Consider the following 62,151-nt stretch of genomic DNA (forward strand, 5'->3'; position numbering starts at 1 on the left):
AAAAAAATAAAGAGTGTTTTTTTAATTTCAATTTCAATTTGGTGTTGCAATACTTTTTTCCATGTGTATATATATATAGGTCACAGTACAGCCTTCAACAAAGAGAAAACCCAAACCATACAGAAAGCTATAAGGGAGCTACCATTTGATTTTTATGGGGGGACTAGGATGAAATTTGAAAAAAATAGGCAGGACAGGAGTTTTAGTTAAAAAAAAAGGCAGGATGAGGCACTTGCAAAAAAAAGTCAGAACGACAATTTAGGTAAAAAAAAGTCAGGATAAACTAAAAAAAAGAGAAGGCAGGACCGAACAGAGTGAAAAATAAAAAGGCAGGACAGAGATTACAGGTAAAAAAAAATGCAGGACAAAATTTTTCATCCTAGCCCCCACATAAAAATTAAATGGTAGCTCCCTTATAGCTTTCTGGTTTTTTTTTGACATGACATAATGTAGAACAATTCAACAAGAAAACCAACATGATTTACTAATTTGTTGTGTATTGATGATATAGGTTACGCTTGTTTTCTGTTTTAGTAGACTGACTATTGAGTCAAATCCCTGAAATTTAACAAAAATTGAGCTTTCTTGTTCTGACTTTCCTTCCCTATAAAGCTTGAAATATTGCCTTTGATGAGCAGTTTCATATGATAAGTTCAAGTCATGAGATCATGTTTCTTTCTGGTTCACTCATTTTGATAGAATTATGCCTCAAAGGTTCAGGCCCTCCTTATTATGTAGCCATCATCAAACACAGGAATATAATTACCAATTTATTTGACTAAGCTTGGTAGTTGCATACACACACTTTAGATCCTTATACTAGTCTTAATGATGATGGATTTAATTTTGTGTGTTTATGCTACTTTTGGGCTATTTTGTGGCGGCAATTTTTTATTGGTGGAGGGATCCAGAGTGCCAGGATAAAACCACTGACATTCCACAGGAAAACTGACAATCCTAAATCACTTAAGATTGGAATCGGGTTCACCTGCATATGTGGGGTTCGAACTCACAACCTCAGTGTTGACTGGCTAGTGATTACAGTAGTAACAACTTTGAACAGTTGGCCGCTCAGGCCCCAATCTTAATGATGAAGATGGATGGCTGCTATCAGTAAATTTGCATATCAAATGCATTTTCAGGACCAGACATGTTAGTGCAATAATATTGTGAGCCCTGCATTGGACTAGACTGACACGCTGAGCTGGCTTTTTAAATGCTAGTTCACAAGGCAACACTCTGAAGTGTCAGCCTACCCAGACACATTATTCTGACTACAAGCTAACCAGTCTTGGATAGAGAGTTGTATCTTTGGCACTCGTACCACATCTTCTTATATCTATTTGATTTAGACCTCTTACTACAAAATGCCAAGTGCTTAGCTAAGAAGCAGTACAAAATACCAATTTTAGAATCTTTGGAGTGTGAGTCCCAGCTGCTAGGGTACAAAACTCAGAACCACCCACACTTGAGTCATTTCTGTCGGAGAAAAAATGAGTATACTAACTAGAGGCTCTGTAAAGCCTGTATCACTCATATTCAAGAAAGGACACTCTCCAACAAATGATGAGAATACAAAATCAAGGTTTTAACATGTTTAATGGAGTACATTTTCTTCCATGTAATTTTTATTTTATATCCATCCTATCCTGCACTGGTATTGTCATCTTTCATTTTCCATTGATGAAATCTGTCTGCATTATATGTTTCTTCTGTATAAATAAATTGGTGCAACTTGGATAGTATATATATATTGCAAATGTTAAAACAGGTATTCTGAGTGGTTTTTTTTTCTAAATTGACTAGAGGTACACAAGATCTCACAAAACATGTTTAACCCCGCTGCATTTTTGCACCTGTCCCAAGTTAAGAACCTCTGGCCTTTGTTTGTCTTGTATTATTTTTAATATAGTTCAGTTCATTTATATATTTTGCAGTTTAGTATGACGCCAATTATCACTGAACACATTTTTGTTAAGAGGCCAGCCGAAGCACGCCTCAGGGTGCAACATTTTCTCGCAGTGTTGATGACTTATTAGTGGCCTTCTGATGTTTTCTGCTCTTTGGTTGAGTTGTCTCTTTGACACATTTCCCATTCTCAATTTTATTACAAAGTGAATGAACCATGAATGAGGGGGTTGAGTCACATGATCTCCACAGAAATGAGATGCTCCAAAACTAATACATCAGCAAGCCAAATATGGTGTAACCAAAAGTCATTCCTCAGAAACTAATCACCTCAAAAACTTACAAAACCTTTAAACAGACTTATTAAGAAGGGATATAGTTTTGATACTGTTGTCAGATCATGAAAAATTGCATATTTTGGCTTTAATACCGATTCACTTATAGGGTCTTTGCATCGGAACTAAACACATTTATTTAAAAATCAGTTGTTGGCATGACAAGGGTTATGTTCTTCTCATATATTTTATGATAGTATGATACTAAACCCCTAACGGGAGGGATTGTGCCTGATATTCATATGATGAAGACATAATCTTTCAATCAGTTTACTGGTAATTGAGGTCTTGAGCTGGCATGTCAGTTAACTGCTAGTAGTCTCAGTTGTTATTTATGTATTATTGTCATTTTGTTTATTTTCTTTTGTTACATCTTCTGACATCGGACTCAGACTTCTCTTGAAATGAATTTTACTGTGCGTATTGTTATGCGTTTACTTTTCTACATTGGCTAGAGGTATAGGGGGAGGGTTGAGATCTCAAATCTCATAAACATGTTTAACCCAGCCGCAATTTTGCGCCTGTCCCCAAGTCAGGAGCCTCTGGCCTTTGTTAGTCTTGTGATTTTTAGTTGTAGTTTCTTGTGTATAATTCAGAGTTTAGTACGACGTCCATTATCACTGAACTAGTATACATATTTTTTTAAGGGGCCAGCTGAAGGTCGCCTCCGGGTGTGGGAGTTTCTCACTACATTGAAGACTCATTGGTGGCCTTAGGCTGTTGTCTGCTCTATGGTCAGGTTGTTGTCGCTTTGACACATTCCCCATTTCCTCTCTCAATTTTATTTCATATCACATATCAGAAATTGTTGACAGAAGCCACAGCGGAAACAACATGCTTAAGTCCCGTCTAAACTACTGTTGTGTTGTGGGGAGACAAAAAAAAGACAAAGTAAAAAGACAATTTTTTATATATAATTGTGGCATTCACATATCACATGATGCCATATAATATAACAAGTGACATAATAAAATGGAAGGATGAAGGCCTTGATTCACACAGCATCATTCTGTCGATGGGGAGAGGGGGATATCCATACTTTTCTAAAAGGCAAATTATATGTTTAACTTGAAACAAACCTCTGGCAGAGGGTCCGGTCCCATGGTCCCACTGTGCTACCTTTTCTTCACCAAAATAAATATATATTTTCGCAAATTTGTCTTTTTTTTTCCCTTTGTGGTCCCCTTGGATGAAAATTCTGGATCAGCTAGTCATAAAAAATTCTCAAAAATGAGCATTATACCGTATTTTTTTATTTGAAGGATAAACTTATTACCTATGAATCCCATGCCCAATAAAATTAAATAGCAAGTATGGTTTGACTGTGGTTGGCATTTTAGATATTTCAAAAATCTACAATTCGATTGGTAGAGAAAATATGAACTGGTTCCTGGTCTAAATTATAACTGATTTAGGAATGTGCTGTGATCACTTAAGGAATCTCTTCATCAACAAAACCCTGAATTTATTATCACAATATCTATACAATATAACAAATGGCAACCAAAATAAACATATTTACAATCTGTCAATAAAAAAACAAACTTCTGAACTGTCTCAAAGATAATATTATTTCAATTCTGCACTGTCTCAAATATGATATTATTTCAATTCTGTACTGTCTCGAAATTCTGGACTGTCACAAAGATGATATTATTTCAATTCTCGACTGTCTCAAAGATGATATTATTTCAATTCTGGACTGTCTCAAAGATGATATTAATTCAATTCTGGACTGTCTCAAAGATGATATTATTTCAATTCTGGACTGTATAAAAGATGATACTATTTCAATATAACTAATAATGATGTTTCAGGAAAATTATTTGCAAATCATATGTATTGAAGAATGAAAGTCTTTAGTTTTGTTTTTTTAAGAAACCAAAAGAACATACCTGTCAACCTGTGACGATGAAAATGCAGGTCATGACCTGCATTGAAGAATCAAATCTCAGGTCATAACGTGTACAAACTGTTTCGAGCTGAATTTCAGTATTTATGGTACATTTTCTTATAATGTATATCAAAGATACCAAAACATCAATGCATGTTCACTTTGTTAAGTCATTTTAAATCTTATTAAATATTATTTCATTGCACTTTTAAAGATTTTATAAATTTGTGTAACTCAGCCTTATGTGCTATACTTTTTGAGAAAAAATACTACAATCATCAACCACTAGAATTTAATGTACTTCTTGAATGTTTGAGACTATTGACTATGTAGCCTTTAATCATAATATTTTTCATTTTACAAGGAAATTAGACTATGCTAAAATATAGTAATACAGTTAAAGCTGAGTAGTATAAATGTAAAAAATAATTTTCAACTTTTAAAAAAAAATTGTATAAAGACAAATGAAAGATATATAAAAATAATGAAAAGTTATTTTTCAATATGTATTTGAATTTTATATTTTTATGATTTAATCTTTTTCACCCATAAAACGTAAATGTAAGGAATAATTTTGAATAGTGACAACTAAGGGGAAGTAACTCTAGTTCAGTTTGCAATTTATTTACGACCTTAAGCTAAGGTAATTGGTGTTAATTAACAGTGTGTTTGACACCAAAGCTGTCAAGTGAAGCCATGCACTTAATGGGTCACTTAATTTGACAGTTTACATAGCTAGATGAACTTCCTGTTCATGGAAGAATTACGAATTTGCCGGTATTTTAAAGGAATATTACTTATGAAATCAATCTCAAGGCTAAGAAATACGGGTGAAATCGGGTCATTTTCGGAATTCCCGGGTTATTTCAATGACCCGGCGGGTGTTCCGGGTGATCCCTCAGAATTGTGAAAATCTCGGGTCACACCCGCAGAATACGGGTCAGTTGACAGGTATGAAAGAAACAAGAAAAATTGTAATATTTGCAAATAAAGCTGAAATTGAAAAGGTTGAGTCAATTAAATACAAATTTTCTATCATTTATCAAATTCTAAATTTGCAGACTAAAAAGAAGAGATTATTTTTTTTATTATTGGTTGTCAAAAAGACATACATGTATAATATGAATAAATTCATTGATACAGTACCCTAGTCAAATTTATACTGAATTCAATCCTAAAGACTTTTGCTAATTTTAACAACATGGAAAAAAGTGTCATTGCAGTTACCAACCATATCAGATGTTTGTAACATTGCTGTTTAAAATAACTCACAAAATGCCGTTTAAAATAACGCCTGTAATGCTTTTAAAAATAACCCCTAGAATGCTTTTTAAAATCACTTCCTTCAATACTCTTAGTCAATTCTGCAACTGAATTGTAAAGTATCATATATAAGATAATTATGTAATCTTTAGGAATCTTCCAACACAACTATACTTATCTGGCCTGATATGGATTTTCACAAAAAAAGATGTGCTCAATCTGATTCCTGTACTTTCATTAAAAAAAATGAAAATTGGAAATTTTTCATCGTTCATTTTACAAAATAAAATTTGAAATGAAAAAAACAAAACACATACAGAATTATTGTGGAAGAGTAAAAAATAATGAATTCTTTAATATCAACAAAACCTATTTAGAGGGAGGCCTTTTTTTATGGAAATAACATTGAAGACACTTACGACCAAGAAAATACAAACACATAATCTTCCCCACAAAAAGTTAAAACCAAGTTTATCATGAGAAATTAAAACCATCAAAAAAGTTCTATTACCTAAAACTTGTGGTTAGGTTTGAACTAATTTAAAAACTGTTTCGAAAAAACTGTATTACAAAAGCTACGTTTTTATACCGTATTGTAACATTTGGCAAGAATGTGGTCATTTATACTTTTTTAGCGTACAAAAACTATAAACAATATAGTAAGCACTTCTTGGTAACACATGGCATATAACAAACTAATGAGTAAAAACAATGTACATTAATGAACATAATTTACATACAATTATGACACAAATGAGAAGTTGAAATCTTTACCAAGATGAGACATGAACAATATATAACACTTAGGCCAGGATTTTTTAATTTGTTGGTTTACGGATCCGCCGACCCGATTTATCTGATTTCCAAAATAAAAATAAAATCGAATTTTCAGGCTTTTTTTTATTCTCGCCGACCCTAACAAATGCATTATCACTGAAAAATAATTAAAATATCCTTTTTTATGAAATGAAATGTATTAATCACTAACGGATGTGATGACACTTTCTGTTGTGAAAAATGAAACTTTCAGTTTACGTTTCTAAAAATAGACAAATCAATTATTAATGACCTTGAAATGTCGTTTGCGCAAAGAATTTTGCGGAACGAAACCTGTGTTTAAAACCAATTACACAATAAGTTCGTTTTCCTTATTTGTCACCAGTCCGTAAGATGCATGTTCTCATATAAATAGACTCGTCCAAATGTGGACAGGTGGAAGTTCAAGACATCAAGTTAAAATACTGAATTTTAACAAATCATTTGATATTTGTTTGTTTTATAGATAAAAAAAAATATCGTCCATTTGAATAAAAAAACGGGAATGCATGACAACAGATTATTTAACCTGATATTCTCGTTTTTTCAGTGGACTAGTCTATTACGTTTTTGACACGTGTGTTGAAACTTTTTTTTTCTTTATCAGTTTTCGTGCTTATTATTTTTCACCAAGTTATGATTAAAAGCTAAGTCAAATAACTGACGTGAATCTTTTTTTCTTGTCTGTGAAATGACGATTTAATTTCGTCTTTGTCAGTGTACCCCCCTTTTTTTTACGGGAAATTATTAGACAATGTCATGCGATGTTTACAGCTGAGCAATAATATTTCATCAAACTAAAATTTAAGAACGATGAAAAAATAGTATGACAAACATATTATTAGAAAGGTGAAATATATTTTTATTTTGCATATCAGTTTTCTGTCTTGAAAGATCTTTTTTTTTTTTTTTTTTTCCGACCGACCGACCCGACTTTTTCATGGAGAAAATCCGTAAACCAACAAATTAAAAAACCGTGGCCTTAGTTAACAAAAACCTCTGGACAGATAAAATTAGAGTTATTTCATTAAAATGTAAGCAGGAAGGTAGGAAGGGAACTTTCATTATTGAATATGGGTCATGGGTCTTTTTTTTCAGTATGTGTCTATTACCATTATGCACAATTATCTAAAAAATGGTTCTTAGTTTTAGTTTAAACATATTTATTTATAGTGGATTGGGAAACAAGTTTTGCAACTTATATTAATCCCTTTCCACTTTGTGGGTGCAAGTGCTGCCTTGTAGCGGCTAATTTAGCCAGCTCTTTTTCGAAATCTACAAGGGTGTCTTTAACGTGCAAGAGATATGGCTCTCTCTTAACACGGGTCAGCCATTTATCGTCCACTTCCGACGGACTATCATCGTTCTTGGTTGTAGGGATATTTTGAAAGTCCCTTCCTACCCTCCCACATACATTTTAATAGAACAGCCCTTACTATGAATATGTCCATTTTTTATGACTATATTTGACACTTGAACTATACACCTTATCGCAATGTGTCTGCCATTACTGGATATCACACAGGTTTCCTGTAAAATTTTGACATCATAAAACAAAATATCTGATGCCACAATGAAAAAGTGATTGTTGTATGCGTCAAAAGTTCAAGCGAGCCGGGATTAACGATAAGGTGTATTGATGTCACGCTACAATGAATTTTGAGGTGTGGCATCAAAACTTTTTTTCTGGTGATGTCAAAATTTAACAGGGACATTTGTGATGTCCAGTAGTAATAAGGTGTATGTATACAATTATATCTGCCTTTTTCAAAGTAAAAAAATGTGTAAGGTGGTACATAACACTACAGGGAGGTAACTCTGTAAAATCAGCTAAACGTTTTAATTATGTTGTGTTGTTAAGGGAACATTAAGCTTCTCAATGATCAAAATTAGTGTTTGTCAAACTGCTATATAACCAGTGTAATTTTTCTGATAAAATGGTTGGTTCAAATTTTTTGAAATTTTTATATTTTTGTCAAATGGTCAAAGTAAATATTTTGTCAAAATTTTATGAAAATTAAACGAGCCAAATAAATTTTAGTCAAGGTGTTGGGTACCACCTTAATATTTATATTTTTATGTTCCAATTTTCAACCTATTCAATACTTGTTTGTGAAATCTAGATACATTTTGGAAAAAGAACAAAATCAACATGTTTAAATGTACAAAAATGATCTTTAAAAGCTATCACATCAAGAAACCATACACAAAATTTATCAAATATCATACATTGTACAAAAATATACAAATATTTGGATGGAATTTTACATTGCATTACACAACAAGTATTTATAACTTAAATGGGAGTGAGTATATTGGATAAATGACGTCACCACAGCTGCTATCCATTAACTAGCAAAACTCAGTTAAAAAGTTCATTCTTAAACTTGTGTAATCCAAAACAGTATTGTGCTAGTGGTTAACAGATCTTTGATAATCTCATAAAGATTATTACATGTATTAACTAAATTCTAGACAAGGTACATTTGTGTCCCAATATATAAGTGCATGCAACTCATAGCTAAAACCAACTTTTAAAAAAAAAGAGTAATACTCCTTGAAAATATTAATTTAAATAGAAAATTGCATTGTTAGTGCTTTCAAGCCAACACTTCTTTAGGATATTTATAATACATTTTAAAGAAGCTATTATATTTTTTAGTTATTGAACCTTTCCATGCAAAACTGGTTTAATAGCAACATTAGCAAATGATTTAACAATTTAACTTTGATAATTACTTGCCATTCAGAATATAATTTATACTGTGAATTCATAATTATTTTCGTGGGCTTCATATATACAGATGAACCACTAATTCGAAGGTTCAAAAACTACAAATTTTCTTTAGAATTTGTATGCTGAAATTGGAAAAAACATGAAATCAAATATTCATGAATATGCAAATTTTCCTCAATCCACGAAAATTAATAACCCATGTAAATACATAAATCCACTAGTTGAAATGATGACAATGTCAACAAGGGGGGTCTCATTGGGGGGTTCCAATCCCGGATCCCGCTTACTGTTTTGTCAGATTCCTGTATCCCGCTTACACTATGTAACCAGGGCTCACACTACTTCAGAATTATAGGGAGAAGTGACTTCTCTTTTTGAAACTGATAGGGAGAAGTGGTGAGATTTGAAAGAGAAGTGCTCATTCGCGCGGTGCGATACAATGTTTGGATTTTACAATAGTATAAAGGGCCATATGTAAATAATGTTCTTTTTATACTGTTCAATTCATATCTGAGTAAAAAAATTACAATTAAAGTAACATTTGAAATTAAAAGTTGTTTAAGCTTGTGAGAAACTACCAACTAAATATCTAGCACTAAAAAAATAAAAAATATTTAAAAAAATGTAAAGAAATTATAATATATCAATTACAATTTAATTAAAAATTATCTTGTGTATGACATTCAGTGTTTCTCATAAAAAAATATAAAAGTTATTAAGCTGGGCCATAATATATTGATATTAGTATAATAGTCTCAGAGTTAAGCAACTTTAATCAATAGTTTGAAACAATCCATAAAAAATATAATTTATATACACCAATCAATTAGATGTAACCAAAAGTCTCTTAATGCGTGTGGAATGCGTAATTTTTCCCTTTGGGATCAATATTCTTCTGTCAGCTGTCCCATCCGTGCGTCCGTAGTAATTATTGTAAAAGTACGGATTTCGGTCATAGCTGGTCCGGTTCAGATCCGGATATTAGAAATCGGTCAATGGCGGACGAATGCAAGAAAATTTACAAAAATAAACGATGTTTGACAAGTTATTTGGAAAGGAACATGACGTTTTTAATGCAATAAATGGATTAAAATTTACTGGAGGCAACTTTTATCACGTTTAAATGAAGTAACAAACTTATTTTGCCGCCGAAATTGAGGTTGATGTACGTTTTCGAGTAACAAGCACCGGTACTTGCGGAAATGCACGAAGTGATAAAAAGTTGTATTTTTATCAAATAACCTGCTACACACTGCGAAGACAATGCTGCAACCTCTTTTCAAAAGATAATGAATAGTTTATGTCTGAATTTCTTTAATTATCAATAAAAATTTGATGTTTCATCAACTTGGTAAAAATTGAAAATGTCCGATGACGGAAGCGACTGAAAGCGACTGTCGTCAAGAACAGGGCGACTTGTTTTCGCTTTTGGGGGTCGGGGAAAGCGAAGTGACGGTCGGGAAGGCGACTTCTTCGCCCAAGTCGCCTGGTAGCGTGAGCCCTGTGTAACTAAGCAATTCTCATTTTTTTTTTGTCATTTCCTGGGTCCCACAAGACCTCGTTTCCTGTTTTCACGACACAATAATTTGACTTTCACGTGTCACGCTTACTAAAAATCGGCAATCCTGTGTCACGCTTAGACCCCAATGAGACCCACAACAAGCTAATGGCGAGATATTATTTACAATTATTTATAAACAAACTACCTGCAATATATTCTGAATATCAAATTTATAAAAATCAATAACAAACTGATATATTATCCTTTATAATGCTGTTTCTCCACAATCAATGTTAGACAACAAAAACAAATATGAACAGGGTCCATTATATACATACATTGTATTATACTCTACTTTCAAAATAATTTTTAAGTATTCTATTTATTTCACCCAAAAAGACTTTCTGTAAATTTATGATATCAATAATGATAACTCACATTCTTTCCCTCAAGTCACAATTATTAAACTTGCATTTTTGTAAATTATTAAAAAATCTCCATAACTTCGTAATTTACATTATCATATACTCAGTAGTAAATACAGATAAATTGTATGTGTAATACAATCAATGGCAAGCGTGCTGTATCAGCCATCCGTGATGATATCGATATCAGCACATTGGCAAAAACTTCATCACACCTTTAATCTGTATGACATCACGTCATCGATTGCAGTCACTGTTGCAAAGGTTTTATCAAAACCCTAATCTGTATGACGTTATGTCAAACCAATTATCTGTATGACGTTATGTCAAACCAATAGACAACTTTCGAGTTCGATGCATTTCCGTCAAAAACTCTGGTTTTAGTGAACGTCATTTGTGCGTTTAGGGGCGTCGTCACTTCCATTCCAATGTTGAGCGAGTGGTTGGAAAACTATAATTCTATATTGTACGAATTATACGACAAATTGAATTCTCAAAATTGACAATCAGCATTGATGCCATTAGGGAATTGTCATTAAGTACCTACAGAACAACCATTATTTCTAGTTTATCCTGCACAATGACGATCACCAAGACGCTTGATGAACGTTAATAGTGCAGGGATACAGGCGACCCCCTCTATCTGGTAAATGACGTCATAAATGTGCGTATAATTGACGAGTTTTTTCCGGTGACGGATGAACTCGAAAGTGGTCTATTATCTGTATGACGTCATTTCACACCTTATCTATATGAAGTCATGTCACAAAAAACATCTACTTGAGGTATATGTATATAATAAAGTGTATATGATATGGCTTTTTCAATATCACACACCGTATCAGCAGAGCTCTTGGGATTATATTGGTGTCTCGGGTTGATACGGATGCAATATTGAAAACGCCATATGATATTCTCAATATATAATGCCGCTTCTACACAATCAATGAAAGACAACAAAAACAAATATTAAGAGGGTCCATTATATACATACATTGTATTATACTCTAGTTTCAAAATAATTTTTGTAAGTAATAAATTATTTTATTTATTTCACGAAAAAACTACTCTTAATTTAGAAATTAATGTGACACCATGAGTTTCACAATAATGAGAACTCACATTCTGATATCTGATATATGTATGTGCATGAAACTTCCCCTAAAATCACAATTATAAAACTTGCAATTTTGTTATCAAAAATATCTAAATAATTTCTGAATTTACAGTACGATACAGGAACACATAGTTATACCATTTTGAATAGGCTGAATGTAAAATCTGTTTTAATAATAGCTGGACTGTTGACTAATATATGAACACAGGCTTCAATGCCTCTATGACTAGATTTGGCAAAAAAATAATGCATTTTGTTATTAAACAATTGACCAGAAATAAATTTGAACACTTTTTGCTTTTATGAGTACCATGCTCTCTTCAAGGTCAAGAATAGTCAAAGTCAAACTCGAGCAAGGTCAACGTCAAGCAAAACCTTGAAAAAGTTGTACTTGCTTCTGAAGCACCCTCATGTTGGAGTTTGAATAATGAACTTGGATGTGACGAAGTTAAAACACCAGTGCTAAAAGAATTCCAAGATTCAAATTTATATCAGTTCAACTTTCTTATTTTAAAAAAATTTAATGCCCCTTTCACTGACCCTTGCTATATCATGAGAAAAAGTTTTCATTAGTGGAAGAAGCCAACAACATGGAGAGAGAATCAGGGTGACAGACCTTCTAGAGAAAAACCGACATTCCTTGTAAATTTAAACCATTTACCACACCTCGCCATTCCAGCTTCCTTAAAAAATATACATGAGGCTCCCACAGGGTACCCCCTCTGGTCGCAAGGTCGCTTTTAAATTCGTCGAGGTCGTTTTTAAGGGAAATGTACAGGTCGGAGGTCGTTTTTTTCCAAACACAGGACGGAAGTCGGTCGGAGGTTGTTTTTTCCAAATTTTACAGGTCACAGGTTGTTTTTAAAAGGCCCTCAGGTCGGAAGTCACTTCTAAAAAGCCCAGAGGTCGCAGGTCGTTTTTGACCCTGCGGGAGCCTCATACTATAATGCCAAAATTTAAGATTCAAGTTGTTTTTTAATATCATCACAGATAACCGGACATTCCTGTTTCTAATTCTACAAAACAATACAAAATAACATATGCAATATAAAATACAATTATCATCCTTAGCAATACTGATACATATTTTGGCTAATATTTGATTCCAACAACAATAAATAACACATCTTGCATTGATATTTTGCAACAACTTCTTTTACAATAAATAACATAAAAATATTTTCACATCTCAACTTTCTAAAGTACTTTTCAATGTACATATTCAGAAATTCGACTTACTAGTGTTCTCCAAAGGATACTTTAGAATCCAGTTTATATTCTGTAACCTCTTTAAATCACAATTCTATAATAAATCAATTTCACCTAACTCCTATTCAAATACAATTTTAATAACTTAAAATATTTACTCCTTCAAAAAAAATAATGATGAAAAACTATATAATATTATAGTATTATACCTATATGTTTGGTAATAAATAAATCTGGTGGGTTCACAAATTAAAAAATCAAAGGATATATATATATGTTTATTATCTTTGACTTTCAAAGACAGAACATATTTTTTCCTTTAATGATAAGGAATAGGATTTATTAAGTCTATTTAAAATAAATGGAGAATATGTCCATGGGACACAGATGATGCTCCTGCAAACACAAATAAATAATGGTAAGAGGAACGCCACCCACATACAAACTTGATATGTGCTTTGTGGTAAATTGAAATAAGCATTGTGTACAATCTTCATAAAATTTGGTTGTGGCAAACTTAAGTTAGAGAATGTTAAACTAATATTAGGAAAAACAATCGTACAGACAAACTAGGATTACACTTAATGCCCTAGGCTAGGAATACACTTAATGCCCACTCGCCGCGATATAGCCTTGTTGTGCTAATGCGGCGTAAAGCAACCAACAATCAATCAATAATTCAATTAATGCCCCCTCTGCTACTACAGGGTTGGAATATTATGTACCAGTACTCAAAAATCAAACCAAAATTGCACATAACTAAAATATCATATATGTATATTTATTAAAACAATTTTTTTTTAAATTGTGAAAGTATCATGACCTGTTACATATTTAACTTTTGTTTTTAGTATTCAAAATTTTAGTTTATTTCAACTTCACAGGTGAAAGACACCAACCAAAAAGTAACTTCATGCACAATTTGACAAAGTTACAAAATCAAACTGCAAAAATACAAACATCTTACATTTTAACAATTATTTAACCTAAAATATACACAAGCACTTAGGAAACAATAGAATCTGAAAGCTCTGTAAATCACACTGTAGACTCTGTATCAAGCATTGATGAAAAGACAGTTGGCTCACAAGGAACATCATCTCCAGCTTCAGAACTCTTGTGGCGATATTTTAACTTCCTGTTCCACTGATCTGGTTCACTGAACTGCTTGTCAGATTCACCATCACCTGAATGTTTGACTTCACTTTTTTTGTCTTTTGGATGTTTGTAATGTCTTTGGTCATAATCCAAATCCATCCTTTCTACTGAAGACACAGAATTAAAAATATCTCTCACCTGAAAAAATGAAAAAAGCAAATCAAGAATACTGAAATTTCTAGGGTTTTTTATACAAATTTTGCTGTATTGATTTATCCACGCTTTTTGAAGAATTGAATTTTCAATGACATCATATTCCAAATTCAAATGTATTATAAGTTTCCTGAATCATAGAGCCCCTCAAAAAGTGGTATGTTCATAATACATGTTGTAATATAAAATAACCCTTTAATATATGATTTTGTCTCTGCATGCAGATTCAGGCAAACTGATGCTTCCAGAAAAATACAACATGTAAATATAAACATTGCAAATATGTTAAACGGGGTTATTTTTAAAATCAGTACACCAACAAAGCTTCATGTCAAATCTGCTAGAAAAGGCAAAATGTGAAAAAAAAAATATCCCCCCAAAAAGACTTGGTTTTCATAAATAAAACTAACTGTTATGGTTCCTGTGTCTTCTTTGTCTCTTATATACATCAGTACCCATACAGAGAAAAATAATATAGCACCTAAACACTTCAGACCAGCTGAAACACCTGAAATAATAAAACAGAGGATTTAAATCAGGTTTAAAGTTTTAAAATGCATTGGTAAAACGAATATTTCATGAATGAAATTCCAGTCAGATATTTTCATGAATATCCTTTTTATATTAGATACAAATTTTAGTAAGTCTGATTCAGATTTTCTAAAGTAAGACATTTTAACTGAAGCACTACACAGCTTCATTATGGAGTGAAGTGGGTGGCGTCAAAAGGTCATTATGGAGGAAAGGATTAAATTGATTATTGACTCTCATAAATCTGTACAGATTGGCATATACATACAAAATGTATTGTGTAATTTTATATATAAGGTGAGATGTAAATAAAATATTGAATTGAACTGTATAAAAAGTGAAATATAATGTAGCTCAGGAAAACTAAAATGACACCACAATGATTGATTGATTGCTATGGAATAACTTAGCCATAATTGACCTCATATATGTTCCAATTTGTACTTCCACAGCGTGAAAGATCATCCTCAGGTCAATTTTAACTTTTCTATGATATACATGTATTATGTGGACTCTTGTTTATCTAAATTTTTTTTCAAGGTATCATCATTTTTTCTTTAACTTTAGTTTTGTTGCAGTGCCTTTTCTTTTTTTTCCTGAATTTCATATCAACCTGAATCATCTTTTAATACTTTAATAATATGATAAAATCTGTTTCTCCACAGATTTAATGAAAAACTATGAGTTTAATATTTCAATAAAGTTCAATAAACATTTCTACAGCTGGTCAGAACCAGTTTGAAAGCTGTTCTATTTATTACAGAAAATGATTTATCTCCCTTAGGCTGCTTCTCTAATTATCTTTTAATTATTGGATCAATCTTCCTTTTTCTTCAGTCAGATCGATTTTCTTACTGAGGACTTTGTATCATCTACTTTTAGTGTTTTTAGATGCCCTTACAATGATAGATACATACTGATTACTGTAAATTCAGAAATTATTGCAATTTTTGATGAAATCCAATTATTGCAATTTTAGGAAAAGATATCTAAATGTGTGTACTTATTATTGCAAAACTCAAGTTGTCACATTATAAGCATTAATAAAAAACCTCACAACAATTTCTAAATTTATAGTATTTTACAAACATAACAAGAATGATCTGTTTATTTGGTTTTACTAATATATATAATTACATACCAACATATTTATATCTGAACTGTACAATATCATACAACAGACATGAACCATGATTTCCACACTTTGTATTCCAAACAAGACACGAGGTATCTATTGTATTACCAAACATGATAGGAGCTGGAATATAGGCTGAAAATAGAAATAACAACTTTTAAGATGGTAAATAACACTACAGGAAGATAACTGTTTTAATCACATTCTATAGTAAAGGAAATATTAAGCTTCACAATGATCAAAACTAGTGTTTGTCAAACTGCGCTATATATCCAACTTTTCAATAAGCGTGTGGTTCAAGTTTTTGGATTTTTTTTTTGTCAAAGGGTCAAAGTAAATATCTGGCAAAATTTTATGAAAATTAAACAAGCCAAATGATTGTAGTCAAGGTGTTTAGTACCACCTTAATTTCTTATCCCAAACGAAAAATGGATCCTCTTCAAATTATTCACTTCTATAAATAAGGCAGTTTGTTTTCTCATTACAATCTAAATTTTTCATGTTGGGGGTTTTCATGGCTGACTAAACAGTAGCATAATTTCTCATTGTTGAAGGCCTTAAAGTGACCCATAATTGGTTTTATCAAAGTCATTTGAACTCTAGTGGATAGTTGTCTTGTTGGCAATGATACCATATCTCTTTATTTTTATAATGTAGTATTTATATATATCAAACATGACAGAAGCAGGAATAAAGGCTTAATCAGAAAAAAGAATACATTTAGGGCTTGCCATATGGTACAATTTCTAAAACTAAATGTAAACTAAATGTAATAATTTAAGGTTTAGAGCCAGGAATGCTAATTAAAGGTGTTTTTTTTTTATACTTCAATTATGAAAGTTAATCTAAAGGGTATGTATGCACTCCTCAAGGAATGATATTTAAAGGTATTAAATGAATATTGTAAATTTTTATTGAAAAGTGAAGCATATGGTTAATAAAGATAAATTCTAAACAAAATATTTAAGGGAGGGTGGCGCCACTGTTCATTTTTCAAAAAATCCAAAAATTTCGCAGAATTCTTACCAAACAGTCTCAATATCACAAACTGTAAGCCCAAAGCAAAACTCTTCTCTTCTTCGTGAACAGACCTACAAAATAAAAAATAAAAATATTGAGACAAAGGCATACAGTATCATAAATGTATATACCGGTATATATCAATATCAACACATATCAGTATCACTTTCCAAACTTTGTGGGGATTTTTTTACATAGAGATTTTCGGAAGAACAAAGTTTGTAATTGTTTTCATCTTTAGTTTGGTAAAAAAAAATATTTCTTTAAAATATCATGACCAGCATTTACAAAATATAACTATAGGTCAATACTCAAATGCCTATGTTTTGGTGACGCACATCCCTTTTTTATTCTTATTTACAATAAGTTTGAAAGTATGTATGTTTGTCATTTTTGGGCCTTTATAGCTGACTATATATGCAGTATGGGCTTTGCTCATCGTTGAAGGCTGTATGGTGATCTATAAATTTATAGTCGTTTATTTCTGTGTCATTTGGTCTCTTGTGGAGAGTTGTATCATTGGCAATCATACCACATCTTCTTTTTTATATGTTGGTGCTTAACATTACTTTCAGCTATTTGGCTATACCATTGTTGCCAAGTTTTATTGGTGGAGTACCCAATCACTGGAACACTGGCAATCTACAATAATTGATATAAGAGTAGATAACTCTTACCTCAAGGTCACCATTAATAAAGGCATCTGTGTACCAGCCACAGTGAAGGTCACAACCACAAGTAGAAAGAGGAATGGATAAAGATTATGACATGTTGATTTACATGGACCATTGGTTGCCACAGGTGACACAATGACTTCTGGTGATACGGGATTATCCATGATACATGTACAGCCACTGAAATTCTGGAAAAAAGAAAGAAAAGGAAACATGTAATAAATCGGATATTTGTTCTTTTCTGAAATCTGCACTATTGACAAAATGAACATAAGTTCCTTTTATCCCTAAAATTCTTTTGACTGCAGTTTGTATTCATTTATTGTGAGTTATGTGTTGCACAAGGTTTTATTTATCTTTTGATGTTTTTTGGACTACTGTTTGTTTGCTCTTTCTTGTCCTTTTTCTAGCGATCTTATGACCGTCTCCTTGGTAATGATACACAATGTTTTCATTCATATGGAAAAAAAGAGACGTATTATGATTGTCAATGGAACAAATTTCTACCAGAGACCAAAAGTAGACATGAAAACAACTATTTTACATTGATATGGTCCAGAGCATGCATGAGTTGCCTTCTAATCAATAACACAGCAATTTCATTATTATTTGTTTGATATAAAAAAAAAATGGTGGATTTGGTGGTTGCAGGTAAACCAGGAATTCCAATGTTAAAAAAATTGCAAATTTTTCATATGGTTGTATGTAGACTTTAGCAAAACCACAACATAAAATGTCCATGAAAATACAAGTTTTACTCAATACTCCGACGAAAATAAATGAATTCACAGTATTTGCTTCTAAGAATTTCAGGGCTTGCACTCTTATTAGCTTTTTGTTTTAAAAGGTTAAAATAGCAAAAACAAGAATGTGTTCCCTGTGCACGAATGCCCCACTTGCACTATCATTTTCTATGTTCCGTGGACCGTGACATTGGGGTTACTATCGTAGGGGCATACAAAATAATACTGAGAAAGCAAGAATGCTGTAAATTCAGAAATTATTGCACACATTTATCATGTTTATTATTGAAATTTTGTCATTTAAGCCAAAATGTGATTTAAATTTTTGCGACATTGAAATATAAAATTCTGTTTAATTCATATAAAAAAAATTCTAAATGTGAGTTTAAATTATTGTGAAAATAACCCTGTCATATTTATCACAGTTATAAAATCATAACATTAATTTCTGAATTTACAGTAATCCAATGTCTATAAAACATTATTGGTACCAATGTACTATGTCTTAATGTTCCCATGAAGTGCCCTACCATGAGTTTTTCCTCTGGTGTAATATAGCTATAGAACCTTGTACATCCAGCATGACATGGAGAGAAGTAGGTGATACCGTTAATACCACAGATAGGTTGTGATTCTCTCTGGGAACAATCACAGTTCATGTTACATGTAGAGGTCAGGTTAGCTTCTGCATTATCTAAGTCAAAACCATAATCATCAAAATCAGTACTGAAAAAATAAAACATAATCATCAAAATCAGTACTGAAAAAATAAAACCATAATCATCAAAATCAGTACTGAAAAAATAAAACATAATCATCAAAATCAGTACTGAAAAAATAAAACATAATCATCAAATACAGCACTGAAAAAATAAAACCATAATCATCAAAATCAGTACTGAAAAAATAAAACATAATCATCAAAATCAGTACTGAAAAAACAAAACCATAATCATCAAAATCAGTACTGAAAAAATAAAACATAATCATCAAAATCAGTACTGAAAAAATAAAATACATTTATCTTTTATTAAAATATCTAATGTACATGTACAATGATTTCTATCCTACTCTTATTATCTTAACAGTATTGGCCATTAAGGCATTAACACTGTTTTTACTTCATACTTTATTTCACCTTTTTTTTACAAGTATGTGTCACTGATCATGCTGATGAGTCTTTTGTAGATGAAATGTATGTCTTGTGTAAAAATTGTATAAGCCTGATATCTGTGATGAGTTTTTTATAAGCATTTCTGTAAAGCACTAGAATCTCTTACAAAGCATGTCTCATTTTATAATTTATTTTTTTTAATATTTTTTAGAGAATTGGTCAAATAAATAATACCTTCTTCAATGCCAGGATTAATTATCTATGACTCAAAACAATCATATTTAAAATCTTTGTAACTCCCTGCTCCAAAAATCAAATCACAAATTCCTAAGCAGTTGCCATAATTATTCTCTTCAATGTATCAATTACAATTTTATATTTTAGTTATATAACAATTATCCTAGGTTTGTGCTATTCTAAAACAACAAATGACATAATCGACTAAGATCCAATATAAAAATTCATTATTAATTGAAAAAGAAATTGCAAAATATATTGTAAAGATGACATTATGAAATGCACTTCTCAGAACATTGCACATTCTCATGACTGAAAGTATGCACTTTCATGACTTTAATCTCTTATTGATTTTTAAAGTAGATTAAATTTGATCTTTATTCAAAATTTGCGTCCATTAATTTCCTTAAGTGTAAAACTCATTTCATATTTTTACTCTTAGGAATAGATATTTAATTAATTTTGAGACATAGAATTACATCGGTTACATCAGTGGTTATAACTGAACATGAAATTGTAAATGAATGTATTGGTTTTATACAAGGCTTGGGTCCTGTATTTTCATGTAATAGACGTATGTGTCATAATAATTACACTATGACTAATATATAAAGCTAAAAGAGATTTCAAGCCTTGAATCTTTTTCTCCAAAATATGACGAAATCTCTTGGTGTTAAATAGAAAATTTGGACATAAATGTTTTAAACATTTAGGCCCACTTCCTGTGTCAAACATCACATTTTTGTAAGGTTTTTTATACCTGCTTCAAAATGGATTCAAATTTCATAAATTCATTTTTATCATAATAGCAACATTATCTCTTTTACCACAGGAAACGTAGCCCGTTGTGACTTTCAAAAGTCATTATTGACCTAACAAATAGCCAATGAAAATGTACCAATTTTGTATCATATTGCAGGTGGAATACTAAATGAACACATTTTTCCTATCTCATAATTATATAACACTCAGGTCAGACTGATAATAGAAATATTTATTCATGAGAAAAATAGTTACAGACCACAGACATACATTCCATTGCACAATCAATTAGTTTATTGAACAAATATTCTTTTGATATTCCTATTTTTTCATCAACAATGCAATGTGAAATATATCATGACTGTTTATAAAATATATTTCGGATCATTTTAAAGTGTTTTTAAATTATCAAGCTAATTAAAAACATGAATGTGTCCCAAGTACACAGATGTCCCATCCGCACTATTATTTTCCATGTTCAGTGGACCGTGAAAATGGGGGTAAAATCTCTAATTTGGCATTAAATTTGGAAAGATCAAGTTGATTTGACTTCAACTTCATCAAAAACTACCTCAACCAAAAACTTTAAACTGAAGCGGGACGGACCAATGGAGAGATGGATGCACAGACAAGAAAACATAATGCCCATTAATGGGACATAAAAACATTAATATTTACCTGTTAACATAAGCATGATATGGAAATGTAGCCCCTGCCATCTTGACATTTTCACAACCAAGCACCATAAACAAAACAAAACCGGACAGAGCCAGAGCATCTAGCACCAATGCCAACTTTATAGCACCTGAAAAAAATACACAATAAAATTAATTTCTTGAACAAAATACTATAATATAACTTTTGTTCAGGAAACATAGGATATTAATACTACTTCCCAGCCTTAGTTTTTGTGTAGTGTTTAATTAACTGTTCTCTTTGCAGTTGACGTGGATTTCCATTTCAGTTTTCTATATAGTGTGTGTAGACTGTTGTCTCTTTATTGGTGGGTCTCCTGTTTAGTTTTCTGAGTAATGGTTTGTAGACTGTTGTCTCTTAATTGTAGTGTTTTCCTGTTTAGTTTTTTGTAGACTATGGTGGGTTTTGTTTAATTTTTGTGTAATGTTTTGTGGACTGTTGTGCCTTTATTGGTGGGTCTCCTGTTTAATTTTCTGTGTAAGGTTTTGTGAACTGTTGTGCATTTATTGGTGGGTCTCCTGTTTAGTTTTCTGTGTAATGTTTTGTGGACTGTTGTGCATTTATTGGTGGGTCTCCTGTTTAGTTTTTTGTGTAATGTTTTGTGGACTGTTGTGTCTTTATTGATGAGTCTCCTGTTTAGTTTTTTGTGTAATGTTTTGTAGACTGTTGTGTCTTTATTGGTGGGTCTCCTGTTTAGTTTTCTGTGTAATGTTTTGTAGACTGTTGTGTCTTTATTGGTGGGTCTCCTGTTTAGTTTTTTGTGTAATGTTTTGTGGACTGTTGTGTCTTTATTGGTGGGTCTCCTGTTTAGTTTTCTATTTAATGTTTTGTGGGCTGTTGTGTCTTAATTGGTGGGTCTCCTGTTTAGTTTTCTGTGTAGTGTTTTGTGGACTGTTGTGTTTTTATTGGTGGGTCGCCTGTTTAGTTTTCTGTGTAATGTTTTGTAGACTGTTGTCTCTTTATTGGTGGGTTTCCTGTTTAGTTTTCTGTGTAATGTTTTGTAGACTGTTGTCTCTTTATTGGTGGGTCTCCTGTTTAGTTTTTTTGTGTAATGTTTTGTGGGCTGTTGTCTCTTTATTGGTGGGTTTCCTGTTTAGTTTTCTGTGTAATGGTTTGTGGACTGTTGTCTCTTTATTGGTGGGTCTCCTGTTTAGTTTTCTGTGTAATGTTTTGTAGACTGTTGTCTCTTTATTGGTGGGTCTCCTGTTTAGTTTTCTGTGTAATGTTTTGTAGACAGTTGTCTCTTTATTGGTGGGTCTCCTGTTTAGTTTTCTGTGTAATGTTTTGTAGACAGTTGTCTCTTTATTGGTGGGTCTCCTGCTTAGTTTTTTTAGACTATTGTCTCTTAATTGTAGTGTTTTGTTGACTTTTGCACATAATTAACTTATACTTTAAATTTTGATAGCAGAATTTGTTTGTTAACTTATAAACAATATCGACTGTATGAAATAATTGCTGAATTTACAGTAAGTATTCTATTCTAATTCCCACTATACCACAGTAAACCTACTTCTGATTGACCCTAATCTAAACAACTATGTTATCAATGTTATCTTGTTCTGATATCAATTTATCGACAAACTAAACAACTGAGGTTAATATATCCTTTGTTTCAATGTTTGTCTGTGGTGTCTTTGGTTATCACACTAATGTCCAGACATTTAAGTATCACTTAGAAACAATGATGTGGCTTAAGTAAGATCAATAGATCAAATACTGAAGATTCTTTTTGTTATGCGTCATAGATATGTCTTTTTTTCTTCTGACACAAATGATGCCCCTCATTTGGCTATATTTACAAATGTAACACTAAAAAGGGGCATAACTTGAGAACAGTGAAAGTGATCAATGCCCCCATCCCCAAATTGGAACTTGATCTTTTTTATTTTCTTTCGGTAATCAGCATTGTTAAGTTTCAGAAAATTTGGTTGAGGCAAAGTATCACTTAGAAACAATGATGTAGTTTAAGTAAGATCAATAGATCAAATACTGAAGAATCTTTTTGTTATGTGTCATATAGATCAGCTTTTTTCTTTCGACGCAGATAATGTCCCCTCTTTTATATATATAACGATATAAAGGGGCATAACTTGAGAACAGTAAAAGTTGTCCCCCCTCCCCCTAAATCTGAACTTGATCTGTGTTTTTTTAATGTTTTTTTTTTTGGTCATAAGCATTGTGTCCAAGTTTCATTACATTTGATTGAGGCAAACTAAAGTTAGAGAACAGAAACCGATTTTGGGATGACCTTACTGTTAATTACCCCTCCCATGACAGCCAGGGCATAAAAGTATTAAGAATTCAAAATAACTGGCATGTCACATATTTTGTCCCTTAAATGTTAGCTTAACCTTTTGGAAACTATGTCAGAAATAATTTGTGCAAGTCAGTGGCAGATCCAGAAATTTTCATAAGTGGGGGCCCACTGGCTGCCTAAGAGGGGGCTCGATTGCTTTGCGCTTCAGTGAATCCCTATATAAGCAACCAAATTTTTTTCTCAAAAGGGGGCAGCCCGGACCCCCTGGGCCCCCTAAATCTGCCTCTGCAGGTCGAAAGTATGTCAACCTTTCTAAATCACTTATTACACAATTATTTGCAGAGACACTGAATAAATATTGAATAGAAGTCACAGTACACTGTTCATTAACCTTGAGTAAAACAACTGTATTATCATGTTTATCTTGTTCTGATTTAATTTATCTTCAAAACAAACAATTGAGGTTAACTTATCTCAAATGTTTGTCTGTAATCAACATACCAACATGACTTTACTGTATAGTGGAAAAATTTAGAAAGGAGTTTATTTTCACTAATTTCTTCTCAATTAAGATAAAATCACCAAAAAAATTAATTCCTTACGCTTAATTTGACTTCAAAGGAAGATAAGAATCAAACATTAGGTTTAGACTTAAGAATTTTAAAATAAAAACACTCCATGAAAATAAACCATTTTACAATGTTATAATACTAGAACACACTTTAATTATATTATTGTTATATTATAATAGTGTGATCTACCTTTAGGATGTAGCTGGAATCTTTTTAATATAAAACCTCCGACCAGTATACCAACTACAGCACCAGGTATACCTATACCACCTGAAAATACAAAAAAGTCGCAACATTAAATAATTATTATAAATGAATTGATGCATGGAAATTACATAGAGAGACGACAATGCACAAATATTACAATAAGAAATTTAATTGCAATTTCTATTTTAATCTCTGTACTCATATTTTTTTCCATTGAACATTTTTACATGAAGAAAGGGAAAAGCTTCTCATACTGTAAGGCCAAACAAAGTTAACTCACATACTACTTTGTTTGGCCTAACAGCATGAGAAGCTTTTCCCTACCCATACCTACCCTAATTTTATTCCAAACCTTCAAGTGTTTTTTTACCATTTTTGGTTAAGCACTGTTAAAGTCACAATATATGTTTCTACCGTAGACTCAATGCAGAAATATATTAGAATTTTAAAAAATCCCTATTTAACTTTTTTTCAGCATGTGGTTATATTTACACACATACCTTCTTGTTTGGCGTAATGAATTAAGTTAAAATCAATTTGAAAATGTGACAAATTTCAAGACACTTACACCACAAATGATGGTCTCAAATTGTGAATTCAAGCAATGATATCAGTGACCGATTTATTATAATTAATTTATTGGTGTTTTCTTTCAGATGCTTTTGAATTGAACATTATATAAACATTTCAACTGTTCAGCAAACACATTGCCATTTAATTCAATTTGCAACAATCAAATTGCCAATTGTTTTTGCAAACTGTCAAATACAATATTGTTATTCTAATAAGTACTACTGTACAGAATACAAAGAAATTACACTTTGAAGTTATCTGTAACATTAGAAAAACTTTGAGGCAAAATTAGATCTAAAATTAATCGTTTTTCAAATTCTGTCCTTTTTCCTCATTGATTGTTGAGTATACTTCAATATAAAAAGATACGATTTTGTTTATAAACTTTTTGTTTCAAGTGTTTTACAGATTTAAAAGTACATTTGTACTCTAGATTTATAAGCCATGACGAAATTGAATTTAATTTGATTTATTACCAAAAGTGCAAGATCCTCATGTGTTGTCAAGTTTGTTATAAAATAACTCTGTACTCATTAATATATACATTAAAAATTATATAATCCCCAACAAACCATTAGCAAAATTATGTTTCGAAATGTCTATAGCTAATTTGTCCTTCATTAATGGACGTCAACTTGTTTTGACACAGTTCTGTGACAAAATCATTGACTCTCCTGATGTTATGATTACTATTTATGTCATAAGTGCATGTGGCATTTTACAAATAACATTCCATGATTACATATTTGATAAGCTGGACCAAAACAAAACACCTCAACTTTCTCTCGTACCTAATTACCTCATGGTAAGATTTCACAAGTTCTATTGTATTTAAAAGGTCATGTTCACTTCTGTTTTCCATCATGCAAACATTTGAGAATTTTCTCAGACAGAAGCGTTTTTTGAAAAACATAAAATGTATAGTTCCAATTAGAGAGATTTGCAATTGAAAACGTCAATTTCATGATCAAATTAATTAGCTAAAATTACAAAAGCACAAAGAAGCAGCATCATGCATTGTGTATGTTGAAAAAATAATTCATTGGAATTTATATTCAACAACAACAAAAACCGTGCAAAGCATGTTTTCTTTCTAAAGAAAAAATGATAAAAGGGTGTCTTGTTTACTTCTTAAGGTGGTACCCAACACCTTCACTAAAATTAATTTGGCTCGTTTAATTTTCATAAAATTTTGACAAAGTATTTACTTTGACACTTTAACAAAAATATATAAAAATTTCAAAAATTTGAACCAACAGTTTTATCAGGAAAATTACACTGGTTCATAATATAGCAGTTTGACAAACACTTATTTTGATCATTGAGAAGCTAAATATTTCCTTACATCACAACATAATTAAAACGTTTAGCTGATTTTACAGAGTTATCTCCCTGTAGTGTTAGGTACCACCTTAAGAAACTCATAGATAAAAGTGTCTTTACTTGAAGTACTTTGTGTTAAAACTTCCAAGGACACAAATGATGTAAACAAACAAAATTATAAAGAAGACAAATAGTGCTACTATTTAAGCATCAGATCTAAGGAGGAACATTTCTGAACAGATTAAAATGTAAAATAGGATAAGAAATTTACAAATCACTTCTTTGTTTCATATCATATACATATATAAATAAATACTGTAGATTCATTTATTTTTGTGGGTATCAATAATGGTGGATTGAGGAAAACTTGCATGTTCGTGGATATTTGATTTCATGGTTTTGGCAAAGTTTGCATTCATGCCTTTTAAAAAATTTGTAATTAGTTGAATATTTAAATTTGTGGTTCCCCTGTACCCACGAAATCACGAAAATGATATCAAACAAATATTAATTAATCCATAATATCTGTTACACACACATTGAACATTGTGTATGACCTTTAACAAGTTTCCAAACAAAATATCAAACTTAAGGAAGTTTGCTTGTCATGTTTTGGTATTTTTGTCAGATTATCCGAATCCTCTGGTGTTATCCATTTGAATGCCTTAAAAAATTTGCCCATTGACCCCCATTTTTCTTTTTAAAAAATCTTTTACATGTATAATGATAAGCTATCTGTAAAAGTCTTATAAAATTTTAATTATTTTTTAATAGTTTTTGAGAACTTAAACTTGTCAATGATAAAGCTATGAAAAATCAAAAGAGAACATTTTCTCACCAAAATTCCATTGGCTAATATCTCGAAAACAAGCACATTGACCAATATATTTTTTTTGCTTTTTTACTTCCTTTATTATTTATCATGTTTATACCCTATCAACATATGCTAGTGTTTTGAAAAGTTAATTATTTTGAAAACTGAGAAGCCAACTTCCTTTACAGAACATCTGTCAATATAAAATAAGAAATTTGTGATACCTGAATACCAATGAGACAACTTTCCACCAAATACCAAATGACACAGAAATTAACGACTATAGGTCACTGTATGACCTTCAACAATGTGAAAAACACATAGTCAGCTATAAAAGGTCAAATTAATAGATCTGTAACACAAAATTTAAGGAGAAGACAATTCATAAACATTGATTCTCCAAACTTTCCTCCATGACTAATCAACCTCTGATAGAACCACTGTATTTATTACTCAAAACTTTGGTTATATTGACATCTAATAGAACCACTGTTTTCATTAATACTAACAAATATTTTACTTAAAACAGAACTAATGCAATGAGAATAACCAGACAACATCTAATGTATTGTGAAGAATCCCTTGATGTAGTAGCTGACAGCCTGCGATCCTGATCTGTACATACTAATAACTTAATGGTTTATATCCATTTAATTGTCAATATACAAGCTAATGCTTCTTTGATTGGCACAAGGAATCCCTAAATATGACAGATAGGGAGAGAATATGCTGAGGTGCATGATATTCATAGATTGTTCTTACTTACTGTAGACATTAATTGCTTAATGGTGTCAGGGTGTCTTGGTCAGTTTATGAATTCTTAAGTATGGTCAAGGACAATGAGAGATGATGGAGATACATAGATGATAGAGAATATGCTGAGGTGCATGATATTCCTTAATTGTTCATACTTAGAATTATTGCACAGACATTGTTAAATGATGTCAGGGCATCTTGGCCATGGTCAGTTCATGATTACATAAGTAATATAGTATGGTCAAGGACAGAATTATATAAAGGTCACTTCTATTATGGCGGCAATATAGAGAGGATATGGAGATATAAAGAATATATGCTGAGGTGCATGATATTTAAAATTATTATAACTGTATAATTATGGTACAGACATTGCTAAATGGTATCAGAGTGTCTTGGTCAGTTCATAAATACTCAAAGTATTGAGAATTATATATATCATATATACAGTAAAACTTGCTTTAAAGGTCAAATTTATTTAGTGAAAACATTTGTTGTCAGCTCAATGAGCTCATCCTTCTCTTGTCCAGTAAAACAGTTATCATACCTTTTCATTTTATAAGCTTATCTTAAATGTCATTTGTTATTTTTTAAGTTCTTCTTCAACTTGGCACACTGTGGTGAGAGGTTTTCAACAATAAATAAAGAGACATTGACTTTCGACCTTACACATGTTACAACAAGATGAATGTCTGTCAGACAAAAATTCATTTGGTCAAACAGAAATTTTGACTTTTTTTTGTTGAAAATTTCTTTTTCGGTCAGACAAACATTAAAACATTTGACACAGACTGACAGACACCAAAATCCTCAAAATTTCGTTACACATATTTGGTCAAAATTAGATATAATTCAATATTGGTAGTTTTGAGATTTATCTCTGTCTGACAATGGTAAAGTACACCTTTGAAGCATGACAGCAAAATCAAGATGTTCAGCCAGGCATCTAAGTTCACCAAAATGTGTGTCAGACATTGATCAGAATAGCTGCTATCCAATCCATATAAGACAACTGACTTAAAATACCATTATTGGTAATTAAGAGATTATTCTGTCAGACATATTGGTCAGATGTATTTATAATAAAATTGAGAATGAAAATGGGGAATGTATGAAAGAGAAAACAACCAGACCATAGAACAGACAACAGCAGAAGGTCACCAACAGGTCTTCAATGCAGTGAGAAATTCCCGCACCCAGAGGCGTTTCAGCTGGCCCCTGAACAATTTGACTTGAACGAAAAAACATTTATATAGTCAGACAAATTTTGAGATTCTGGGTTTTTCCTTTTTACTTTAAGTGTGTTTTAGAAGTTGGTTAATAACCAGTAATGCATATGATGGTCAATCAAGCAAAACACTTATACCCAATATAAAGCTTACACATTATGTCAAATACATTGACAAAAATATATAAAACTGAAACAATCAAATTCCTACAAATTCTGTCATTCATAACAGGACAAAGTAAATTCAGTTATATTCAACACTTTTTACATGTAACATGCATGTTGCTTTTTTGTTTTGATTTGAATGGAATTTTGGTGTTTAACACCCCTGTCAGTTTCAACATTTTCAGCTATTTCATACATATGGTGGCCAATGTTAATTAGTTAAAAGAAGCTGGAGTGCATGGAGAGAACCAACAAGGCCATAAAAAAGAATAAGTTTGTTTGCCCTAACCGTAACCTACCGAGAAAATAGCTGCCTACTCAAAATCTTTTATTGACTTGATGTGAAAATATTTTTTTCCAATAGGCATGAAGACTAATAGACAGTTGATACTTAAATTTCTCTTTGCCAACAAAAAAGAAAGAAAATGCTTACCTACCTATCCACTGTCAATGTTTGGTAGGGTTTGGGCAAACCAAAATATTTTAAAGTGTGGCCCAACAATACTTGGCAAGGAAAACTGGAAATCCTAGTTATTTAAGTTAAAGGTTGCACTTTGTAAATACATCTGCTTCTCAAACCATGCCTCTTTTGGCGAGATCTTGAATATTCATAGAAAATTAATTTTGTTTACATACTGGTTCCCAGTTATGCTCTCTGTGTTCCATCTCACAGAGACATAACTTGGGAATGTTCCAGTAAATAAACATGTGCATATTGTTTACATTGAAATCTGTGATAACCTTTCATTTGAGGTAGGGGTAGCTAAGAAAATTACTGTTAGTTTAAACTCTGAGAAGTTCAGGGCATAATAAACGTTGAAAATATGCCGCACAGCCCTATATTTTGACCTTTGAAAAAAATTGTAGTGCGTATGAACTTTCAATTCTAGGATAAGATTTTTTTCAAAACTTCAGAGTAAAAGTGGTACAGTTTTAGCCGTAAAAGGAATTCCTATGGGAAATTGCATTGTCAATATTTACGGAAATGCAACCTATAAAAGTACCTGACTCACCAAATCAAAGCTTTCAGTCATTTGTTCTATCAGGAAAGTCAACTGTACTTTATGTACTTCGGACATTTAAAGTACTGTGCTTGAAATTTCTTCATTTACAATGTTTTTACATAAATCATTGAACACGAATCCTTTAAAGTTAAAGTAGTATCATATCCTTAATTGGACAATTTTTTCTTTTAATTTTTCCATCCTTAACTTTTTTTTTATCAACATAAATAAAATATCAAATTCAACTCAAAATTGGCAGAAAAAAAAATTCAACAACATTTTTAAAGAAATGGTTCCATAAAAGAACTAACTCCAATTATTATCAAGTAAAACATATATTTGTAAGCCATAAAAGATGTAGCAAAGAAACTTTCTAAGTTATCATCAATTAACATGATTAAAATGTCTCCTTACACTAGCAGTTTTTGGGCTGTGAAAATATGTGCTCTTTTACTTGGCAATAATCAATAATGTGTACATAAAACTAATTGAAAAAATAGGAAATAAATAAAACTGTGAACAAGAATGAGACAGTAAGTCAAACAGTTTGCCAAAAAAAAAAAATTCATAAACTACAAAGGTCACAATAAGAACATTTAAGGAATGACTGTAATATTTTTTTCTGTCTATGAACAAATAACATAAAAAATTTGGTGCACACTGAATAACGCGCGTAGCGGGTTATTTAACAGTGTGCACTACATTTTTTATGATATTTCCAATAGACAGAAAAAATATTAGTCATTTCTTATAATTTAATTCTATAGTCGCCGTCAGCTGATTTTTGTAGCGGTTGTCGGTAAAAATAATCTAAACTATCAACCACGTTCACTCATGATATAGTTTTTCACATTCCATTCATAAATCACAAAAAGAAAAACAACTACTGACCTACCTTTTAAGTGATTGCACTGTGATAATCCTGACCTTCACATTTTCCAAGACGATTTTGAATGGTGGAATCCGCCATTGTTTTTACCGGAGGTGTTTCCGTGGAGTTCAATTTCATAAAATTTGCATAAAGCGCAGGAAACCTTATCACATCAATGAAAAGAACATTTCAGGAAACTGCGTAAGTGACGAATATCATATGTAAACAAATGATCCTCATAGAAACGAAGATGGCGGAATTACAATGGAAAACATTTTGGAAAATGTGAAGGTCAGTATTATTACAGTGTGATCACTTAAACGGTAGATCAGTGGTGGTTTTTCTTTTTGCGATTTATGAATGGAATGTGAAAAATTATATCTCGAGTGAACGCGATTGATAGTTTAATTTATTTTTACCGATAACCGCTACGAAAATCAGCTGACGGCGACTATAAATTCCATTTTAAACTGTAGAAAACTATGAAAAAACGTTGATGACGTCACAGTCACATGACTAAATTATGTCTATGGGCTCATAACAAAATAATATTGTCATCCAATCAGAAGACGCGTTACATCCAAAATTAAATTATTTGATAATATGCAAGCTTCTATCAATATGGCCAGCAAACTGAATAACCCTAGATCTGATGGGCGATCTTTTCACAATATGACAAGCAAACTGCATTCTAACAAAATGGAAAATTCTCCATAACTGTCTATTTTTTAAGTTTGAATATATTGGTTCAAATTAATAAAGAAAGGACATAAATTTATCTTTTTATTCCACAAAAGCAAAAAATGCAAAAAATTAATAAATTAAACATGTCAAATAACATAATTACTGATAGTAGGTGAACTTTATAGAAACATCCTTATCTCTCATTTAGCTACCAGATGAAATAAGTAGCTTATCCAAAGTAGCAAGATCAAATCAGCAAAACTTTCAGATTTGTTCAGATGTAAATAAAAAATGTACTAGGTCTTTTCTTAAAGAAAGTTCTTAATTAGCCCCTGGAATATAACTAACATTATTTTAAGTACTGAACAAAATTCCAAAGTGTACAATAACATGAATATAAGGATCCAATGTAATTCCTAAGAGCTAAAGGTAATAAACAACCATGAAAATATATAGCAAAACACTGATAGTCATAAAACCAAGTATTAAGAATGTCAAAGTATTGGGAAAAAAGTCAATAATGTGGAGCCGTAATGGAAATGTTTTCCGTATAATTCACATGACAATATAATATAGTCTGTAAGATGTTTGATTCCATACGTTTACTTAAGGAACGGAAATTGAATTACCTCGTCATCTAAGGTCATTATAAACTGTTGCTCAATATTTCGGTGACAAATTATGGTAAACGGGATGAATTGGCAGATGTTTCACTTTGTTTGATGTATTCACGATGTACAGCGAATGAAAATTTTTCAAACCCATACATGATATTGTAAATTCAGAAATTTGTGCATGCATTTATATGGGTCTGGAAAGAGTTTATACTGAATAGAAAAAAGGCAAAAAATATTGGTTGATTATATAAGGAATCACATGCACTGAAGCAGCCTGAAAGCAGTCAGTGCCCCTCCCCCCTCTCCCTTCTTATGAAAATTTCAGAATGCAGACTGAGTAGACATTTAAGACTTAACAAAAGAAACTTGTCCAATTAAGTATGTGAAACATTAAGATGATGCAGGACAAGTTCCACAAGACAATACTGAATTCATAGTTATTCTGTTATTCTTCCAAATTATTTTCATTTTAACACTTTCAAGAGAGTTTTATCACTGAAATATTTTAATGAAGGGATAGCAATTTTCTAGCACTTATATTAATTATCCAATAAACATGATAAATATAATCATTATAATATAAATGAAACTCAACAGCATTTTCCAGGAGGGTGTTCTACATTATTAAAGAATATTGTTACACACTAATGATGGACTTCAATTAATCTACATGTCCCGTGGACACGATTTCAAATTCCAATTTTTCGCCACTTGTAAAGACAATATATATTTAATTCAATGACAATTTCCCTCCAGAGCAAACCATACTTTCAAGAGAGTTTTATCAATGACATATTTTAATGAATGGGATCAGTGATTTTCTAGAATAATATATTATCATGTGTACATGGTGTATAATCATTATTTCATAATTAATCCAATCGGCATTTTCCTAGAAGGGGTTCTACGTTATTAACATACTAATGATGGACTTCTAATCTACAAGTTCTGTGGACACGATTTCAAATTTCCATTTCACCACATATAAAAACAATATATATAATTCAATGACGATTCCCCTTCAGAGTAAACATAATCATCTATTGTCGTATTGACAAATATAATACTCATCTCTCAAAGGGTCTATATTACACAAAATTCCATCAATATATGCAGGCAAGAGATTATAATTAAATTGTATGGAAACTTAATATATGAGGGTGTGGATGAGGTTTAGATGTTGCTTAGTCTTTAGTTGTCTATGTTGTGTCTTGTGTGCTATTGTTTGTCTGTTTGTCTTTTTCATTTTTAGCCATTGTGTTGTCAGTTTTTTTCAATCTTTTAGTTAGAATGTCCCTCTCATGCTCTGGTATCTTTCACCCCTCTTTTAGAGCGAAGAGAATGAGTAAGAGTGAAGAATAAAGGGTCCAAAAAATAAAGAATACAGAAAAAAATAAGCAACAAGTAAAATAAGTAAAAGAAGAGAATATTGGGGTGCTTCCTGCTACAATACAAAAGAATAGAGAATAAATTTGGGCAAAATTACTAAGTATAGACTAAATTGACAAATAGAAAGAATAGAAATATGGAATTCCATCCAAACCCTCTTATATGATGGAAGAGAAATTTCCTGATGATGTTTACAAAATGTGAAAATAACCATGATAACCAGGAGAGTAAACCACTCCAGTGTACATAAAGATAGGAGACAAAATTAAATGTACAGTGAAACCTGTTTTAAACCGAACCACTTCAGGACTTAAGATTGTGTTCGGTTTTATCAGGTTCACAACGCATACAATTTGATATTTAAGCACATGTTTGGTTAATACAGGTCTTAGGTTTATGCAGATTTGGTTTAGCCAGGTTTCACTGTAAATATATCTAACTTTGCTTTCAGGCCGATTTGAATATAAAATTCACTAAACAGTATTTTCAATTCATCAATATTTTTATAAAGTAATTATATTGTTTTGGTTGAAAATGAAATCAAACATTCCTACATGAAAACAAATATATCCAAACTGATTAAAAAGGTGTAATATCTTGATTTCTGATCATTATTCCAGATCTTAGGTTATTTAAACAAAATAAATATATGTTTTATTGCTTTTTAACAAGAAATAAACTGACTTTGTCAAAAATACAATTTGCACTGCACCCAAACCTAGTTGAGGATTATGTAGGATTTAACAGGTGTTTTGGTTTGCAAAACAATACAAAGGTTTGAATGCTGATAAATATGTCAGGAATCTGATGTACAGTAGTTGTCATTTGTTTATGTAATTTATACATGTTTCTCGTTATTTTATATAAATTTTTAAAATAGACCGTTGGTTTACCGTTAGAATGGTTTAACACTAGTAATTTTGGGGCCCTTTTTTATAGCTTGTTGTTCAGTGTGAGCCAAGGCTCCATGCTGAAGGCCGTACATTGACCTATAATCATGATAATGGTTTACTTTTATAAATTGTTATTTGGATGGAGAGTTGTCTCATTGGCACTCATTATATGACTCATACCACATCTTCCTATATCTACAAGTACAGTATCGGCCCATTTCAGCTCTGTTCAGAATTAAATCAGCCATGGTGAAAAAGAAGAAGAGTATAATTCTTCCACATTCTATAACTGTGCTTATAAACTGGTGTTTCCGACAGCTGTACCGCTTCCTTTGACCCTTTTGGAAAATTAAGCTAACATATATGTCTTTTTCCTAGACTTCAAAAGATGCAACATTTTAAATGAAATCTACTCCCCACTTAACAACTAGGAAATAATATTTTAAGTTGACCTTTGACTTACCTGTGAAAAGATTGGCCATTGACTTAGATGTACCAAACTGTGTCTCTAAATATTTTGGAAGGAAGACGACAAATCCACTAACAATAGCAATCTCACAACAAATACCAAGACTGGTCAACACGTAAATCTTATTCTTTAATAAGTTCAACATCGAACGAGGAATGTCTGAAAAAAAAAATTGTAAAAGTTCAGCCGTAAATACATGAAATAAACATGTAAAAAATATTAGGAAATTTTTTGTAGAATTCGTTTTGAACTGCTATAAATTCAAATTCGAGTGTGCATTTATTTTTATAATATTTGAAAAACGGACAAAATATGACATTTAATCAATTATATATGTATAGACAAATGATAAATGTATACAAATGAAGCTATCTAATTTCAAATAACTGTTTTTATTTTTGTGAAACCTATCTCATCTTGATCAACAATAATTGATTAATAGGAAAACAAAATAAAACATCTGAATTTGCAGTAAATGGTAGAATTCACTTGTCATAAAATAAAAGTAATAATTCAGTACATTCTTTGATCAACAAGGAAGTAATATCAAAAGGATTTTTCTGCAGGCTCAGCACCAAACAAGGAAAGTCTGAAATAATTAGAGATGTTGATCTCCTCAGTCCTGCAATGATAGTTGCTGAACTGACAACAGTCACAACACTTATGCGCTTTGTTAAACACTTTTAATTAGGTAACAAAGGTTAGACAATCCTATGTGTTAACAGTTTATTTTTATCAATTAATGAATAGAAAATGCCTAAAAACTAAATGTTTTTAATTGGCTATACTGTCTGTCAGGCAATGAAGAAAAATGTCTATAAATTCAAAAGTACACACTCTTCACAGACTTCAGAAAGTTCAGAGCAAGCAAATATAAATGAAGGAGTAGTTTAACAATGTGCTTGCTGTATAGTCATGATATATTATATATAGTATTTTTTGCAAAAAAGGCATATACGACATTTTAGAAGCCAAGCAACGATATATATAGTAACCACTGTCCATCTGGGCTAAAAAACATAACACAACATTTTTAACCAGAAATTATTGAAACAAAATTAATGTTTAATTTGTTTGGTTATGTAGGATATAATGCTCAGAAATTTTGTTACAAAAGTATCAACAAATATAGAAGCTTTAGAAGATCTATTATTCTTTATGATATTTTATTCTAAATAAACCAGACATATATCCAATAAGCATCTGTAACCAGCCATGATTTAATTTTCTCAATATTGTACTAATGTTGGAAACTGATTAAACAAGAATGTGTCCAAAGTACACCGATGCCCCACTCGCACTATCCTTTTCCATGTTCAGTGGACCGTGAAATTGGGGTCAAAACTTTAATTTGGAATTAAAATTAGAAAGATCATATCATAAGCAACAAGTGTACTAAGTTTCAAGTTGATTGGACTTCAGCTTCATCAAAAACTACCTTGACCAAAAACTTTAACCTGAAACTCCCACTTTCATTTTCTATTGTTCAGTGGACCGTGAAATTGGGGTCAAAAGTCTAATTTGGCTTAAAAATTAGAAAGATCATCTCATAAGCAACAAGTGTACTAAGTTTCAAGTTGATTGGACTTCAGCTTCATCAAAAACTACCTTGACCAAAAACCTGAAAGTCCCACTTTCATTTTCTATTGTTCAGTGGACCGTGAAATTGGGGTCAAAAGTCTAAATTGGCTTAAAAATTAGAAAGATCATCTCATAAGCAACAAGTGTACTAAGTTTCAAGTTGATTGGACTTCAGCTTCATCAAAAACTACCTTGACCAAAAACTTTAACCTGGACAGACGAACGGAACCAGACGGACAGACGGACGGACGGACGGAGCCACAGACCAGAAAACATAATGCCCCTCTACTATCGTAGGTGGGGCACAAAAATGATACTGGAGATTTATCATGTTAATAGTAATTGGTACTTTCTAAAAGTATTAAAATGTTATCTTCCAAAGGCAACTTCTTAAAAGAGAAGCAAGAATAAAAAGAAATAATAAAATGTTGACACAGAGATATGTCTCACCTGTTGGCATAAAATTTAGTAAAAGACAATCTGATGTACAATTCAACATGTATGTCTGATGGAAAGCAATGTTGTTTATTAATTTAAAGTCACTGGACCATGATCTAGTGAGAATCACAGACAGTATAGATGTTGGATCAATTCATATCAATCTTACAACTAAAGCAGAAAACTTAACATTTTAAAGTCATTGAGCATTGTCCTAAAGGCAGGTACTCAAAAATAACTGTCAAACTGAAATGTACTGATTGTAAAGAAATTTTATACCAAATATATACTTCCATCACAATTTGCTGAAGTTTTTATATAAACTGTTATCACAGAGATATGTCTCACCTTTTTTTGTAATTTTGATTATGCAAATGTTGAAATCAAAATAGCAATACTTTAACATCTTACGCAAGTTATGCAAATATTCAAAGTCAATGAACCATGACTGAATTACATGGCTAAACAATCTCCATGTAAATGAGATGTGCCAATGCTAATACAACTGCATACCAAATACCATTGACTTATTATAAGTCGTTCCCAAACCCAAAATACAAACATTAACTTGTAAACTATGTAAAAGTTTCAAAGTCAATGAACCATGAAGAGGGGGGTGTGGCTATATAATCTCGAAGGAAACAATACTTGCAAATGCCAATAAATTTGCATACCAAATATCATTGACTAAACATAAGCAGTTCATCTAAAACTGATCTTATCACAAACTAATACAAGTCATGTAAACTAAGATAAGTTTCAAAGTCATTAGACTGTGACTGAGGGGCAATGCCATATATTCTCCATGGAAATGAGATGTGCCAATGCTTATACAACTGAATATCAATTAACATTGGCCTACCACTAATGGTTCCCCTTGAACTGACCTAATCACAAACTAATACATGATAACTTAGAAAAAATTTCGAAGTCAATAGACCATGACTTAGGGGCAGAGCCAAATTATCTCCATGGAAATTGGATATACCAATGCTTATACAACTGCATACCAAATATCATTGACCTACCACTTGTGGTTCCCCATAAACTAGACCTAATCACAAACTAATACATTGTTGACGCCGTCGCCTACGCCGGAAACAGCATACTTATGTCTCGCTTTTTGACTCTGTCAAGGCGAGCCAAAAACTAACATTGAAAATAGCTGCTTAATCACAACCTAGGAAGCAGGGGCTCAAAATAGTTGTCAATCTGATATGTACTGATAGTAATGCAACTTAATATTAAACACCTAATCAAACTCATCTTCAGAAAACTTAACAATTGTTGACAACTTCTTTACTGTCACTGCTGACAAAAAAGCAATCCCTAGGTCTCCCTCTCTGTGACTTACATCACAGCCAAGATTAAACTGAACGAAAAACAATAAATTAACAATGAACTTGATTACGTACTTTGTATATGATTGTGCATCCCTTCAGCTGATCAAACCAATATTTTTAGCAACATTATCATGATTATAATAAGAACATTTGAAACATTGCTAATTAGGTTCATAGTTGCTGGATCATGATCTTCAGTAGGGCACATGGCCTCAGAATAATTGTGAAACTAATATGCATTTTTAAATTTAATATCAGTAGTACTAACAACATGTAGTAGTACTTAGTCCCTATCAAACTCACTTAAGACATTAAACATGACATCGAAAATTGCTGCAAGTTTTGTATAAATTGACATCAATTTTACATATATCCTTATTGGTCAATAAATTTTTCCCAAATTAAGTTAAGAAGGGGGTAGGGGGGTCAGTGAAAAAACTGTATGAATTAAGTTTTTTATCCTTCATTGAACTTTTGATGTCGTCCCTAAAGATAGAACTTTATACAGTTTTAAATTTAATATTATTGATCTATCACAAGTAGTTCCTATCAAACTCAATAAAGAACTATAACCATTGCTGAAGCTGCTGCCATCACCAGAAAAGCAATCCATATGTGTCATTTCTAGACAAGATAAAAAATCAATGTGTGATTTAGATTAGAAAATAATTTAAATCAGAGAATACAAAATGTAATTAATTTGCTGGAACAAGTACTGTAGCAACATTACATTTTACATACATGTATACAAAAAGAATGAACAAAACTATATGTTGAATAAACATGAGCTTCTGCAATAGTCCTATGGATATAGTTCTGGCCGGGCCCGAGGTTTCTCATGAAAATTTTCTATTTAGATGCTTACAGAATCAATACAGTAACAAAATGTAGGTTTTAATTACCAGGGTATTTATAAGTACAATGATAATAACATATACAGGTTCAGTAAACTCAGAATTCATTAAGAAAATCTTCAGAAATAGGAAATCATTCTGATTGTGATAATTCAAGTAGCATTTGCAATGTTTACATACACGTACATCAGGTACATGTATATCTTCATGTACATATTTACATTTTTTTTGGCATACCCATTTTCAACACTTACAAATTCACAAGAATGACACTAAAGGGGATGTATATGGGGGGAAAAGTACAGGCCTAAAATGCCTCACCTCTAGAAGATTCCAAATAGTCAACCCTTTAGTACGCCAAATGCCAATTTATTTTATAATGACACATGTATATCACACCTTAGAAAAGCTAGTAAACCATGTAAACATGGTAAACTGTGTGTTATCTTAAATGATTTTTGTCATGAATATTTATATATATATATATATGTATGTTTTTGCCACTGCACATTAAACAGCAATCAATTCATCTTTTAATCCACACCCCTCCTCATATCAAGAGACTGCAAGTAAGCATACAGACTTTTTTAGTCGACATGTTATACACTTTGCAAGATAGTTGTTTCATTGCCAATCATACCACATATCCTTATTTTTCTATTGTCACTTATTTTGATATTAAACTTTCAATGTTCTAGCTCAGTCCTGCTGTCTTAATTAAGGGGAAGTAATTCACTTAATTCAACCATTCTAACGGTAAACCTACCTGTGATAGTTTTACCGTACTCCTCCCCATGTTTAGAAGTCCTATCATCCTGATTCAACAATTCTTCTTTAGTCTTCACTTCCAAGATTTTTCTTTTCTCCTCCACCAAAATTCGTGGAAATGACAGAAAAGGAAAGGCAAGAAGGAATAGCAGAATTCCACAGATAATAAATCCACCCCACCAAGCACCAATCCACTGTGGATCTGACGGACGAATGTTGACGATATAGCTGAACACGTCAACATAGTACTGTAGTAAAAGTGCTCCTAAAGCATAGCCTAACACAGGACCTAATACTCCAGATGCATAAATAAAAGCTGAAAAACACAACAAATAAATTACCGGTAGTACATAAGCATGGCCTAATCTAGGTGCTCATGTTTTTTTGGAGGACATATTAAAAGGATAACATGAATAACATTAGCAAATATGTTTTACATCATAGTTAAGTTTGATAATCATGACAATGATGACAATATATGATCTAAAGCATATCTGCTAATGACTCAAGTATATATATACCAAATTCAAGTATTGTATTTAAGCAGTACAATTGTGACAATATTATAGGGGATATATATTGCTTTAGTAATAACTAGTTCAGTAGTTGCAAATGAGCTTCTTTCACATAAATACTATAATGAAGGTTGATCTACTTACTGCATAAATTTTATTATGAGATATATATGAATGACATTTACATATGGACCTCATAAACTATTTTTTGCTCTTATAGCATGTAAAGTTGTATTAACATGCAGATGCATTATGGGGAAACAAGTGTGCCTATACAGACAAACTGCAAATGGTCAACACTTCCATTTGAATTACCCCTTACCTACATATTTTTCTTATACCTCCCTCTCAACAATGATTGTATTCAAATAAACATCTTTCCAAATAAGTTTAAAAAAAAAACAACAGATTAGCCCTAAGAGGAGAAAAGTTATTTCTATAAGCATGTGAGTTAATATGCTGGTTCCCGGTCTTACCTAGATATGCTGGTGCCTTATCCTTAGGAACATGATTGTCAACATAAGTTGTTCCAAGTGTCAACACAGGTGTTCCTCCGGTACCAATCAAAATCTGAGCCGATATAAGTATCAACACATAAACCCAGTTCCCTGAGGTCTCGCCAATACATTTCTCCTTATATTGTCCACTTAAGTCATCAACCACTTTACAAATATTTTCTTCCGTTTCATTGTGTGAAATTCCACGATGGACTGTATATTTTTTAGCAATGATATGTGGTAATGCAAAAAGGAATGCTCCAAGTGACATTAGGAAAATTCCATAGCTGATCCATTTTGGAATGTGACGTCTTCCACCTAGATAACTAATAAAAATAACGGTTACTAGAGAACCAAATTCGTAAGATGCTACAATTAAGCCAGATATGGAACTGCCGATTTCAAAGCGCTTTTCTATCGTAGTTATCACACTGTTGAAGTAACCAGTTGACATTGTCCCCGTTGTCACCATCAGAAGACACATACAAGTAACAAACGTTTTTATATTGGCGCAGGTCTGAAGTCCATTTGGTCGACATTTTCCTATCCCACAAGGCTTATCTTCTTCTATTTCATCAACAACCTCAATATCAACTTGAAGTCGCGATTTGACATATTCGTCTTTTTCAGTTTTGCCTTTCAAAAACTGACTTTGGCTTCCGACGGAAAAATCGCTGACTGAAGATTGCTGGCCCACACTGATTCCACCAGGGGTCTCAACATTCTCACTTATGATATGTATCGATAAATTTTCCAACTCCTTTAAGTCTGGTCGTGCCGCCATTATGTCCTCCAATCTTCTACACGATCAGGACTTTAAGTAGTTCTGTGTCATTGTGTGTTGACAATCCTTTTCATATATACAACTCTTCCCCTGGTGTGTTTTTAATACGACATACTTCATAATGGTCTGTAAAAAACAGAGAATAAAGTAGATATTATATAATAACTTTAGCTATCATGATGAAGTTTTCTCATAATCAACTGTTATTTATTTCACAAATTATATAAAAATTATTCCATTCTTGTACACAAACTTCTAGATCAATAAACAATACATCTCAATGATCTCATATTAATTCTAAGCGATAAAAAATGTTTTGTTAATCAATTCATCGAGACATATTACTTCTAACAGGTCTAACTCAAAACAACAACAAATTTGAAATACTGTGGATTCATTTATTTTCGTGGGTACCAATGTTCGTGGTTTGAGGAAAAGTTGCATATTCGTGGATGTTTAATTTCGTGGTTTTGACAAAGTATGCCTATATTCCTTTAGAAAATCTGCAATTCGTTGAATATTTAAATTCGTGGTTTTCCGGTACCCACGAAATCCACGAAAATTGGTATCCAACGAATATTAATGAATTCACAGTATGTATTACAGAAATACAAATTCAATTAGACTTCCACTAATAGTCTTCAGAAAAATTGCTTCCACTCTTAAAAATGTTAAACCTACATTACGTAATACAAATTATTGCTTAAATGCACTGATGATGATGAAATAATGAAAAACTCTTCTAGACAAATTCAATATCTATGATTAATTTTCTTGGAAAAACAAAAACAGAATTTTAAATAAGACTGTCCAATCAGATGAAATTACTACACTCCTTAAAGAGTATCCCAAATGTGTAAAGCCAAGATAAACAAAAACATATATATTGTATCCTGTTATTTCTTAACTTTTATCAATAATTACAGCGGATTCCATTGAGTGTGTAGCCAAAGGTAATATCTTTGGTTAGCTTGCTTGTTTGCTGAACCGTGAAGTCATTGTTAGGTTAGGTAAACTACCCTACTTTATAAACAGACTAGTCCTGCAGAAAACCAATCTATCTGTCTGTTGGACTATGCTACTTTGAAAGGAGGGTAGTATACCTCACCTAATAATGACTTCACGGTTCAGCTAACAAGCAAGCTAACCAAAGATATTACCTTTGGCTACACACTCAATGGAATCCGCTGTAAATATTTCAATTTCCTTCAGTCAATTATTTCTTCAGAGGTTTCTTAGCTAGCTGCTTTCCCATTTTAATCTTGTCTACAGGAAAACACTAGGAATATATCCTGGTATTTAAAACTATTATCCTACTTTTCAACTACATACGAGCCACTAGAAAATAAGCTCCAATTTAAAGTTTGAAGGATCTTTTCTCCTATTTCGTATTGAACAATTTTAAAACATAAAATGGTTATGGATGCTGCTTTTATCATCAAATTCAAAATAGCTAGATGCAAAATAGTTTATCTTTTATTTTACTGAGTAAATTATTATTGGTGGTTATTCCTATAAATCAAAATTGTTTAATTGTATTCAGACCACAAAGACACTAAAAACTGTGATGTACACAATCATCCATGACCTTAATTATAACCCTTTGTGTGAGTATACTGTAAACATGGTAAAGTTTTATACGTGTTTCTCGTTTCTTGTTTTTTTATTTTATATAGATTAGACTGTTGGTTTTCCAGTTTGAATGGTTCTACACTAGTAATTTTGGGGCCCTTTATAGCTTGTTGTTCGGTGTGAGCCAAGGCTCTGTGTTGAAGGCCGTACATTGACCTATAATGATTTACTTTTTTTTAAATTGTTATTTGGATGGAGAGTTGTCTCATTGGCACATATCTATAAAGGGTACCCTGCCTTGTGGACTTATTTGAATATTTGAATGAGTTAATTCGTACACAGACTCAAAATTCAAGCAATCAAAATTCTAGATTTTGTTTCAAGCACAAATATTATACTCCTACTACAATATAGAACTAAGTAAACATTTATGACCGAGAGGCTTGATCTATAGGATAAAACAAATATATCCATGGTAAATTCTGCAACTGACATGTCCAACCATTATTATTAATTTCTAAAATTACATAAAGGTTAATAACCTCTTAAAGTGAAACTATCTATCATGAAACATGAACTACATGTACTACTTAAATTTAACTAGATATCATTGAGATGGGAGCCATCTCTGTGGGCCCCGCTGTCAATAACATGGGGTAAATAAGTTGTATGGATAATCTGATATGAAGCATTATTTGAAGTTATCACATAGTCTCATGTGTGATTTTGATCTAAGATTTTAAGTTAAAACTGATAAATATTCTCATCTTACTTTCATAGTATAATAGTGATATGACTGCATGATGTGAACTCTCATTGTTTACTACTCTAAGGTGACTTCTGGATATATGGATTGATGTTTGAACAATATGTTTAAAGGTGCTGCCCAATTGATATTTGTCACATATTTTTAGAATTATGCCTTCAATATATTATGACCCACCAAGTATAAAGTATGAAATATTAATGGTTCTCGAGAGGTAGAGCGGACACAATTTGTTAAGAACAACGAACGGATGGACAGACCGACAGACTGATCTTAGACCTAGGATGCATACATTATGACACATTCTCTTGTGTTGGTTAATATATATGTTAAGTTGAAAATGTTTGTCAGGTATAAAGTATGAAATAATAACAGCTGTCCTCTCAAAATATAATGTGGATCAAATTTGTTAGCGATGGACAGACCAACAGACAGACAGACCTTTGACCTAGGAAGTGGTACATACATCATGACACACCCTCTGGTGTTGGTTAAAATGGATGTCAAGTATAATATTTGAAATCATAACGGTTCTCAAGATATAGAGCGGACACAATCTTCACCACAGGACACAGGGTTGTCAACTGAAACCAAAGTTTTTTTGATGTTGACCTTTGACCTAGGAAGTTGTACATACATCATGACACGCCCTCTGGTGGTGGTTAAAATGTATGACAAGTATATACTTTGAAATCATAACGATTATCTAGATATGGAGCGGACACGATCTTCACCACAGGACACAGGATTGTCAACTCGAAACCAAAGTTTTTGACCTTGACCTTTGACCTAGGAAGTTGTACATACATCATGACACACCCTCTGGTGGTTGTTAAAATGGATGTCAAGTATAAACTTTGAAATCATAATGGTTATCTAGATATGGAGCGGACACGATCTTCACCACAGGACACGGGGTTGTCAACTGAAACCAAAGTTTTTGACCTTGACCTTTGACCTAGGAAGTTGTACATACAACATGACACACCCTCTGGTGTTGGTTAATAATCATGTTAAGTATTAAGTATGAAATCATAACGGTTCTCTAGATATGGAGCGGACACGAAAGTGTTACGGACGGACGGACAGACGGACGGACGGACAGACGGACGGACAGACGGACGGACGGACAGACTGATCACTATAGGGCGACCCGCCGTCGGCGGGGCCCTAATTATCATGTCTTTCAAAGAAGTCTCAAATATGCATGACTCTTTGTCATTTTTGTTTGTAAACCTTACTTAAACAATTGTAAGCTGAATCAGGATACTAATAAGCCTTAATAGGCCATTCCAGAGACATATATACTTGAATAATATATGTCTCTGGTCATTCTAGAACTGATTCTTATTTTTTGGTTTATAAGTAGATCTAAATTCAAACCTTAGTAACATGTCCTAACCAGTAACCAGTTTAATAAACTATTATATTAGATGCATGTATGTTTGTTTTGTTTGATTTTTAATTTCAGTTTAAATATATATATTTCGGAGTTTAGTATGACGTCCATTATCACTGAACTAGTACACATTTTTTTTTACGGCCCGCTGAAACTAGCCTTCCAGTGTGGGATTTTCTCTCTGTGTTGAAGACCCATTGGTGGCCTTCGGCTGTTTTCTGCACTTTGGTCAGGTTGTTGTCTTTTTGATACATTTCCTGTTATTATTCTCAATTTTATGCCATAATCATGTGATAATACAAATGTACAATGCAATAAATATATATATTCTTATGTTTGCTTAAAATTTTCATTCTTTAATATCTTCCACGAGAAGACACATGAACAGAGCCTTGCAAAGATGACTGACTTTTCTGTAATTTGAAGTATAGTATAATTAACAGTCAGAGCTCAGAAGTCTGAATCTGCTTTTGACTCATAGAGGTCTAAATTTATAAGTTTTAGGATTTGTCTCCCTTTAATGCAAGACAAAATACGACTTTAAAAAGTCTAATATTGTTTAGCAAGAAATAATCGACCAGAATAAAAAATTTGCAAATATCTCCTATAGGTCCGGCGATAAGTTACCAAAATTGGTTAACTTCAAGACCCAGCATATTTATAAAAAGGTCATGCATCTAAATCAAATAATGACAACATTGCTTTATCTTCTAAAGAAAAATATGAATGAGAGTCTAAAAAATCAAAGATAAAGTTAATTAACCTTACAATGCAACCACCTGGAACCACACTTAATGAGATAAAACACCTGTGTTTAGTAAGGAGTGTTCAATTAGATAATTAAATATAGATAGCTCAAGTCCTTGTGAACTATCCGACAGGTTTTTGCTGTCATCATGGTCATAGGTGGTGTACATTGGCCACCAAGTAAAATTAAGTTTTATCATCAACATAAATAGACCTAAACAAGTCTGTCATTTTCTGACTTAGATAAGTCTAAAATTGAAAACACATTTTTATAATAAATACATGTTTTGACTTCTTGAAGTCAAAAACAGAAATCGACTTGTTTATGTCTGAGCTCTGACTGATTAAGATAGTTTTATTCCTCCTAAAACCTACATACTGATATACATGTACTATAACAAGACACTTACCTAATTATTCCTCCTAAAACCTACTGATATAAATGTACTATAACAAGACACTTACCTAATTATTCCTCCTTAAACCTATACTTATACAAATGTACTGTGGATTCCAGTGGCGGATCCAGGGGGAGGGTCCGGGGGTTGGAACCCCCCCTTTTTTTTGGACAATCAATGCATTTGAATGGGGACATATAGTTGGAACCCCCCTTTTTAAAATAGCTGGATCCGCCCCTGGATTCATTATTATATGTTGCATTGGAATGGATACCAATTTCCGTGGATTTCGTGGGTACAGGTGAACCACGAATTCAAATGTACAACGAATAATCAATTTTCCTTAGGCTTTTAAAAGTTTTATGTAGTTGTCAGCAAAACCATAAAATCTAATATCAACTAACATGCAAATTTTGCTCAATCAAAGAAAATTAGTACCCACGAAAATAAATGAATCCACAGTACCGGTACTATTTATAACAAGACACTTACATTATTCCTCCTAAAACCTACTGATATAAATGTACTATAACAAGACACTTACCTTTTCCCTCCTAAAACCTACTGATACAAATGTACTATAACAAGACACTTACCTTTTTCCTCCTAAAACCTACTGATACAAATGTACTATAAAAAGACTCTTACCTTATTCCACCTAAAACCTTCTGATACAAATGTACTATAACAAGACACTTACCTTATTCTTCATAAAACCTTCTGATACAAATGTACTATAAAAAGACACTTACCTTATTCCTCCTAAAACCTTCTGATACAAATGTACTATAACAAGACACTTACCGTTTTCCTCCTAAAACCTACTGATACAAATGTACTATAACAAGACACTTACCTTTTTCCTCCTAAAACCTACTGATACAAATGTACTATAACAAGACACTTACCTTATTCCTCCTAAAACCTACTGATACAAATGTACTATAACAAGACACTTACCTTATTCCTCCTAAAACCTTCTGATACAAATGTACTATAACAAGACACTTACCTTTTTCCTCCTAAAACCTACTGATACAAATGTACTATAACAAGACACTTACCTTTTTCCTCCTAAAACCTACTGATACAAATGTACTATAACAAGACACTTACCTTATTCCTCCTAAAACCTACTGATACAAATGTACTATAACAAGACACTTACCTGATTCCTCCTAAAACCTACTGATACAAATGTACTATAACAAGACACTTACCTTTTTCCTCCTAAAACCTACTGATACAAATGTACTATAACAAGACACTTACCTTATTCCTCCTAAAACCTACTGATACAAATGTACTATAAAAAGACACTTACCTTATTCCTCCTAAAACCTACTGATACAAATGTACTATAACAAGACACTTACCTTATTCCTCCTAAAACCTACTGATACAAATGTACTATAACAAGACTCTTACTTTATTCCTCCTAAAACCTACTGATACAAATGTACTATAACAAGACTCTTACTTTATTCCTCCTAAAACCTACTGATACAAATGTACTATAACAAGACTCTTACCTTATTCATGATTGAAGGAATATAAAATAATATAACCTTGTTGCTTACACGGTAAAAGTATTATATTGACCATGCTTCATGCATGTACAAGCTGAAGTTCTACCCACAAATTACTATCTTTAATTTACATTTTAGCACCTTGTCATTACCAATTAACAGTTATAAGTAAGAACAGAAAACATGTTGAACCAGACATCCTCTTTAATAAACTGAATCAATATTACAATGTACCAATGCATTGGGTGTGATACAATATAGTTCTACACCATACATTTAATTTTCTAACTTTAAAATATCAAGATAACCAACTAATTTTACCAGAACTTTATGCACAATCAGGCCCGTAGCCAGGAATTTCCAAAGGGGGTTCGTTGGACTCATGAACTCGACTTTAACAGTCACAATTTGAACAAAACGTTGACTTAAACGGTGCTTATTTGATTTCAAGGGGGGGTCATCTGAACCCCCCTGGCTACGGGTATGACAATCATCAGTTCAGGGCTAGAAAACAAATTAATGATACAATAGGTAGATCATGTAACAGGAATTGGGAAGTATGAAGGGGAATTTATGGACTGCCAGAGAAAAATGAAGGGAAAGAAATTTAGTCTAATGCATCAATGCCTTCTATGGACCCCTTAAAGAGTTGTTTCAAGGGTTCTCACTAACATGCTTAGAGCATGGCACTCTGAGACTTCCCAAGGAATAGGGTTTATCATTCCATTCTGCCACGCATAAGAAAGATATTTTCAATTTGTAATGCCACTGTTACTACTAAAAGATCAGAATTTTACAATTATTCTTTTTAAGAATGAGACTGGGTTACGTTAGTGTCCCAATAATAGGTACTCACATCCTGATAAAGTAATATCTGATACATATATTCATATGAAACATTTCATGAAATCATTTATGATTATATATGTATCTTAAAGTTTTGTCTATGATGTCAAAATTGTAATAATTTTGAATTAACTGTAATACACAGTACAGGTAAATATTGGTACCTTAATGTCTCCCCACCATGACATGCCTCTTTTTATACCACAGGCAAATCAAATAAAGTCCAATAAATTGCAAACATTTAAACTCAAACTTAAAGAATTCATTTTATGTTTTACATGTACACTTTGGATCCTCATCATATAAGACTACCTACATGGCGCTACAATAACACTATGAGGTTACTTCAACTTATGTTCTGACACATCTATTGCTAGACATGCACAGTCATGAGGGTTGGGATGGGGTCCTATAATTGTTTCTTGAATTTTTCAAGCTAATTTTCAGTATTCTTTAAAAAAAATTGTCATTATTCTCTATGTTAATTTTTTATAATTTAGCACCCCATAATTCTCTATTCCATTTTTCTGTAAAACTGCCTTGCCCATTATTTTTAGATTTCTCAATTCTGTAAACTCCATAATGACCCTCAGTCATATGATCTAGTACAGTTAATTATAATTAGAAAACTGAATTAAGTTAGCCTGTGGAATAATATACAAAACATGCAGAACACAAAAATAGATTTGGCTTTAGTTTATGAAGTAATTTCCTCTAGATGAAAATTACCAGGTATCAAGAAGAGTTCAAACGATTAGATTAATATTATAGCTTAAAGCTGCATGTCTTTTAGAGGATACTCTTTGTTATATTAGCCAAACGATTAGATTAATATTATAGCTTAGAGCTGCATGTTTTTTAGAGGATACTCTTTGTTAAATTAGCTATCTTTGTTTTTCTACCATCAAATCTACTAATTTATCATACTTATAGTTAAATATCTAGATTAAAACCTTCTTACAATCTGACAGAATTTATGTGAATCCATTCATTTCTCAACTAATTACCAATAGTGTAAACAAACATGCAGCTTCCTTAGGCTTAAACACTCTATGTTGTGTAAACAATAATTCATCAATTTCCAAAAACAACAACTATAATTAGAGTATAAAAAAAAAATTTACATGTTTACATGTATATGGAAAGCTCTAAGCAATATCTGAACACCAAGTTATGAGCCTGTAATTCAGTGGTTGTCGTTTATTGCTGTGTTACATATTTGTTTTTTGTTCATTAATTTGTAATTTTTTTATCCCCCACTATACAGTTTTCTGTATAAACCTGGTTCTGACTCAAGACACCTTGCAAAGTATTGTAATGAAACCACTGCTATAACAGTTGTGCTATAGGAGCACAGTTTGCATGGTTAGTCACTAGTCCGATGCCCCAGACTAGTAAAATTTCATTCAGACTGGTAAGTTTTCGCAAAACTTTGTTTGCCCCAATATGAAAAATGTCAGAATATTGGTCTTTGGACTAGTTGTTAAAAAAAGTTTTTTGTGCAGACTTGGAGTAACAATCCACTACCTGTACCATAGCTATTACATGTAAGGTGGTTAGATATGTACTAGGTCAAGGGAAGCATTCAATGTATTTATACATTTACATATACATTGTATATAGAGCAAAATGTAGAGTAAGTCCTTCAATACAACTTACAAGCTGTTGATAATGTGTTAAACCATACAACTTCTAAAATATAACAAAGCCATTCTTAATTTAAATTCCAAATGTCCGATGTTAAATGAAGTGAATAGGTCTCACAAAAATCCATGCAATCTGTGTAAGAAATTCTGAATAATCATTTATCCAAAACTCTGTATTGTGCTATATATAGATATAAGAAGATGTGGTATATAAGTTCCAATGAGAGTCAACTCTCCATCCAAATAACAATTAATAAAAGTAAACCATTATAGGTCAAGGTACGGCCTTCAACACAGAGCATTGGCTCACACTGAACAGCAAGCTATAAAGGGCCCCAAAAATTTGTAGTGTAAAACCATTCAAACAGGAAAACCAACTGGCTTATCAGTAATAAATCTATATAAAAACGAGAAACGAGAAACATGTATAAACTACATATATGTCTATTGAACTGAAAGTTCCAGGCCATTCATTAAGAGGCGGTACCCGGTACTTTTACCCTCCTATGCTACTGATAAGTACCGCCTGAATTCAGGAATATTTATATAAGATGTTCATTGAATACATTGTAAAGTACCACCTACAAATAGGAATGTACCGGTCAACATGAAAGATAATGAAACCCCTGTGAAACCCATATTAAACCGATAATTTTCCAATTCTATCATACATACTGATACATATTGTAGTGTGGACCAGTTCAACTATGTTCATTCACTTATAAATATAAATGTGCAAATAATTTTGCAACATCAGAACATTACCCCAGATATTGGACACACATGCCAAGAAATACATTAGAACATATATATACAACAATCCATAGCCTTGACCTCCTGTTAAAAACACCTTGGACTGATGCCTAACAATAAACAATTAATTAATTATCCCTACAATATACAGCAGCCACTTGATAGATGTACAGCTTTAATTAGACACATGCACACAATAATTCATTGGATTACCTTGGCTGCGGGTAATTAACTCCCAATTCTCAAATAAATCTTTTAGATACCCCATATATCTGCCTTCAAATCTCTGATTTTTATACAGGAAATTTCATCTAATTTAGATTAATGTTATCAGGAAATAAACAAGATGTTTTTTTTATTTATAAACTAGCTTCATTATAAAAATAAACTGTATCAGATCTATTTGTAAACATGTAGTGCATTTTTTACATACATGTACCCAGTGAGTGACATCCAATTAGATACAAATGTATATATCTCTCAAATAAAACATTCTTTATTTAATGTCATTATCAGAAGTTCAGCAATACAAATGTGACACTTGGCTAAAAATTTAGCATCATTCTTCACGTTTATTACTGTACATGTGGCGTGGATTCATTAATATTCTTTGGATACCAATTTTTGTGGATTTTGTTGGTACAGGGGAACAAGGACTTCAAAAATTCAACAAATCACAAATTTTATAAAAAAAATAAATATATATACAGACTGAGACTATCAAACAACAAAATTAAATATCCCTGAAAATGCAAGTTTTCTTCAATCAACGAAAATTAGTGACCACGAAAATAAATGAATCCACAGTATGCAATTTGAACAAGAATGTGTCCATAGTACACGGATGCCCCACTCCCACTATCATTTTCTATATTCAGTGGACCGTGAAATTGGGGTCAAAACTTTAATTTGGAATTAAAATTAGAAAGATCATATCATACATTGTCATAGGGAACATGTGTACTAAGTTTCAAGTTGATGTAACTTTTAACTTCATCAAAAACTACCTTGACCAAAAACTTTAACCTGAACTTTGCACTATCATTGTCTATGTTCAGTGGACCATGAAATTGGGGTCAAAACTATAATTTGGCATTAAAATTAGAAAGATCATATCATGGGGAACATGTGTATTGAGTTCGATCGTAGGTGGGGCATAAAAACCAGTAAAATTGAAAACACCATCTTTTAAACTTTGAATAACCTCAACATTATAAAACAAAGAATTACATCACTAAAACAAAACATATGAACTAAAAAGAATCTCTACCTTGCACATGTGCTTTTGTTTTATCTTCTATTCACTGATAATGATGAACAAAGAACAATATTATGATAATATACCTGACAGTTTACATACATGTACTGTATATCATGTATATATAATTTTACTTACTTACTTAATATACATTTTCCAATTATTTTTCAGGTTAATAAATTAGCAAAACCTTTAATCTTTTAATTGTCCTAATTGATCACTGACAACAAGATACATGTACATATGTACTGAGGGCAAAGTGTTGAATCTTCTTATTCAATCTTACAATTTCATTCATTGGTGAAAGTAAACACTCATCAGTCATATAAATAGGTAAACATTCGTACATGTACTGTATATAACTATATAGCTAGCTTCCAAAAATACTCTGCACTAGTTAGGTCAAATAAAAATATATGTGTGGTTCCATTAACCCTACCGTCCCTACTTTTTCGGCTTAAAAATAGCCTACCCTAAAGATTTTATTGTCATTTGTTAAAGTCAGAATGTGGCTCCCATAGAGTCAATGTAAAAAAGATCCCTACCTACCTACCCCAACATTTTTTCAGATGTAACTGGAACCACACATACTTTTTTATTTGGCCTTAGCATAATCTCAACTTTTAAACGGGGATAAGAAAGAAGGACAATTTGAATAGCTGCCTAAACTGACAAATTGCTGGGGGACTACATGTAGCTCAATAGGGAAGGGGGACAACAAAGCATACAATAATTTGAGAAGGAGCATATATTCCTGACCTTGCTAACATTTGTGATTAAATTCATCGATTTCTGAATTGATCCAAAGAACCAAATAATCCCCATGGATGTGAGATTTGCAAAATACTTTTATAACTCAATGCATACCAATATCAGTGACTTACAAATGTACCAATCCTGGTTCCCCTTACCAAAAAATTCAACCAGTAAACTATAAGAAAAAGATTCAAATTCAATAGACTGTTTATGAGGGGACTGGCCCATATAATCTCTAGAAATGAAATTGAGATGTGCCATTTACCGTATGCAATGATGATTAATTGCATATGGCCTGGACCTGCCACCAGTAATTCACTTTAAAATTAACCAAATCATAAACTTATACTTTTTTAAGAGGGGGGCAATACCTTTTTTTTGTTAACCTGTTATGGCCCTTTTCAAGGTGTTGTTAACTGTTATTCGAGCTCAATTTAAGCTGTTAACTGTTTTCAACCCACTTTGTTAACTGTTATCAGCATTTTTGCATTTTTTGTTAACTGTTTTTACTAAAATCGCGGTGTTGTTAACATGTTAATGGACCCCCTATTGCCCCCCTTTTTGAATGCTTATGCTTTCTAAGCAGGATTCAATAACTGAGTAAGCCTAAGTCTTGCCTTCATGACTACATCAAGATGTCAAGAGACCGATGAAATATATTATTAGTTACTTACTTAGTTCTCAGATTTTACCTACTGTCAACATGGTCAAAGAAAATCTTTACTATCAAAGAAAATCAATACTACTTACATGTACATGAAGCTTATAAATAATATGAAATTAATTGACTAGCAAAATAGCCACATTTTCTATTAATTCAATACTAAAACTGCTTTAAAATATATATTCTAAATATATATCCAAACTTACAACTAAACATATGCTCTAGTTATAAAGTATCACTTTTATTATCATCTGCATGCATGTGATCTTTTATCTACTAGTCTCCCTGATAAAGTGAACAGAGAACAAAATACAAACGAAATTATTACACAACAAGAGTTTCTCAACCTTGAATTGTCTATATAGATATCATATGTATATATACTGTTCACTACAAATGTTGTTAGTACACTTGTGTGTACCCATTCTAAGTCCACTAAAATTGAGTTCTCTAAAAGCAGTGGCCTTACGATTTTTACCATTAAACTTTTCAGTTGGTGGATAGGATTTTGTAATTTGTTTTTTACAATAGAAATAATAGTGAGAACCAGCAGATTTTCTTCACAGACTACCATGCATGGGAAAAAGATTTCAAGAAATCTGAAAGTGCATGTTGATTCTATACTTCCTGGCAGAGACATGTGAATCAATTCAAAATTTTAGTAAAAAGATGTATTCAAATTTATGCATATAATTGCATACAGTCATGACAGTGTCAGGCCAAAAATATAAAATATTGTTTGTTTCCCCTCCCACCACTGACCCGGTAGAATCGCAGTGACTCGAAAAATTTTATTGGCCATTCTTGCCCAAATTTTTTTTTTGCTATGTTGGTTTTTGGTGATATCTTTCCGATGCTGTAGTAAACGTGATCAATCTACATTGTCTTCGACTTCGAACAGGTTGGGCACAAGTCAGAAAATGTTGGATACATGAATTCCCTGCTTTCACCTCTTGTGTAAACAAGACCAGTTTAATTGTGTTTTTATTTTTCAATTTATGGCATGAAATTTACAAAAGGGCACGTTTTACGTTATAACTGCATCAGTTGAATTTGTAAATACTTAAAGTATTCTAGGAACAACAAAACATATAAGTCAAGCCTTATTTTTTCTAGAACTCGAAAAAACATGCAAATCTTTTGTTTAGGAATTAATTGACCAAGCTGCATGATCCAGGTGCAACTGAACATAACTGAATTAGGTTCACTGCTATTGAAAATTTTTATTCATTAAATTTTAATTCCCAAGTCATTAACATAAATCTTTTTGTCATCTCATAATTGATGATCAAGGTATGAATTGGTAAACAGGAATTGTTTTGTTGTGAGTTATGCATCAAATTAGACTTGAAATAAGCTTGATTTTTATCTAATTAAACTCTTGCTTTCATTACACAGATTGTTATCATATGAAGGATGTGTGCTTTTGTAGATTTCATACCATAAAATGAATAGGAAATAGGAGGTCCCTGTATACTGTTTAACATCAGAAAACTGGGGTGTACACTGAATACAGGGAATACCCCACTTTTCTTGACTTATCTTACCTATTGAATTTTGTAAAAAATAGAAAAATTATTTCAAGAAATAAAATAAAATAATTTGCCTACCTACCTACCCATACCCTGATAACCATGATAACTTCAGTCGGGGAGGGGAAACACAGATATTTTTAAAGTTGGCCTCATAAAAATATCTTTTCCTTTTAAAATTCTAATTTTTCTAAATTATCCAGAATATTATAAAAAATGTTTATAAATCATGTTTTGGCATGTGATGCGAAAATCTTCCTTTGAATGATAAGAAAATTATAGAGGGTCACCAGCTGCAGTTAGTCAATAGAAATGACAAAATCTAATTTAATAGTTATATAGATAACATTACAAACCAAAGTGACAAGTCCATGTTTAACATTATTTAAATAAAGACATGTTTTGCAAATCATTTTAACACTGACATTTGTAATCATTATTATGCAAGGTCAAATTTATGTAACATCATTTATACGAACTGGTGTACATGTTCATGTGAAACATGCATGGCAGACTTAGAGACTTGTTAAACATTTCCAGTAAAATATAAATTGTGTTTTAATTTTGAAGCCAGCTGACTAATAGCTATAGCAATTCAAATTCACTTTTTTATATTGACTAACTCGCAGTGGTGGATCCAGCCATTTTAAAAAGGGGGGTTCCCAACCCAGAGTAAAGGGGGGGGTTCCAACTATATGCTCTCATTCAAATGCATTGATCGGCCAAAAAAAGGGGGGTTCCAACTCCCGGAACCCCCCCCCCTGGATCCGCCACTGCAGTTGCGTCAGTAATGCTTTTCTTTATTTGAGCTTCTAATCCATTTTGTCTTCAGGAAATAACCAATGACCAATGTCAATCAGTCAATTTGAAGCCAAAAATTTATCAGTGCATCAAAACTTGAGAAGCTGCATAAAAAAAAAAATATTAAAAAAGCTTTCATATTTCATATGTAATTCCAAAACATTAAATTATGAAGATATTTTTATTTAAAGACAAACCAGGTTTTGAAGCATAGTCAAAATATATATGAATGACAAAGTATTTATTTTCTTTGGTGCCTTTCACAGGAATACGTCCAAGCAAAATTTAAATAGCCTTTCAAGATCAGGATTTTATAATTATTTGGACTAGAAGCAGAAAGAATTGTTTGAGATTTTTTAGTCATATAATTTTACAAACCCTGTTTTTTTTCTCCTGTCAGATGTGAATATGGTGAACATCTGTAAGATTTTGTATGATTAAATTTGGTTAAACACATTGGATATATTTTGCAAAATTCCTGAAAAAAGCTAAAATCTAGTACAAATAGATAATGTATTTATTTCCTCATCTACTCATCCAAAAAAAAATCGACCTCTCAAAACCATTTTGTACAATTTTGAATAATTTTATTCAGTAAAATATTTTAAATAATAAAATTTGTACTACTCATAGCAATTTAATTAAAACATTGCACGGTGTCTAAATATCTGAACACGACAATTTAAATGTGCTCTGTTTATATCCAAAAAACGTGCATTGTTTTTAAAATTGAGAATTTAAATACCCGATTCGCTCGAATGCTCACAAATCAAAACATCCAGCACTCTGACAGATATGCACAATACTTCTCTGAACACTTTTAACGATTTAAAATTGCAACCATTCAATCCGTTATATATAAATATTTCTCTTACCTGTTGGAAATGAATGAAGCTGTGATAATATTGTCTTGGGAATGCAACAGATTTTCTCTTTCATCGATAACATGCACTTTTCATGACTTCTAATGAGATTTCTATCGCTGTATCTGATTGGATCGGTGTAATGTCATGTGATGGAAATGGTATTAGAGGTAGAATCGGTCCTTGAGTAGCTCGGCCTGTATTCCTTTTTAATTGCATAGACAGAAAGGTTGAGGACAATTTTGAAAACGCAATTAACGCTGTAAAAAAGAATAGACAGCTCGACGAAAAACAAAACATGTAACGTCACGGTACCCAAATTGCACCGAGTACCCAAATTGTACTTTTATCGAACATTTTTAAAAAGTTTGAGACTAAACAATTTGTATTTGGATTATTTGACATTATAAACGTCTTACGAAATAGTTGAAAATATTCAAATACACACTAAACAATTTAGGTACTCCTCATAATGATATCATGGATGGTTTAGAGCCTACTTGATTCAACCCCATTTTTCTATGACTCAATAAGGATTAAAAATCAAATTGGTGTAATTTTAAAATAAAGAAGGACTACAAAATTAACACAGTATGGAAATTTTTTTTCGTGATCATAAAAAAAACTTAGATGAAAAAACTGTCAAAATAGGTGCAATATGGGAACCGTCACGTTACAGGCTCTGTCTCTCTCTTTTTGGAGTTATTACATAGGGAGTTTACATTTTACCTTTTTTAAGATCTAGAGTTTAGTTTTAATCTATACAGTATTCATCCGGTTTTCTGCTGTTATCAGTATATTGTCAAAGATTACTTTAGTATATATATTGTTAAACTTTTCCTATTCTCAGATCCGGACATCCTGGCATTTACATTTGTCAGGAGGTGATGTCATCCGGAATCCTCTAGATTTTTCATCTATTTGAAGGGGATTACTGATTATTTATATTGCCGATTATTTTTTAACCAGAGGTTATAGTATGTTAAAAATCAAAATAGAGATATTATATAGTGTCTTTAACAGTCTTAAAAGAGTAAAATTACTATATTCAACTGGTTACGATATATATCAATTAAATTAATTTGCAATAAGTCTATGGAAAATCTAGAGGAATCTTATCCGCATCACCTCTCAACATTGTTTACATAACAAAAATGCTAATCATTGATTGGTCAGTTACATGTTGTGATGTCACTGCAGATCTGAGAATACTATATTATGTCATGTGATGATTTGGAATATGTGTGCTCATTTTAAGACATTCGTGTATATATATGCGAATGTTTAACTTGAGGACAGCCGCGTGACGGCGAGTATCAAAGGCGGCCGATTCATAAATCCGTCATTTGTCGATGGCGAAAAAAAAAAATAAAAGTTTGTTTTGAGTGTCTTTCATAGTTTGTTAATTGAGAAAATAACAAGAATCGAACAATATTATTGTAATAAATTGTGTTCGTTAATTGTTTTAGTACAGGTCATGAGACACAGCTGAGTAAACAGCTAGATAATTTTTTTAAGGGGATGCGTTTTACTTTCGCATAAGATTTCTGTGAGTATTTAATGTTTGTGATACTTTATTTAACAACACCTGTGCTGTTTCTTTGATATTCAAAGGAGAATAATAAGAAATTTAATATCAGTCCGCTATTATATCTTAATTATCATCAACTGTGACCCTTAAATTTCAATAGAAGTTAGATGCACAAGATATGTCACTAATAGCGGAACATTTTATATTTCCGTAGAAACTGAGTACCTTCCAGTTGTGATATATTTATACTTATTATCCATATTTCAAATCTATTGTCTTCTACTCTTTTTTTATTAAAAAATATAAATGTTCCATTATCTATAGATATAGGAAGATGTGGTGTGAGTGCCAATGAGACAACTCGCCTTCCAACTAACAATTTAAAAAAAGTAAACCATTATAGGTCAATGTACGGCCTTCAACACGGAGCCTTGACTCACACCGAACAAACGGGAAAACCAACGTTCTAACCTATATAAAAAACGAGAAACGAAAAACACGTATAAATTACATAAACAAACGACAACTACTGTACATCAGATTCCATTATTTATACATATAGATTAGACTGTTGGTTTTGCCGTTTGAATAGTTTTACACTAGTCATTTTGGGGGCCCTTTATAGTTTTCTGTTCGGTGTGACCCGTGTCACACCGTGTTGAAGGCCGTACCTTGACCTACAATGGTTAATTTTATAAATTGTTACTTGGATGGAGAGTTGTCTCATTGGCACCAATACCACATCTTCCTATATCTGTAGATGTTTAATTTGTCACAAAGAAGTTTTGAGTTATCCTCCTTAGTTCATATTTCAAATACGCATCAACATCAACATTACATCCCAGCTCCTTTGTTCTAACAGGGGTGATCTGAGCCGGATCACCCCAACCAGATCACCCCAGTTTAAGTTTCTTTGTTATGCATGCTTTCCTTTGTTCTGTAACATTTTGGCGGGAATATCAAATCCAGTATAAAACTTATAATTAATTATACGGAGAAGACTATCTATCAAAATTCACGTAGAAAAAATCCAGTGTATATGCTGGGATTCGAACTCAAGACCTTTAGCATATCAAGCCACGACACATACCACTTCACCAGGACGACTGGATACGAACTATCAGAAATTTAACATACTTAAAGGAAGCAAGATATTTTTAACTGGGGCGAGTTGGCAGACCTTTACTCAGTGGGTTTAAACCCTTTTCGTTAAATCAATGAGATGTCAGACTGATTGTTCAATTTGATTTTACACTTTTTTAAAGTTGGGCGAGTTGGTTACAAGAGTGGGGCGATTTTTTCATAAAGTGGCGATATAGTGTGGGCCGATTGTCCAGTGGGGCGAGTTGACATTGTTTGATATCTACTCATCGTGTTAGGGGGTCATAAAGGGTATACATCAATAGTAATATATAAAGTATATTATAATTGTTGTGTGGCGTTCTAAACTAGATTTTATGAATTGTAAATGGTTTTTCGTCTAATCTAAAACAGCTGGGATGTAAAATAGTTATCCCATTCGGACTTGGTGTGTCAGTGTAAGATATTGTTCTTTTCGACGTTTTTCGATTTTAATCCCTATAACTATATAACCAGGTTTGTACCAACATGAGCAACACGAAGGATGTCACATGTGGAGCAGGATCAGCTTACCATTCCAGCATGCACGCATGAGGTCACCCCCTGTTTTTTGTTGGGTTCGTGTTGCTTAGTCTTTTGTGTTCACGGCATTGTTTTGATTTGTGGACGACTTTTTTTCTTTTCGCTGTTTTTTTTTTTTTTTGTTGTTGTTATTGCTATGTCTTTGTATGTTTGTCTTCGATTTATATGAGTTTGAATATCCTTTTCGTATCTTCCGTCTACTTTTCGGGACAGAAACAAGCATAATTTGTCGGAATTAGGCAGGTTTGCGGGCTTTAAACTTTACCGAACCTGGAACAGTGGTGTAACAACATACACCGTATAAGAACAAACTGTAAATATGTTGTTATCTGTACCACAGGGGCACTTATTCCACGTCTACTTATTTTCAGACCGCAGTTACTAGACGCAGTGTTACAGTACCCTGCCGATATGAACTTATCATGTTCTTACTCTAATATCGGTGGTTGGACTTCACATGCAGAAGATTTCTTTCAGCAAAAATATAAGCTGTACAAATGGAAACGACTTTGCGTAATGCACCCAGTTTAATTTTATTCATACATAATTTCCATGTGGAAATAAAACTTGAAATGAGGGTCTAGATGGGGGTCTTAAAAGTTTGTATTCTATATTTTTTTACGACTAAATTTCTCTATTATTTATACATTTTCCCCATCTTTACCTCTTCTCTATATTTTAGCACCTAATTATTCACTTACTTTATTTCATTCAAATTTTTTTCTTTCTTTTCTCTTTATTTTAGCACCCCATTATTCACTTACTATCTTTTCTTCATTTTGTGGGTCTACTTTTCTGCAGTATTGGCCCATTATTTTCTATTCTGTTAACCCTCCTAAATAAACTTGGAACTTACTTTCGCCCAAAAAAAAATGGAAGACACATTGATTGGACAATAAAAAAATAGCTATTACCCCACCGATAACGATATATATATCAAGCAAAAAAGATGTGTCAAGGAAACATGCAAACCGTAAGTGGTCAAGTAACATCAAGCCAAGTAAACATGTGCAATAATCCAAAATTGTACGACAGCCTTCTGATACATACAGCACACCTGCAGGATCAAATGTATCTACTTTGAAGCAACTCACAGAGTCCCACTACATAACAATTGAAGAATGTGTAGTCAATTATCCTATGGTAGTTATCAGAAAGTTTTGGTAGTTTCTTTAATACGTTGGAGATTTGTTTGCCCCTCCTACTCTAGTAGAAGGAATTATGTTTTCTGGATATTTGTTAATTTGAGAACTTGTAGGCATTATAATTGTATTGAAAGCAAATATCAATATTAATGTTCGTCTTATATTTGTAGGTCAGACCCAGACGTGGATTTGTTGATCTACTTAGACAAGTAGGTGCATATGGGAAGTGTGAAACAGAAAAGAGGTAAATATA

The 62,151-nt window shown here is 32.1% G+C and overlaps 1 protein-coding gene across 2 annotated transcripts; it reads right to left on the reverse strand.

Moving 5' to 3' along the window:
- Nucleotides 1–13,502: 13,502 nt before the first annotated feature.
- On the reverse strand, nucleotides 13,503–57,695 carry LOC143055624 (solute carrier organic anion transporter family member 5A1-like). Of its 2 annotated transcripts, none has more exons than XM_076228788.1 (12): nucleotides 57,573–57,695; nucleotides 41,226–42,156; nucleotides 40,233–40,550; nucleotides 35,245–35,409; nucleotides 24,447–24,527; nucleotides 21,411–21,537; nucleotides 19,150–19,345; nucleotides 17,880–18,064; nucleotides 17,209–17,273; nucleotides 16,189–16,317; nucleotides 14,927–15,024; nucleotides 13,503–14,501 (listed from the first exon to the last, which is right to left on the reverse strand). In XM_076228788.1, the coding sequence occupies exons 2-12, from the start codon at nucleotides 42,028–42,030 to the stop codon at nucleotides 14,244–14,246; spliced, it is 2,427 nt and encodes an 808-aa protein (XP_076084903.1). In that variant the 5' UTR covers nucleotides 42,031–42,156; nucleotides 57,573–57,695; the 3' UTR covers nucleotides 13,503–14,243. The 2 variants fall into 2 exon arrangements, with proteins under 2 accessions (XP_076084903.1, XP_076084904.1); XM_076228789.1 differs by lacking the exon at nucleotides 57,573–57,695 and adding an exon at nucleotides 52,957–53,004.
- Nucleotides 57,696–62,151: the final 4,456 nt, after the last annotated feature.

This window comes from Mytilus galloprovincialis, chromosome 12 (assembly GCF_965363235.1).
Source record: "Mytilus galloprovincialis chromosome 12, xbMytGall1.hap1.1, whole genome shotgun sequence".
Taxonomy (NCBI): domain Eukaryota; kingdom Metazoa; phylum Mollusca; class Bivalvia; order Mytilida; family Mytilidae; genus Mytilus; species Mytilus galloprovincialis.

Coding starts and splice junctions, on each gene's coding strand:
- LOC143055624 (XM_076228788.1), bottom strand. CDS start 42,030: ATGGCGGCACGACCAGACTTAAAGGAGTTGGAAAATTTATCGATACAT. Junction 35,410..40,232: donor GTACGGTAAAACTATCACAG/GTAGGTTTACCG, acceptor TTTTTTTTTCAG/ACATTCCTCGTTCGATGTTG. Junction 16,318..17,208: donor TGTGATATTGAGACTGTTTG/GTAAGAATTCTG, acceptor TTCTATTTTCAG/CCTATATTCCAGCTCCTATC.